The 72,089-nt window shown below is 43.9% G+C and overlaps 1 protein-coding gene and 1 pseudogene across 2 annotated transcripts; one reads left to right on the top strand and one right to left on the bottom strand.

The window, feature by feature from the left end:
- Positions 1-8,047: 8,047 nt before the first annotated feature.
- LOC306652180 (hsp90 co-chaperone Cdc37-like) lies at positions 8,048-19,420 on the bottom strand (annotated as a pseudogene). Its single transcript has 3 exons — positions 19,341-19,420; positions 9,776-10,632; positions 8,048-8,257 (listed from the first exon to the last, which is right to left on the bottom strand). The product of its transcript is annotated as a hsp90 co-chaperone Cdc37-like (transcript).
- A 14,461-nt stretch (positions 19,421-33,881) lies between these two features.
- On the top strand, positions 33,882-51,524 carry LOC306652181 (alpha-1,6-mannosylglycoprotein 6-beta-N-acetylglucosaminyltransferase B-like; the record flags this gene model as incomplete). The annotated part of the gene is made up of 5 exons (XM_079125202.1): positions 33,882-33,992; positions 44,388-44,543; positions 45,562-45,678; positions 49,714-49,787; positions 50,785-51,524. 5 exons carry the CDS (start codon positions 33,882-33,884, stop codon positions 50,981-50,983), a joined length of 657 nt encoding a protein of 218 aa, XP_078981328.1. The 3' UTR covers positions 50,984-51,524.
- Positions 51,525-72,089: the final 20,565 nt, after the last annotated feature.

Below are 72,089 nucleotides of genomic sequence, written 5' to 3' on the forward strand. Positions count from 1 at the left end.
GTGAGGAGAATATCTGTTTGAACTCATGTGTGTATACACCTGTGATATTTTCTGAGTTGATATATTTTATTAGGAGTTTTATTTTTCTTCTATTACAATATCACCTGTTTTATCATCTTATTCATTTTTATTTTAATTTTCTGTGGTGCTGGGGATTGAATACAGGTCCTTGCACATGTTAGGCCCACACTCTACCAACTGAGCTGTATCCCCAGTCCTCCTTTTATATTTATCAATAATTTTTGTTCTTCTGAAGGAAGGTCTGAGACCTTTTCATTTAAGCATTTTTGTGTTTTCCTTACTTTCTGTTAGTACTTATAATTAGGCAAGTTGGATTTTTTTGTGGGCTGTGTTTAAACAATGATTCCTAGTGAAACGAGTGTGTAGAAGGTCTGGACATATTTCTTTGTTCTAGGGCTCTGCCTTTAAGTTCTAAAGTTACACTTAGAAGTAAGAAGCTACGTGTGTTATATAGTAGAGGGACAAAGACAACAACTATGTACTATATAAATGAAGAAGAGGAAAATATTATGAATGTTTTTACCACAAAATTGACAAATGTTTGAGGAGATTGGTATGTTTAAACTTATTGAAATATCACAAAATGTGTACATACTGAGATGCACAATTTTTATATTTTTATATGTCAGTTAAAAAATACATCTAATTTAACCTTTTAAAAATGATGCCCATTTCTTTAAAATCTGTCGTTTCCCATAACACAATCAGCAGCATTTCTATATCCAGCTCTGAGCTTTGAAAGTTCCTCTGTTGAAGCTACAAGCACACGGTGGAGTTTAAAACTCAAATGGATAGAAACGAAATGATGTACCCCATTTGTGTACAATGAATCAAAATTCAGTCTGTAAAAAATTAAAAGGTAAATTTAAAATAAAAATTAAGTTAAAAGGTAAATTTAAAATAAAAACTCAAATGGAACCAAAAAATCCCTCTTTTGAGAAAACAAGCACACTTGTATTTTCATTTCAATTCACTTTCACTTTTCCTTGGGGGGAAAAAAAAACAGTGTTACATATTCCACCAAGTAAATTACCATTGTAGGATTAATTATTCAATGTCCTGGGCCATAATTAGGAAAGCACATTCAGGAAGCAGCAGCTCCTTCCCTCTTTGCTTTAATATCTCTCTTCTCTCCTTCCTTCCTTCCTTCCTTCCTTCCTTCCTTCCCTCCCTCCCTCCCTCACACCTTTCCTATCTTCCTTCTTTTGTTCCTTCCCTTTTACGTAAATGTAACTGCAGGAGTAATGTGTTCTTTAATGAATACATAATGAAGATAAATATAAAGTGTAGTGTAATAACTTCAATTTACAGCATTCCAAGCTAGGCACCACTTCTCAGTGATTGTCTTATTCCTAGTTACTCTTCACTACGATCCTGCCTCTCCTTTTGCCCAGAAGGTTTTCCTCACAGTACACAGGTGGAGTGTTTCAGCCTTTAGGTGTTAACTTCACTTAACTTCTCCAAGCTATTGTTTTCTGACTACCATTTCCAAATATAAATGTCCTGTTTCCTTTTCAGTGTATGCAATTTAATATCTTCAGATCCTAGAAGAATTTTCCATATAAAGTTGGTGCTTATTTATTTCTATTATATGTATTCATTAATCCCATTTGTTATTATGTTGGAATTTATTCATAAATTCATTGGAATTGTAAGACTAGGGCAAATTATGACTATAGTGTACAGTTATAGATATCTTTTTGGGGGGTATACCAGAAATTGGATTCAGGGGCACTCAACCACTGAGCCACATCCCAAGCCCAATTTTATATTTTATTTAGAGACAGGGTCTTTCTGAGTTGCTTAGCAAATAGTCATTGCTGAGTCTGGATTTGAACTTGAGATCCTCCTGCCTCATTCTCCAAGCTTCTGGGGTTACAGGCCACCACACATTGGTATAGTTATCTTTTGATCGTAATGTTTTAAAATGTTATAAGTTGCCACTTTTGAAGCAAATTTATTTTTACAAATTTAGTTAATATTGCTCAGTATTTTACTATAAGTATTTCTACTTTAATATTTTGTTTTCCTTTATTCAATATCTGCTTCACAATACACTTCCTGAGTTAAATTTCAGAAAATTAAGGTGTACATCATGTCCTAGATTTACATATTTCATAGTCTTTTATATATATATATATATATATATATATATATATAACATGCAATTTACTAAAGAAGTGTATGAATAATGCTGGTAATGATAAAAATATGCAATATTTAATCTGTGGAACACTTAAAAATAAAAGATAAATGCAAAGTCAATGTTACATCCACAATTTGTTTAGTAATACATTCAGATTATGCAAATTTTGTGGAAATAATGCTCACAAAAAGAAATTCATTCAATAAGAAATAATTCCTTCTTGCAATAATTGTTTTCATTATGATCTTAAAATAGATTAATCATGTCAGTTTTAAATAAGTTAAACAACTTGTAAAAATATATTGAAATCAATGACAACTGAAATGTTAATTTATGATAGCTAATAGATTAAATTTAATGTATTGGTATGACATAAGGTGAACATTTTACTAGGAAGGTAGTTTATTTTTAAAGTACATTCTTCAAAATATCACACAATTGAATGCATCTAGGAGGTCTAGAATGGTTATAGTAGTCAGTTTTTTTTTTTTTTTTTTAACCAAAAACCTGACAAGAACTACAGAAAGTAAGAAAAATTTATTTTGGCTCACTGTTTCACAGGACTCAATCCATGGTTGGCCAGTTCTAATTCTTTGAGCCCAAGATATGGAAAAACATCATGGTGGAAGGGCATTGTTCTTGAAAATTGCTTGACTCATGGAAAGCAGAGAGAGACAGAAAGGGGGCAGGGACAGATGTAGTACCCAAGGCTACCTCCCCAGTCATTTATTTCTTCCAGCCATGCCCTTATAATTAATCCATCAGTAGAATAATCCACCAATTATGTCAAACCCTCATAAACTCATCTTTTCACCTCTGAGCATTGCTGCATTGCCTAACACAGGAGGGGAGGACATTCCAGTTCCAAACCATAACACTGGTTTTCAAGGTAAATTTGTTCTGGGTCTTGGGGTTAATGGTGTTAGTCTTTCCATGGAACTTTACTATTAATAACGCCCATATGAAACTAATAAATGATTGGATTCAAAAATGAAAAACACATTAGTTTTCATTACAAGCAATTTAAATTTAAAATTCTGTAATGAAATATTTGATATGCTTTAGGAAAAGAACAATAAGAATTCCTATGATTATAAGCATCCAAACATTTGGCCTTTTATTGCCAGGCTTTTCTGTCAATTTCAGGTCTGCGACCAGCTCAAACACAATACTAAATTACTAAAAGGGACATTCTATTAGCTAGGTAGCCCAATGTAAAAGGTTCTGGATGGTAGTAAATTCTCTAATCAAAAGTATTTTTTATATATTTTTTAATTTTTAGATCTATCCATTATGTCTTCCATAATGTATTTTTGTGGATTCTATAAAAAGCTTTGTTTTTAAGTCATCTCTTTATATAAGCGTTTCAACAATTTTAAATAAATTTCTCTTTATTAATTTGTTCTTGACAACTCTATACTTACAAGTTCTGTTTCTGACCTATATTCCACTTGTCTATTTATATAAACCTATTCCAAAGGCATATTTCTTATTTGATACAGCTTTATAATAAGCCTTGATAGCAGAAAGGATAATTTTCCCACATGGTTAGCTTTTCAGAAATGTGTACCCTGTTATTAAATTTTGGTATTCAAATAAGTTTTTGAATAAGTTTATTGATACTTGAAAAAAATTATCTTGTAAACTTGTTAGTCTTTTTATTGAAATTAAATGTGCTTAAGGATGAATTAGAAACAAATTTAAAATATTATCTTCTTAAATGCAAACATATTTCTATAAATATTTATTTATTTTAGTGTATTTTGATAGCATTTAATAATGTTTCCCACATAAGCTGTTTCCAAGGTATAAATAATCATTTAACAATACCTCTTTCTGCTTATTGTTAGTATGTAAAGTGGAATAGATTTTCTTTCTAAAAATGCAATAGCAAATAAATAAACTTTCTAATTTTAACCCACTTAGCTTCCATTCATTCATTGTGTTTACTTCAATGTTAGCTGTGAAGAGCAATGGCTTTTCTTCTGTGTCATTTGTTTTCTTTATTGAATATCTGGGCTACGATTTTGAGGATGGGTCCAGGTCTCCATATTCTGGCTAAGAAGTTAGAGTAAGATTTCCACCATGCTACATTTTTGGGAGGTACCTGAGTCTTGGCTCTCAGGCTCTAAGACATGTTTTTATCATGGGGAAAACTCTAGAACAGACTCACCTTCAGAAGGCTAGAACTGACTTCTCTGAATATTTTCCAGAAAATAAATCATTCTAAAAGTTCACAGAATCTTTCCTGGTCTTTGTATCAATACAAAATTGTTTATCCAACCAATATCCTGTTCTAATGTATTGAAATGCATATTTATCAGTCCTATGACTCAGAAGATTGCATTCAGTTATAATTACCTTATCTTTTAATAATTATCAAATTTTTATGCTCTTCTAACAGATACTTTGTTTTTATAAGAACTATTAATATTCAATTACTTTCATTTTAGAACACTTTTGAAGAAGATATAATTTGTGTTTTTTTTCTCTCATAGTCAGTTCATAAACAGTTTCCTTAAGCATTCAAGCATTCTTCCAATAGAATGGATTAGGACCAGATAAATAATTTGTCAAAGACATGGAAACTGAAACTCTCCAAAGGTTGTGTCTATAAGTTATCAACTGAGAAATACTTTAATATAGAATTTGAGATGGATATTTTTGATAATTTTGGAGGTATCATTTAAAAGCTACCATAATACTATATTTGAGAACAGGATGCTTAGCAGTTTTCTAAATATATTAAATGTATTATCTCATTTACTTCCCACAAAGACACTGAAGTAGATAATATCATCATTCCTATTTTAAGGTAAAAAAAGCAAAGAGGTACTTCATAATTTGCCAAAGTGCTTCATGTAGTTGCATGTTCTAAATGGCATATCATAGAAGCTGCCATATTATTTATGGTCAGTGGCAGGAACCCTCCATGAGCTCCGGTAAGATAGAAACAGACATTTTGATCATGACTCAGTTTCAAAAAGGTGGTATCAAACAATATTGTTGTTCATAATTTCTTTGTAATTTGAGAGTTCTAATTAAGATTTTGTAAGACTTGGCTTTTTAAATTTGTTTTATATTTTTTATTGTTTGTTCTATTTAGTTATACATGATAGCAGAATACATTTTGATTCATTGTACACAATTGGAGTACAACTTTTCATTTCTGTGGTCACACAGGATGTAGAGACACAGCATCTGTAATCACAGATGTACAAAGGGTAATAATGTTTCTCATTCCATCATTTTTCCTTCCCTCTGTCCTCTCCCCACCCCATTTTTCTGTACACAATCCAAAGTTCTTCCATTCTTCACTTACGTTCACACTCCCCACCCTGTTACGTATCAGCATCCACTTATCAGAGAAAACATTTGGCCTTTGCTATTTTTGGGATTGGCTTATATCTCTTAGCATTATTTTCTCCAACTCCATCCATTTACCAACTAATGCCATGATTTTATTCTTCTTTATGACTAATATTCCATTGTGTATATATACCACAGTTTCTTTATCTATTCATCTATTTAAGGACATAAGATTTGGCTTTTATTTCACCTCTTACAGTAAGACTTGCAAGCACACACATGCCAAATTAGGGTGCTGTGCCTCTCTTTTAATTCCCAGCAATTACTTCTGATTATCAACACAATCATAGCAGCAAATGATATGCATCAATTAATGTGCCTATATTGTCCACTGTTATTATTTTGAAAAATAATATTGATATTTGATTCTCTGCTCCTGAGAATAGCATCTAATATTTGGCAAGAGTACAATACATATTTGCTCATAAAGTGAATGTTATAAAACATTTGGGTAGATTATTTACTCTCATACTTAAAATTTACTAAATAACTACTTATTTGGAAAGTGAATGAAGTACTTGGAGGAAAAGAGATGGTTGAACTGTAACCAGGTTTAAAAAAGATAAAGGGAGTAAAGAAATACTAAAAAGATTCAATATTTTAAGAGTATTCATAAACATATTTTCATTTGTGTAAAGAAAAGGAAACAATCAACAGAGTGAAGAGGGAACCTAGAGAATGGGAGAAAATATTTACAATCTACACATCTAGCAATGGGTTAATAAGCAGAATGTATCAGAAACTCCAAAATCTCAACAGTCAAAAACAATAACTTGATTAAAAATGGGTACCATAACTGAGCACTTCTCCGAGTCATAAAATAGAAAACAAGTACAAGATAAATTTCTCAATATCACTAATCATCAGGAAAATTCAATCAGAATGACAATGAGATATCTACTCACTTCAGGAAGAACAGCAATTATCAAATAAACCTCAACAAGAAAGGAAGGAAGGAAGGAAAGAAGGAAATAAACAAATTACTAGTGAAAATCTGAAGAAAAAGAAAAACCTGGAAATGTAAGTCAGTGCACTCATTTTGGAAAAAAAATTGGATATTTCTCAAAAAATTTAAAATACAACTACCATGTAATCAAGAAATCCCACTACTGGGTATGTATCCAAAGGAAATGAAATCAATATATTGATTAGACATCTCTACTCCCATATCCACTTCAGCACTATTCACAATTACCAAGAAGTGAAAACTTCCTAAGTGGCCAACAACAGATGAACAGATAAAGAAAATGTGGTATGTATGTGTGTATGTATATATATATATATACACACACACACACAATGACATACTGTTATTCAGATAAAAGAATAAAATCCTGTCACTTGTGACAATGTGTGTAACTAGAGATTATGATAGTGAAATAAACTCAGCACAGAAAAAGTGCTGCATGGTATCACTAATATGTGGAATCTAAAATAGCTGAGCCCATAGAAGTTGAGGGTACAATGGCGATTACCAGAGGCTGGAGAGATAGAGGAGGAGGAGGAAAGGAAGATAGTCAGAAGTAAGAAGTTATGAGGTTCTATGGCATGTTAGTGCAATAGAAAGTAGTGGATAAAAAGGTAAAGTACTACTGCTTTTATGAAGGTAGAAGAAAGAATTTTGAATGGCTGAACCATAAATAATTGATTTGTGTTTGAGAAGGTTAATATATTTAAACCAATTTACATATTACACAACGTATACATATAATAAAATTTCACACAATTACTCATTAATATGTACAATTTTATATTTTCACATATTAGTTAAAATATATTTAGGCAAGTATGAAATATTAATAACAAAATAAATGAGGCTCAAGGGAGCTTCTTTTGTTTTCCCTTCATAACACATGAGAAAACACTGAAAGGAAATATCTACCAGAAATAGACATTTCACCAATCATGGAAACTGCTGGTACCTCGATCTTGCTATCTCCTGAAATCTCAGAAATAAGTGCTGGATTTTTTAGTTTGTTATATGATACTATACTTACAAAAACTAGGAAGCATATGAGTATTTTGCTACATTTTGATTATATGTAAAAATAAAATCATATTCTGACATTTAATACTTATTCCTTTTGTTGAATAGACTATATATACAAATATATAGAGAGAGCATGCATCTGAAATCCTTTATTGGAGGATCATTGCTGTTTACCAAATAGAAGACTTGATAGACCCACAGCGACCAGCTTCTTGACTGGGAACCCTCTGCCCAATGGAGGGCAGGTCTGCAACCTCTGTCTCTCCCAGGACCCCTGTGCCTTTGGCATAATGCTGATGGGTTGGAGGGGCTGTAGGCAGTAAAGCCCCCTGACTTAAAGCACAGACTTGGATGAGCACTGGGGAATAAAGCAATGGAAGAGAAAGGCAGGGCTGAGACTGGGGGTAGCAGCAAATTGGAGGAAGCTAGGGGCTAGAGAGATGGTTTCTATTTTTATTTTCTGTAAAGGGGAGCACATAGGCCTACAGCCAAACGGGTGGGTGGTGGTGGTGCCTGGGGTGTCATGTGCTGACATCTTTCTCATCATCTGGCTTGGAGATGGCTTCCAGCAATAGGTCCCAGGGGCTGCCTCCTTCCCCTCTTTGGCCTTACTTGGAGTTGGGAACCCAGAGATCAGACTTGATGCAACACTGTATGTGGTACTTCACATCAGTGGATTCCATCTTACTGATGGCATCTTGGAGCATGTGCACATCCTTCACGTCAAAGCACTTTTTTTTTTTTTCTTTTCTTTTTCTTTTTTCTTTTTTTTTAGTTTTATTGTAAACAAATGGGATACATGTTGTTTCTCTGTTTGTACATAGCGTAAAGGCATACCATTTGTGTAATCATAATTTTACATAGAACAATGTTGTTTGATTCATTCTGTTATTTTTTCCCTTCCCCCCACCCCTCCCACCCCTCTTTTCCCTCTATACAGTCCTTCCTTCCTCCATACTTGCCCCCCCCAACCCTAACTCTAACGCTAACACTAACCCTTCCCTCCCCCCATTATGTGTCATCATCCACTTATTAGCGATATCATTCGTCCTTTGGCTTTTTGAGATTGGCTTATCTCACTTAGCATGATATTCTCCAATTTCATCCATTTGCCTGCAAATGCCATAATTTTATCATTCTTTATGGCTGAGTAATATTCCACTGTATATATATACCACAGTTTCTTTATCCACTCATCAACTGAAGGGCATCTAGGTTGGTTCCACAGTCTGGCTATTGTGAATTGAGCAGCTATGAACACTGATGTGGCTGTATCTCTGTAGTATGCTGATTTTAAGTCCTTTGGGTATAGGCCAAGGAGTGGGATAGCTGGGTCAAATGGAGGGTCCATTCCAAGTTTTCTAAGGAATCTCCACACTACTTTCCAGAGTGGCTGCACTAATTTGCAGCCCCACCAGCAATGTATGAGTGTACCTTTCTCCCCACATCCTCACCAACACCTGTTGTTGCTCGTATTCTTGATAATTGCCATTCTAATTGGGGTGAGATGGAATCTTAGGGTGGTTTTGATTTGCATTTCTCTTATTACTAGAGATGTTGAACATTTTTCCATATGTTTGTTGATTGCTTGTAGATCTTCTGTGAAGTGTCTATTCATTTCCTTAGCCCATTTGTCGACTGGATTATTTGAATTCTTGGAGTAGAGTTTTTTGAGTTCTTTATAGATTCTGGAGATTAGTGCTCTATCCGAAATATGATTGGCAAAGATATTCTCCCACTCTGTAGGCTCTTTCTTCACATTGCTGATAGTTTCCTTTGCTGAGAGAAAGCTTTTTAGTTTGAATCTATCCCAGTGGTTGATTCTAGCTTTTATTTCTTGTGCTATGGGAGTCCTGTTAAGGAAGTCTGGTCCTAAGCCGACATGTTGAAGATCTGGACCTACTTTTTCTTCTATAATCTGCAGGGTCTCTGGTCTGATTCTGAGGTCCTTAATCCATTTTGAGTTTAGTTTCGTGCATGGTGAGAGATATGGGTTTAGTTTCATTCTGTTGCATATGGATTTCCAATTCTCCCAGCACCATTTGTTGAAGAGGCTATTTTTTCTCCATTGCATATTTTTGGCCCCTTTGTCTAGTATGAGAAAATTGTATTTATTTGGGTTTGTGTCCGTGTCCTCTATTCTGTACCATTGATCTACCTTTCTATTTTGGTACCAATACCATGCCGTTTTTGTTACTATTGCTTACATCAAAGCACTTTTAAAGTTCCTCATGGAAGAACTCATAGACCCGGACAGAGTCCAGATAACCAGGGCTCAGCTGCTTCTTGCACTCCTCTGTCTCATACCCCTTTGTGGCCTTCTTGATGTGCAGCTTGGTTCAGCCCTGAACATGCTCTTTGCAGGCCTCCAGCTCATCATTAAATCCCTCCCTCCATGCACAGGTGGGTTAGCTATCCTAATCTGAGTCTGAGCAGTGTGAGGCAGGCAAGAGAATCCACCTGCAGACTCTTGGTTAGCTTCAGGATGAAATGCATAACAATTGTCTGGTGGGCCACATGCTCCATGAGTGCACATTTCTCCTCTAGGTCAACGCACCAGATAACCAAATAACTGGCTGTCTACTCACACACCAAGTGGATATTGACAAGGTACTTCTGGCTATCATCCCAGCTGCAGAGCAAGCCAAAGCGCTGGTCTTTTTCTACTTCTCCACAAAAGTTTTGGGTTTCTGATCCCTCACTTCCTCAGAATCATCCTCTGCCTTCTCAGGCTTGGTATTGACCATGATTTTGCTGAAGCCATCTTTACTGAGTGTGTCCAATTTCCAGAATGTGCTCTTTTCCTTCTAGCACATCTCCAGTTTCTTCTCCCAGCTCTGCTTCTCAACCTGCAGTAGTGCCAGGTCTGCCTGGCCACCTTTGGCCACCTCCAGCTCCTTCAGCCACCTTGTTCTTGCATTCATAGTAACCCCTGACCAGCTCTTCCTTCTTCTGGAACTGATCCATGTGCTCCATCTGGGCTTGGTGTTGCCAGAGGAAGAGGCTGATCATATCACTGTTGGGGTGTATTTCATCCTTATCATAAGACACTGGGATATGGTCCTGCATGCTGTAGTCTTGACTTGGTAGACCAGCAGCTCTGGCTCTGATAGAAGAGGAGGCAGCAGTGCTGAAGATTTGGGTTGTGGAGGCCCACCTCTTCACCATTTTTATTAATGTAAGCAAAGCAAAAAGTTTAGGGAATTGATTTTATACTTAAATTACACTCTAAATTGATGTACAAAGGTATGTAGTCTTCAATGGCTCATTAAGACTGATGAAAATTATCAGTGAATTGCTTAAATGAATGGAGATGTATGCTTTTCTTAATAATGAAAAATTACTTGAATTTTTATTACACACAACAAAAAGATTATGTATTAGCACATGTATACATAAACAGCTATAATTTTTATAATCCATTATATTTATTATTTCTCATTATGTAACTGCTAAATTCATTCTCAGTAACAAAAAATATCTGGAATGTACAAAATTAACGGAAACACATAAAACACAAATATTTAATAAAATAGGACTGATAAACTTATCATTAATTTAAAACATACGGTAGTTTATGCAACACATGTATTTCATGAGCATATCTGAAAAACATTTTCCCCATCAGGAGTAATGTTTGTTACTTTTTACTTTCCAAAAATTTGAATGATTTTCAAAATTCACTGAATAAAGTTGTTTTTAAATTACTAAAATAGGTATTGGTATTAATATTTATCTCTATAATAGTCCACAAGAAATAAGTTTAGAAACAAGAAAGGATAATATATATTCTAAAACCTGGATTGCTTGCAAGAAGTGGGAAGTAGGACTGGGAAGATTTGTATAACTGAGTCAATTTGGAACCTGAGTCATAGTCACAGGGACTGACAGAGTAACTGGGAAAATTACAAATATCTCTCAATAAACAGGCAGTAGAAGTAAGTGAAAAGCAGAAAGCATGCTTCCTCTAGGATAAAACTGATGTCTGGGATATCAGAAAGTTTGAAATATCAAGTATCTTACATAATAATATCTCTTTCCATGTGTATTAAAAATCAAATTTCCTAGTAATGATTCAGAGCAAAAATTTAATTGTATTTTTTAAAGCAGAGGAAGGGGGAGGCTTAATAGAGGTGCTTATAATAATCTGCCACAGAAAACAAACAGGGTGCTAAAGAATGCATTTTGAGCAAAGTAACCAAGGGAGAAGTCTGGAAATTGGGAAAAAACTGATGGAAACCCTAAACAACAATGAAACTCAGAAAGGAACAAAGCACACTGCAAATACAAGCTACCCAGGGCTGAGGAGAAGGGGTTTCCACATTTCCAGGAAAGGGTAAACCAGAAAAATGCATCAATCCCCATAGGAGCTGTAAGTCCTAACTACTGAAGAATTCCAAATTGCTCATAGGTTTGAATCCAATGGGGAACTGATTTGATTCTGAGTGAGAACTTTAGTCAAAAGAAGGTCATCTTGGTCACTTATCAACTCCTAGAATCAAAGATGCTAAAACAGCTAGTCGCCATTCTACCTTAGGGACCAGGACACAACACCCAGATACTTCCAGAAACCTTGGACCTCTGCATACATCACAGGATGGAAAACAGAAAGGATGGAAAAAGTTTCCTAAAGATCTAGGACTAGAGTTATGGATGCCACATGCCTGTTGTGACCCATGACTGCTCTATGAAGCCTAAAGAAGTTCTATCCTAGAATACAGCCTTGGGACTTCAGTTCTTATCTCCCAATGCCCTACCATCACTTGTATTTGTCTTTTGGGACTTGGGTAAGGTCTGTTCCACATCTGGCAGCAGTGGGACACTAGATGCCATTGTCACAAGCTACAGAATCATTGGTTTTCAGATCTGTAGGGCCTTTTAAGCTCATGTTTCCTGCAAAGATTTACATGTAACTTCATGAATTGCTGAAGTCTGCACCACTTAGATGGTACTCATAGATACTGGTGATACAGGTTACAGATGAAGAAATCACATGGAGGCTGCCCTTTTGAGTTTACCTACACCCAAAACCAAAGCACTATACCACTGATATTTTATATCCGATTTAACTGAAGAAGTATTTTCTACAAAAGTTGCTTTGTAAAACTAGAAGTGGTAACTTCTAAACAATATGTGCACACATCAACATGTAAGCATGAAAAAAGGAAGCATGACAACTCAATAAACATACAGAAATTCTCCTTAAATAGATCCCAAACTGCAGGAAATTTTTAAGATCCCTGAAAATGAATTCAAAATAAAGTTCCTAAAGAAACTCAGAAAGATGAAAGAAAATACAGGTAAATAATACAATGAAATAACAAATTGTATCAATGAGAAATTCAACAGTGATTAAACATAACAAAAAAGAATCAATCAGGAATTTTAGTATTGAAAATTTCTATGACTTAAAAAGAAATTGCTTCCATAACAGATTAATACAAGCAAGAAAAAAGGAATTTCTGAACTTTGTCATGGAACTTTTGAGATAATCAAGGGGAAAAAAAAAAGAAAAGGAGGAAGGAAGAGACAAATCAAGCAAGAAAGCAGCCAAGCTCACTAGTTGGAAGCTTCTCAATACGTGATTTCAAAACTTACTACAATACCATTGCCAAACCTCAATTCTCAATTCCCCTGAGATACAAATATTAGTTTACTTAAGAGCATGAGAGGCAATTCCGCACATGGTATGCAGCTGTGAGTTCAAGGACACTGCTACACTTATTCCTTCCTATTGGCTAGAAACAGAATATGCCCACCACTCCAACATCTGAGTGTTCCTTTCATCAAAATAGTAAGGCCACACAATGACCCTTAAGTTGAAGCTGGGTTCTAGATGCCTGAGAACGTAGGATACTTTCTGTGTTTGGTGAGTTAACTGCTGAGATGATCGATAAATCAATCACTATTAAGTATGCTGACTTCTTTGGAAGAAATTGTATGAATAAGGATTTAAAATTTTCATACAATGAACAATACAATCACAAGTACTAATAATGTAACCAAGGGTATTAGAGCAAGAAAATGTTATCAATCAATAAAACTGTGAAATAGTTATGTGGAAGACTGTATTAAATAATGAAATAAAAATTTTAAAAGACACTTTCTCAGATACACAAAGTAGCTAAAAAGACACAGAAAAGGCTTGTGTTAAAGCTAGACATCAAAAATACTGCACAATTCAGTATAAACACAATTGTCATCTGCTATTCATATTCACACCCAATTCAACCAAACACATGGCCACTCTTCTATCCCAATACCCTGCAATACACTCTTCTCTCCTCAAATGCTTCATTCTCTTTATAGAAACCTACAAAACATACCTGTCTTTCAAAGTTCATCCCAAATGCTTCCTGCATCTTTTGCTCTTTTGTAACCTACATATTTTAAGCATATAACTTATGGGACAATGTGTTTTTGCACAAATGTCCCACTTTTCTGTAGTGAAATTTCTTTCCTTTTAATTGTTTGGGATACTACCAATATAGCTGCAGCAGCTCTATGTTGGCTAATCTTCCCTTATATAATTCTTCAATAATGCTTATGTTTAGCTTCTTTGCATTTTTTTTCAAGCATATCAATCTAGCATATCATATCAATCTAGCATATCAATCCATGTGAATTTCCTCAAGAAGTATTTTTGTTACGAGGGAATTACTGATGTTGAATTTGTACCTATATTTCTTCCATTTCATTGTGAATTTATTTCTCCTTTCTTGCCTTTTTACTTTTTTCTTCATTAATTAAGTCCTTTTAGTGTACTATTCTATATTTCATAGGGATTTACTTTTGTGTTCTGCAGCTTAGTGATATGGTTAGAGTTACAACGTGAGACTTTGATTTATTGCCCATGTAAAGTAAACACTGCTGCTAAATTCCAAGCAATTCCAGAATCTTACAAAAGTTCGTAAAATGGCCTTTCTTTTGTGATGATTATGATTACTAGAAGTAGCATATTTACAAAGGCATGATTTATAAAAAAATAAAATAGCTGGTATTTAAACATCAATATCATTTTTAATTTCTAACATATTTTCCTTTCCCCAGTCTTTCCATAGTCTTGTGCTATGACTGTTTAAGACTTAAAAGTGTGCGACTGCCAGGACTCTATCAATTCAGCACTAAGAAACTGCTGAAATCTCCCTTTCCCTGACTTGCAGAAGTTTGAATTTATGTTTTTAGCCCCAGAAGCTCAATTAATGTCAGTATAAACACAATGAAAACCACACGCTGCACTCTTAAATACAATCTTCTCTTTTTGATGAAAACCTTTCTAGACCCCAGTCAGGCTGTTGTAACTCTCCAATGGATACTAAAATATCAGAAACTTGTTCTTTGAGGATTTTTTTTAACAAAGTTACATTTTCTATCTTAGCCTGAGTGTTCACAACAGAAACTTGGCCCCATGACACCTTCTCACTCTGCCTCTGTGGTCCTGGATTTTAGTCATGCCATCATAGTTGACCTACTTCTTCAAGGACCTTGAGGATTCCGGAAAGCTGCACTTGGGGTAACTGATTATTATGCTGGATGAGAGGGTGTGAATCTATGTGTGTTCCTTCCTGAAGTCCCACCAGAAATGTATCAAGAATGTTAAAAAGTGCTCACAACCAAGAACATCAGAAACAGAATGAAGAGTGACAGAGATTTAAAACAAGGACTCAGATGGCTCATTTTAATGAAACTGGATTTTAGAAAATCTGATGCCCGATGTGGACTAAGAATCATCCTGAAATACCAGAATGATTCTCAGATGCCTCTGGATTGGTGATGATGGGACTAAAGTAAGCTGATATCAGAATGAGGGGAACTAATATAGAAGCAAGTTGGTTTCCATCTTTTCTCTGCCCATGGTATAGCCTACCACCTATTCCCACTATTATTTATTATCTGCAGATGGTAAAACACAGCTGTGGAAGACAAATCCAGGCAGAGCAGACATTATAGTATTAGGAGGTGAGCCCTGTGTGCCTCATGAATGCTGTGTGCTGTGACTCTCTCTTTCATGACCACATCCATCAAACCCTTCTCAGAAGGGATGCTGACTTGCCAATGCACAGAAAATAGGAACATCTTATAATTCTGAGAATGTAATGCCTATGGGAGGCCCACATTATCTTCTGTACTGTCATATCTCTGCAACTCTTGTTCTGATAATGAGAAGAAAATTTTCTGTATTCCCTTCATACCCAAAGACATGATATTTCAAATTATCTTCAACCTTCTTTCTATCATCAGATGTGTTCTCAGACCAGTTGCAAGAGGCATTGCTTAGCTGAGAACCAAAGTATATGGGGACTATTATTCCCTGACAAAGATCCTGCTAGAACCTCTTTACATGCCAGACAGCTCAACAATGACAGACGACCAACAAACTGGGGAATGCTCTTGTCTTATTCCATTACACCTTCCCACTCAGAATGAGTAAGTACAGGAGTATAAAGATGGGTTTGCCATTTTTTTACTATTTGAGGAAGTTTAAACATTTATTTTCATGAAAATATCAACCTAAAATCTTTTTCTCAGCAAAGGAAACGATGTGAAGAGAGTACTTAGAGAATGGGAGAAAATTTTTATCACACACACATCAGATAGAGCACTCATCTACAGGATATATGAAGAACCGAACACCAAAACAGAGAATAACCTAATCAGTAAAGGAGCTAAGGATATGAAGAGACACTTCACAGAAGACATACAAATCAACACATATATGAAAAAGGGTTCAACATCTAGCAATTAGAGAAATGCTAATCAAAATTAAGATTTCATCTCATTCCAGGCAGAAGGGCAATTATCAAGAACACAAAAACCAACAAGAGTTGACAAGGATGTGGGATAAAAGGTACAGTCACACACATACACTGCTAGTGGAACTGCGAACTGGTGCAGACAATCTGGAAAGCAATATGGAGATTCCTTGGAAAATTTGGAATGGAACCACCATTTGACCCAGCTATCCCACCCCTTGGCCTATACCCAAATGACTTAAAAGCAAAATACTACAAAGATGCAGCCACATCAATATTCATACCTGCTCAATTCACAATAGCCAGATTGTGGAACCAACCTAGATGTCCTTCAATTGATGAATGGATAAAGAAACTGTGGTATATATAAACAATGGAATATTACTCAGCCATAAACAATAATAAAATTATGGCATTTGCAGGCAAATGGATGAAATTGGAGAATATCATGCTAAGTGAGATAAGTCAATCTCAAAAAACCAAAGGAAGAATGATCTCGCTGATAAGCAGATGATGACACATAATGGGGTGGAGGGGTCAAGAATGGAGGAAGGAGGGACTGTATAGAGAGAAAAGAGGGGTGGGAGAGGTGGGGGGAAGGGAAAAATAAAAGAATGAATCAAACATCATTACCCTATGTAAATGTATGATTACACAAATGATATGCCTTTACTCCAAGTACAGAGAATCAACATGTATCCCATTTGTTTACAATAAAATTAAATTTAAAAAGATAAAAATAAATTAAAAAAATACCCAACCAGCGTGATTCTACATCATGTACAGAAGAATGAGACATTATACTCCATTTATGTTATGACATATCGAAGTGCATTCTACTGTCATGTAAAACTAATTAAAACAAAGAAAAAAGAAACAAAAAAAATAAAAAAGAATGTTTATGCAGCCTTAAATAATCTTAAGAAATAAAGTGATATTTTATTATTCCTCCTCCCCAGGAAAAAAGAGGGTAATTAATATGCATACATTCCTATAAAATTTAAAGCACAGTTTTCTAAATAATTTTTAATGTGGACTTAATACAAATTATTATAACTGGTCTATTTTCTCTAAATCTTAAACAATTTCACACATTCCTGTTCCCAATTTACACTTTTGCCTCAAAGTAATTTTCCATGCCAGAGACTTTTCAAATCTACTTTTCATCCCAGAACCCACTATACCTATCCAATCCATTTGAATTATCATCCACAATTACTGAAAAAAAAAAAAAAAACAACAGAATTGCACCATGACAAGTTTCATGGTCTGTTCAATCTCATAGCATCCAGCCTACAGAAACCATATACATCAGATCTACAACATAATTATTTTTCAATTAGTAATGTAAGATAAAGTTATATCTCTATATGGAAACTCCCTCAAAAACAATATGCCCTGTAGCTCCACAATCACTAATAACAAAAAAGTACAATCACTAATTATATATTCAGCTAATTCAGGCAAACCATGTAAAGCAATGTAAGGACAAGCTATTTATGGTTGGAAGCATTAGATGGGAACCACATGTGTTGGAACACACACTGAAGGGGAAGTCATGATCCATTTCAATGTGCTTCTTGAAATAAAGGCTTCCATTGCAAGACAGTGCACACAACACAGCATCTATCCCATGGTATTTGAAACAGAGAGTACTCATATGGTATCTGTTCTAGGTTCCTCATTCTCCCTTCTAAAAAGTACATACTCCTGCGTGATCTCTCTCTAAAGTAAACCCATGGGCAATGTTTTAAACACAGAAAATAGTGATGAATGGTTTGTGGAATATAATGATCTCACAATATATAATTATTTGGACTACATAATTATGAACCATAACTTCCATTTTTTCAAATAGTAAAAACAAGCAAAACAGACTGAAAACAAGCAAAAACAAACTGGGGTGTAGGTTATTTGTCTTGTTGGAACTCAGAATTCAAGGTTGAAACAAAAGGATGGTGCAAAATGCATAGTGAAATAATCAGGGTCCTTAACAACACAACTGCTCTGATGAATACATTTTTCTCTCCAGGAGATCCATCCATTCACACTGTACACATGATCCATGGTGTGGGGTAGGAGGCACATATCCTCACAGATTTCCAACAGGTTAATACAACACTTGTACTCAAATGAAGGTTTGCACTCTTGGTATCTGTCCATATGAATGCAACACCAAACCCCTGCTTTCTCTTCACTTCCAAACTGCATGCAAGAAGTCACACACATGCACAAGCACAGGTCAAGATTACAATTCCAACATCACCCAGCCAAGTAGACAAGTGAAATCTACTGCTCCAGTGAATTTTCCCCTCCAAGCTTCTACCCTTTAATACAAGCAGAATTTAGCCCTGCTGTAAGGAGGCTGTGCCTGAAGAGGGTTCCACAGAGGAAATCTGGAGCAATTCAGCAACCACCACTGCTTGAGTATAGACTGGCGGGAAGAGCAATGAAGCACACCCCAACTAAGTAACTTCACCTGAGTTACTCTAAGAGCAACATTTACTCTTCGATTCCTTAAATGTAATTCAAGCAAGTGGCTCTTCTAGGAGGTTGATGCAGGTGATGTTTGAAACACCATATGAAATCAAATGAGGACCCCACCCAGAACTCTGCACACACATGTGCACATGACTACACACACACACAGCCTAGCAGCTCCACCAGTCCTGACACTTGGTACCCTGGACCCCACTCAGAGGGATAAAAAGTCAAAGCAAGTAAGCTGGATGGGGCGACCCCAGATTTCTTCTGGTCACCTCTGACCTTATTCATGCCATTAAAGGCACTTGGGTGGCACCTTGGCATTTCTCACCCTCAGCCCAGGAGCTGCAACTCCACAGCAGACAACCTTCTTGAGGTTCAAACCCCACCCCAGCACCAAACTGACAGAATCACCTCTTTTGTTCCCTCCACAGTTCCTTTAATTAAGTCCTCTAGCAAAAACATTTTCTACTGGAGCAGAAAATACTTTACTCCTTTGGAAAGGAGGTAAACCAATAAACCAGGTCACCCACTACTGTTACTCATGTGTGTGCCAGGTGGCAAGCGCAGTTCTTACCTGGCAGTTGAGCTCCAGGTGGCCATCTCACACAGGTCCTCTGTGTCTTCGCAAAATGCTGGGGTCTTGTGGTCCACCATCTCTTGGTCTTCTGCCTCTTGGCAGCATTCAGGTCATTCTCCCTCAGTCTCCAAACCATCCTCAATTCCTACTGGCTCTAATTTCAAAATATATCCCTCCTTCTTTCTATCTTAAGTGTCAGGTTTCAGAGTTCATGTTTCCTAATTTATCATCCCGATGTATGACCACCCCCACTACAGTCCACTCTTCTACCTTAAAGTCTTCATCTGAACTTTAATTTCTTCCACCTTTAGATATTAACTTCAAAACAGAAAACGAACAAGCCTTCTGTGAAATCTGAATGTACCAACTATGGGAATACTACCTATTTTTATAAACTCTCAACTGCATACCTAGTCCAGAGACCTAGGAAGTCATAAAATTAGACCTTCACAATTTTGTTGCATTGAATCTTAAAGAACTTATAAATTCCTGTCCAGGAAGCAACAGCACCAAGAATAGCCAAGTCCCAAACTGTCCTTCCAGATCTCAACAACAATCACCTTCATACGCAACATAGTTCCAAACTTTGGTCAGCTGCTTATCCTATCTTCTTAGGCTTCTTGCTCAAACTGACAGAAGTCCTGACAGTATCAGAAAAGGCTATGCTTCCAGTTCTTATCAACAAGGTAGGTAAGGAACAGGAAAATAATACAACAGATCTATTTACTAAAGTTCATTTTTTCCAGACATCTTCTGCACAGGGTCAAAAGCAGGAAAGAGCAAATTAGCCTTGCTCTGTTAGCTACATTATCCACTTCAGAAGAACTCAAGTGATAGTCTAATATGTTCTCCCTTCTGACGGTTCCACCAATCAACACTTCAATTCATACTCTGGTCTGCTCTGGATGCACTGCTGTGGCCTGAGTCTGTCCCCTCTAAAACTCATATTAAAACAAAATCACAAATTTCATCTGTTAATGGTATGTGGTGGTGATGTTCTCAGGAGGCAATTAGATGAAGTAATGAAGATAGGACCCACGTGACTGCATTAGTAGATCTACAAAAAGAGTAAGAGGGAATGACCCAAGTAAGTAAACTTGTTCTCTCACCAGGGGCCACCTTGGGACTCTACAAAGCTTTCCCCACCCAAGAAAGAAGTCTTCACTACAAGCAGACCCTCAACCACAAAGCTCCCTGCCTCTAGAACTGTAAAAAATAAATGTTTTTTCTTTATAAAATTATTCAGTCTGTGATATTCAGTTACAACAAAGGAAAATAGACTAATGCAGTCACCCTAACTACTAACTACTATCTTTCTAGTCTACCACTGTCATCCCCTAAGTCAATGTAAGTCACTATTTCTTTTGTTATTTATTTGGCACATCCTCATTATTATCCCTAAATTACCTCTAGGACTGCATCCTTTGGTTTAAACAGGACCTAAATTCCTCCTCTTTTGTTGTACCTGGACAACACTAGGTAAGGTGATGCTTTTCAGAAAACAAGTAGTGAGCAAATCCACCTGTGTTTCCAGGACCTGGAGCCAACCCTTAGCTGTACTTTCAAGGAATTAAGGAAGGGGACTACATTGGGCAGTGAGTGGGGGAGTCAGTGGGTGAGGAGGTGGACTAGGAAAATCCACTCCCATATAAAACCCTGCATGTAACTTCACACTAACTAAAATTATAATTAAATTTACATCAGTATCATTAGTATCTGTCTCTCTCTCCCTGCACTCTCCACTAAACTGCAAGATCCATGAGAGCAAGAACCATACCTAACCTGATTATTGGTAAAATCCCTATGAGTATCTGGCACATAGCTATAATTAATTACTTTAGCTCCATTGGTTAAAAAATTAATTTAATTTATGCTTCAGAAAAGCTGTTATAAGGTGCTCCTCTTGTGGTACACATTACATCTTTTCTGGACTAGCTTATAATAAGATCTAATATTTCTTGAGATCTGGCCATTCTAAGATTTTTTAAAAGGATTCCTCTGTTTTCTACATGTATCCTCAATTAATCCTCATGAAAAAGCTACAGAGTAGATATTTTGATTATTCCCATTTTATAGATGTGACATTTAAGACAGAGCTTGTATAATTCATAAGAGGTTATACAGAGGCATGACAGAGATAAGATTCAAGTCCAGGAAGCTCACCTAAAAACTCACACTTCTCATCACTACAGTATATCTCCCCTTCCTGAGAAGAATCCACATTCTTAAATGCCAATGAACTAAGCCAAAATTAAATAAATGATATGAAGATAAATTCAGACTATTACATACAAGTCACAAGTTCCACATGACAACTCAAAAAGAAAAAAAATCTGAATCATTCAAATGTCTGACTCTTACTGTTATTTAAAACAAATCAAAACTAAAACCACCCTTACTTTTCAAATGACTGACACTAATGGGATACTGAAACCCAAAACATTCTCATATTAAAAATGTTTTCTTCTGCTACTAAATCCCTGTCATAAAAATGCATAAAGTTGATCTTTCTCTGCCAAGGGATGCCAAATCACCAAACTGGACCTAACAGAACCGACATGTATTGCCCAGATTTTCCAGTACAGGAAGCATAAATGTGTGAAGAATGCAGATCTCTATGGTTTTGTCTTTCCATATCTTACAGCACAGGGTGTAGGGAAATAACATGCGTCAAGTTTGACTGGATCCTGCAAGATTTTCTTCTATGCAAAACAATACCAGAAACCAATGCAAGGCATTTGACAGGGAAGATGGACTGGAGAGGGAGCAAGAAGAAAATATAAATTATTACATTTCTTCACAGCAGCTGCCAGTAAGTCCTGACCACTATACAGCCTCTTTCATAGGCATGAGGCCTGAGAGGCTTGTGACTCCCTGGGTTTCTGATGCAGCATTGGTATTCCACAGAATACATAAGGCCCAAAGCAAAATATCATTAGAAAAGAAAATTTAACCCTTCTTCCACTGCTCCTTGGGAAACAGTTTCACGACTGCCAGATTCCCATTTAAGGCTCTATTACAAGCAATAACCCCATTGATCAAAATGTCTCCATCACTGCCCTAGGTCAAAGAGAGAAATAAAGGCACAGTCAGCACACCAGGGCCTGGCACCAAAAGCACTCCCTTAGTTGAAGAATGTTAGACTCCATAATCTTTCCACTGACTTAACAGAAACACTAGTCCACAGCCACACACACATGTTAGGGGAATTCAGTCTTTCATTTATCCAGAAAGTAGTTATGTCTTTTCAGAGGATAAGAAATCAAATGCTAATTTTTCTTCTACAATGTGACAGCAAAGGGTCTAGAAAGTCACCAATCAAACTTTTCTATGAGATGCTGGATACAGATAAGATTCAACACTAAAAGGAGAAAAGATGAGGAGCGGGTGGGGGGAAGGAATCACCCTATATGCATATATGATTACAAAAATGGTGTGAATCTACTTTGTGTACAACCACAGAAATGATAGTTCTGCTCCATTCATGTACAATGAATCAAAATAATAAATAAATAAATAAATAAATAAATAGACAAAATGTGATTACCATGAAATTCTGTAATTAGCTAAATTTGGCATTTCCAAATCACCATGCAAAAGGGTTGGATTTTAGTTGCTCTCAATTTTTATAGTTTCCAATTACAAAACTATCAGATATCTCTTCAAACAGATTTTCTGTTCAATTTCAAATCTAGCTAGGGGTTGGAAACTATGGCCTATGATCTGCCAAACCTGACCCCACCCTACTCCCTGAGCAACAACTAGAATGTTAGTGACAAGGAATCATTGCAGCTGACTTCATGATAGCTTCACCAGAAATTGAGACACTAGGAAATAGAGAGTGAACAACTCAAGTGTCACCCATCACCATCCTGCTGCCTTCTGTAATTTACAGAGTGACATGATCCCATGGTCCTCCCTGGAATGAAGAAAGCTATTTGGAGGTCACTCACATGTCAAAACATATACCTACTTCATAAGCAGCTTGTAAGAACCTGTTGGCAGCTCAGAGATCTAAATGCTAGGAAGATGGTAGTGTCATCTTCCCATTCCAAGAAACCAAGGAAAGAGGGGCTAAGTTGAACCCCAGGAAAAACAAACACACCTCCAGCTATTCCACACTATTTTATTCTTCCTTAATTTATTCAGAAGGTTGTGTCTATTTCCAAATCTCTTATTATTAGTAACTATTCAATACTAAACTTTGAATCATCACTCTTAACTAGCTTTTAAAACCAAAGAGTTCAGGTTTTTTTTTTTTTTTGATGCCAGAAGACTTGTCTTATCCATCAGGAAGAATTTTTTCTAAATGGATAATGAGGATCCACAGAAGAAATAGAAAGGAATCTAGGGCAAAATAAGTACTCAGCAAAGTGGTCAGCATTTTTGTGCTTCAGGCAAACTTATCAATTCAATATTTGACAAATTCACACCCTACTTCCCACTTTTGTCTTAGTATCTCACATTGGTACCAATACCTCCACTTGGAAAGTTCTCTTGCTTACTCAAATCCTCTCTGAATTTACACAAACTGCCCATGACCTGTCTGCCCATGGCCTGTCTTTATCCCTTCCAATAAAACTTCCCTAGCCAACAATACTGGAAGTAAGGGCTCCCTCCTCTCAAATCAGAGCACTTTGCCTACCACTGTCTTGTGGTACTTATCACTTCTAAATGCACTGAAATGTCTAAGAAGCAGTAAGCCTTGCACCAATTAGATGTTCATCTCAAACATGCAACACACACAGGAAAGAGTTGAAAGATCAAGAGATTGCTTCAGTTTACCACATTCAGGGAATAGCTTGCCAGTAATTTTAAGCACCTGGATATGCACTCCTCTCTTCAAGCATTCTGAAACAGCTTCCTTGGACATGTAGGTTTCAAATATGCTCCTTTCCTTCTCTTGCGTGAACTTGTTGTTTGACCTTCTGTCACCTGGTGAAGTGCCGAAACCAGGTGAACCAAACACAGGGGACACACCTAGAAACATAAGGTAGAAATCATTTCTGTCCTCAAACAGCTCTGTATTTTAAAACTGGAGAGAGTAAGCTTATTGTTATTACCATTATTATGTAGAAAGATCAATAAAAGAATGAAATTCTTTGATGATGAATTCAGTCACAAAGAGGAAAGAATGGGTAAGAAAACAAGAAAAAAAAAAATGTACAGTTGAGAACTGAGGTTTAAATAAGCACCAGAACATGCGTGGAACAAAATCTGAACAATTGGTTTGATATTCCTTGCTGTTTAAAGATACAAAATTTTAAAAGTAAGAATTATTAAGAGATGGTCAATTTTCTGGAGAAGATGAAACAGCTGTGCACAATACATTAATGAATTAAGACAAAAAGAAATCAAACCTAATTCTAGAATAAATAACATGGGAGAACAGTGAACAGTTCACCAGAAGAATTAGTCCCCTCATCTAAGAGCTGCCCTCCACCTCCACACTCCCTCCACTGGTACCTCAGTTCTCCTGCTGCAGGACAGACTCTATTTCCTTAGCTGCCTCTTGTGGGTTACTCAGGGGCCAGAGGTTCAGTCTGTAGACAGAATGGCTCATAACTGGTTCCAGGGGAGCCTCCAATGCTGAGCTCAGAGTTCATCCTGTCTGAGCTACTTCAGTTGTCACCAGCTGAAACCAGAGAGATCAATGAGTGGAAAACAGTCAACCTGCATCCTTCTCCCCCTCCCAGAAATTTATTACTTTGGTGCATTACAATTATACATATAGTGGGACTGTTACATACTTGTACATGCATGCAATATAACACTATAATTTGGTCAATTTTGTTCCACAATATTTCCACTTTACTATCCCTTTTTCCTTCCCCTGGCCACTTTCTTTAATTTACTGGTCTCCCATCCATGCTCATAAGACTCACATCATTTTTTTTTCTCTCCAGCTTCCACATAAAAGAGAAAACAGATGTCCCCTGACTTTCTGAATTTGGCTTTTTTTGCTTAAAAGAATGTTCTTACCTTCCATCCATTTTTCAGAAAATGACATAAAGGCATTTTTTAAATGACTGAATAAAACTCCATTGGGTATACATGTCACCTTTTAGAGGTCACCCTAACCCTAAGAGGTTATCAAATGCATTGCTGTTTTTCAGAAGATCTTCCAAAAATTGGTAGAGATCCACCAGAGAAAAACAGCTGCAAATACTGATCTTCTTTCCCTAAGTTTTTTTCCTTCTAGAAAGTCATCCTCTTGTTTCTTCTCAAATATCTTGTAATAATTTGGTAGGTGAGGGGGAGAGGGCTTTTCTATTTGTTGTTTGATGCAAGATTTATTTCCAACTATTTTCTATCCCATAAATGAGTGCAGAAGTAGCAATGTCACTCTACGCTCACTCTGAATGTCTTAATTCCCAATTTCCTTCAATATAGACTTACTCTTCTCCCTGAAACAAACTTCTCCATACTTACCCTCCTTCCTTCTTATATTACAGACAGAAAAACTCTTAATTACTTACAACTTCACATTCTCAATTTTATTTTTATCTATCTACTCTAAAACTTTACCACCAAACTCATTATTCTCTCCAGGGTTGCCTTTCTAATAACACCCAAACTAAGATCCTGACCCTGCTCCCCTCATGCCTTTAAGCCACCAGCTACCATTCCATTGCTCTCCTTCCCCTCCCTGAGGAAGTTTTAAAATGTGGTCTAGACTCAACACCTTTATTTCCTCCATTACATCCTCTTTACTCTGCCTTGGAATATGACTTTTGCATTAATAGCTATAACAAAATTAAATTTTTGGTACTGCTTCTTGGAAGGAAGAGCCTCATTACTAAAACAGGCATTGTCTTAGATGGAGGATTTCATCTCTTTGCTTGTTGGATATTTTTTATGGGTATGCAAGAAACCACTGATGAATTCTTCAGACTACAAACTTCTCACTTTTGGCCTCTGGTATACCTCAGTCTCCTGGCTCTTCTAAATTTCTCTGAAATTCTCAGATTTCCTGCTGATTCACCCTCTTTCATAGGTTTACCTCTGAGGTTTACACCATTTTCAAGGGTCTACTCATAAGACTCATATCACTTCTCTGCTAAAGAGTTAAATCTACATTTCTAGACCTGTTCTCCAAAGCTCCTCTTTAACTTTCAAACTTCATGCTGAGTAATATTGTCCAGAATTTTTAATGCAACATGTTTCTAATTCAATTTTTAATTTTCCTCAAACTGTACTGTCCATCTATGCACTGTATCCAGATTAATGACATCATTATCATTCCTAGGCAATAAGCAGTAGTCATCTTATCTCTTTCCTCCATTGATAAACCTATGGCCAAATTGGGACTATTCTATTTTCACAATGTTTCTAAATAGATTCCTCCATTTCCACCTTGATTAGCACTGTCTGAATTCAGGTTGTTGCAACAGTACAGCATAGAGATGACAAAAGTTTAATAAGTATCTCATTCCATCCATGTTTCACCCAAAACACAGAAGATATTTTAGGAAGTACCTTTTCAAAACCCTGCAGGATTCCTCACTGCAACTTTGTAATATAACCTACATTTTTATTCTCATTTTTTACTAAAAGAGTTTTCAGTACCACACTAGATGGATTTCTGATGAAAATGTTAGGTTGGGAGAGACCATGCATGGCTTCAAAGTCTGAAATATGACTTAAAAATAAACTGGGTTACAAGTATAAACTTTGGAAGAAACAGAAACAATTATGTGTAGGTCCTGAAGAGTAAACAAATGGAAGACAGAGGGTTGGGAGGAGAAAATCAAAGTAACTATTACTGGGATGGATTTCCACTGTTTGTGTTTTTCTTTGGGGAATGGGAGAGGAGTGAATGTTTTTCCCCAAGGACTGGCCTTCATCATAGGAGTGATGCAGGGAAGGCTGCTAAAACATCCATATAAATTCCACAGATTCCCTGGCCAGAAAAGGGGGAAAGAGTTTGATGAAACATAGATGACTGCTAGTGGCAATTAAGGACAGGAGAATGCTGAAAAAAGGTATCCCCTAATTCCTATGAACATTGTACAAGTCTCAGACTGAACCTTAACTCTTTTGCTGTGTAAGATAGACAGCAGCATCATAATGGCTTAAAATTCTGAAGTGAGAGTTTGGCTATCTTTTACAGAGAATAAAACTTCCATTCTGAGTTTCAGGGACAGTCTAAAGACAATTGCCAGTGCAATAAAAAAGTTCAGGATTCCTCAGAAGAATTTATGTCTACACAGAAGACTCACTTGAGTCCAGGAGTTTGAAGTCAGCTTGGGCAACACAGTAGGGTACTCTTAAAAAAAATGAAAAAAAAAAAACCAGACACAATCTAAAATAATGTGAAATACAAAAAGAATCCTAAAAATGTAACCCATTTTAAAGGGAAAAATTAACACATCCCAACCTCCAACCTCAAAATATCTCTGATATTTGAATTATCAGAGAAAAGACTTTAGATCAGCTAGATAACTACACTCACTGAGGTGAAAGACAAGAAACTTGAAACAACTGAAAAGATAAGAAATGTCAAAGAAAAATTTACTATAAAAATTATAATTTTAAAGCTAATAAATACATTATCTGAAATTTAAGAGTCAGTTGGTAATCTTCATAGCTAAATAGACATAAAAGATTAAAGTGTCAGTGAGTTGAACTTAATCAACTCAAACTATACAAACTGAAAAACAGAAAAACGACTGAACAAATGGACTGAGCACAATGGATCTATAGTCAATATCAAAAGGTCAAACATAGGACTAACTGGAGTTGCAAAACATAAGAAGTGAATAGGTCCCTCCAAATTAATGAAATATTAACTGAAAACAACCCATGTAAAACACATAAACATAGATTCAAGAAGCTGAGTGAACACAAAAAAAGACAAACTTCAAATAAAAACTAAACGCATCATTATCGAACTACTGAAAACCAAAAATCTAAAGCTTTGAAGGAAAATGACATCCTCCAATCAGAGGACACTGAATTCTATATCCAACAAAAATATCCTTCAGGACAAAAGGCAAACTGGAAATACCTTCATATAAAGGAGAAAATCCATCACCAGCAGAAATGACAAGAAACACCAAAAGGAGCTTTTCAGGCTAAATGGAAATGAAATTGGAGCAAAAACTGAAAATTTCATCTGTTTTTTGTCAATAGCTACTAATGTATGTGCTTTGATAGGACAATACAGTAAATTAAGAAAGAGGATGGCATGGATCTAATAAGGAGAACCAGCACAAGAGAAGTGTAGGAATTTCCCAAGATGGCAGAGAAAGGAAACCCCAGGATAGAAAATGTCCATCAAGCAGAGGGCAACCTCTGGATTGTAGGATGGCAATTTAGATTGGAAAAGTGTCAAAAGAAAGAATATTATAACCAAGATCACTGCACGGAACTGCTGTAGAAACAGACACATGGAACAGAATAAAGAGCTCCAAAATGAATACATTTATGATCCACTGATCTTCAACAAAGATGCCACAATAGGAAGAGCACAGTCTCTTCAAAAAATTGTGCTAGGAAAACTGAACATGCAAAAGTATGAAATTAAGGCCATATACAAAAATCATCTCAATATAAATTGAAGAGTTAAATATATGACTTGAAAGTGCAAAACTAGTACAAGAAAAAGAGAGGATAAAGGTGTATGACAGTGATCTCGGCAAAGATTTCTTTGGAATATGAACCTCAAAGCATAAACAACAAAAACAAAAAAATTCAAATGAGATTGCATCAAATTAACCAGCTCTTCAGAACAGCAAAAGAAGCAATCAATACAATGAACAGACAGACACATATAAGGAATTCAAGCAACTCATGAACAAGGAAACAACCCTATCTTAAAATATATAATATATATATATATGTGTGTGTGTGCATATACATATGTATATAAAAAAGTTATATATATGTGCATAAAAAAGTTGAACTCAGAAGTAGAAAATAGAATGATCATTTCTAGGAAATAGGAGGTTAGGAGGGGTTGGGGAGATGTTTTGCAATGCAGAGAAATAAGTTCAAGAGACTTACTGCATATCAGGGTAACTACAGTTAATGACAACATATTGTATACTTGAAAATTGCTAGGAGAAATTTTAAGGGTTCTTAGCACAAAAAAATAGGAAGTATGTGAGGTAATGGGTATGTCAATCAGTTTGATCTAGTCATTACACAACATATACATACAATTGAACAAATAAGCTAATACTCATAAATAATGGGAGCCAGGTTTGTCAATGTTGAAGAAATTACAAATATAGAAAGGCTAGAACTGCAATTGAATTGGAGAGTAATTTTTTAAAATATTTTATGTGTAGATGGATATAATACATGTATTTTATTAATTTTTATGTGGTGCTGAGGATGCAACCCAGTGCCTCATATACGTGAGGCAAGCACCCCACCACTGAGCTACAACCCCAGCCTAGGTACCTGCCATCTCTGTGTCTGAATGTCCTAATCCACAAGAGAAAGAGTTTTTATTCACCACACAGGGCATGGGCATATTTAAATGAGATCGTCTGCATAACAGGCTTGGTATCTGATGGTGTGTCTTTTTTAAAGCATTTATTCCCTTAAGATATTTTAGCTGAGCCCTGGTTTACCTGGATGGGAGTAAGACTCCCAAAGTCTTATCAGCTACTGAGATTTATAAAGTCTTAAACACAAACCTGGAAAATTCAAAGTAGAGGAAAAAGGAAGGGCCTGGTCACAGAAGATGGTGCCAGCCAATCAGATGAGCTGAGGCACTCAGACTCCTGCAGCTCTGCAACCTCCTCTACTTAGAAAGCAGAAACAGGAGGCTGAGCAGGGAGCTGCTCAGAGTCACATGGTACTTAGGGACAGACCTGGGAAAAAGGACTCAGGCTCATTCAAGTCCCATCACTCTTCTGCAGCCTTAGTCATTGTGGGCTACAGTGGCAACAAATATGCCCTTTCCTATCTGCTAAACTCTGACAAAATCCTCCCACCAGCTCCTACAGCACCCCATGAGCCTGCTGCAAGGAGACTCAGCTGGATGGAAGAGGAGACAAAAGCAAGCAAGAAAGTCAGGCCCCTCCTGCCACCCTCACCAATGAGAACCATGGCAATCAAGTCTGCCACAGATGCACACCACTATCTGAAGCTCCCAGGACCTGTGCTGCCAGAACCCAGAAAAAGCCTTAACATGCATTAAGCACATGGGTCTGCATTATTCCTGAGGAGAATTTCTGCCCTCATGAGCCCACAAACACAATGCACACACATGTCAATCCTACCGGCATCAGGGGTGTCAGAAATGTCCCACTCGGAAGTTCTTCACCCATTCAGTGGATAAGCATTCTGCAGTACCTCCTCTACATGGTGATGAGTGGGGGGCCCAGGGATTTTCAGCCCAGGATAAAATTTCTGCAAAGAAAAGGCACAAGTTTCTTCTCTTGCCTGATGACATGGCTTCCTTGTTTACTCCCCACTCATCCCCAACACTTGCATTTCCTCTCCTGCCCCAAACTCCCCCAGAGCCAAAGACTTCAGCAGTCACAAGGCTCTGCATGATGGACCCTGTCCTTTCTCTGACCTCATCATCACTCTCCATCACTCTGCTCTGGTTTCATGGGCCTTCTTGCTATTCTCTGATCCCAACTCAAGGCCTTTACATATGTTGATCCTTCTGCCAGGAACACCCTAAATGCAGATGACTACAACCTCCCTTCCTTCATGTCTCTGCTCAAATGACATCCCCTCCAATATCCAGCAGCCAATATCCACCCTGTTCTTGCTATCAGCTGACACATCCTGTGGTACAGCTGTAAGCAAATCCTACCATGCTCACACACCTTCTATAACCCCCTGCTAGGCAAGTACAAATGCTGCAGCCTGGTTTTCACAGTCCTGCAGACTTGGATAAATGGACCTTTCTGCCTCAACTGTTTCTCTGCATGTACCTGACCACAAGCCATGTTCCTGGTTGCAATTCCAAAGTACAAAGCTCCCTCCTGATGCCCTCTGTATGCCAGGGTCACAGGAGCCTGGAAAAATGGTGCTTGAATCCTAACTGCTCCATGTTTGACCTCAAAGCAGGTTGCTTAATATCTCTGTCCCTTTGGTTCCTCATATATCAAATAAAGGATATGATGATTCTCCTCATGAGGCTATGGTGGGGAATGAAGGAGATCTGGCTTGGAATCTCCTGTCACAGTGCCCAACACCATGTGACCCTTCCATGAGCTGGAAGGAATTAGGCAATGCTAACATTAGCACAGCGTCCATCCTCATGGATGGCCAAGTCACTTTATAGGTAAGACACTGAGATAAGATCATGAAGTTTGTCCCAGACAACACAGCTAAGCAATCACAGCCCCCACTTTTCCTCTGAACCCCAAACATGCATATGAAACAAATTAAAAGCAGTGAGACTGAGTTAGTCAAGAAGACAATGTTCACATCAGACTAGTATGGTGGGCGTGGGGTACATCAGCATCAGGTGATAGCAACCTTTCCAAATTTACCAGTACAGTTTGTGCATTTCTAATCAAAAATTCAAATTCTGAATCTTTCTGAAGTCACTGTGATGCCATGCATGTACTATTCCATATCTGACCTCATGTGATAGTTCACATCAAAATGTAGGTTCACTAAAATACCTTATAAAGTAACCTTCGGGCTATGGTACTAAAGTGCAAATGAATTATAAAATGAATTTTAAATGTAGATCTGGGCCCCATCCCTAAGATATCTCATTTTCTGCTAGCAAATATTCCAAATTCTACAAAGTATCCAAAATACTTTTGGTTTCCAGCATTTTGGAAAAGGGACAGTATTGCCATTCTCATCTGGATACTCCCTGTTGATAAAATGGTTCAGCTAGGAAGAGTCTTGGGCAGTACAGGATGTTGTGAGCCCCATGCCTGGTCTCTTCCTGCTGGATGCCAGAGGCAATCCCAACTGTGGCAACCAAAATGTTCCAGACATTGCCAAATGTGTCCTGGGATAGGGTTGCCATATTTAGCAACACATACTAAAAATGTATTCACTTGTTCTGAAATTCAAATTTAATTGGTGGCCTGCATATTATCTGGCAACACAACTTTGGGGGATGGGCAAAGCTATCACCCTGGTTCATGAAGAAAGACTGGGTTAGAGTCAAACCATGCAGTTCCCATGGAAACAGCATGTAACTCCAGCCTTCTTGGACTCCCGCACCTCTCCATCCTGGGCTGGAAGGCTCATTTCCCAAAACACACTCCACTGGGCAGCTGTGCAGATCACTCCCAACAGCCCCAATTCACAGAACTAAAATCAGCTTTCCCTGCAAGACCTGCCTCATCTCCTCATCTCCTGCCTCACAGAATAAAACTTGGACACACAACCTGTCTGTCATCCTCCTGTGTGGGGAGGGGAAGGGTGAGGAGACTGCCTGCCAAGGGAGCAGTCCACAAACTCTAACCAAGGACCCTCACTGAAGGAGCCTCCTGGCTCCTGGAGGTGACTCCAATGACTGAGAATGTGGGAGGGAAGGGTACAGGAGGGAGTCGTTATGTACCAAAACTGAACCTCTCCCCTTAAAAATTGCCCCCACCCAACAGACCTGCCTCAAACCACGACTTTGCCATTCCTTTAAGATCCCCTCACTTAGACCAACACACCTGTTCCTTCACAAAATGGGGTCCCACCCACTGGGGTCCCACCCACACAGACACCTCAAGGTAGGCTCCACACAGGGAGGATCCTCACACCAAATCCAGCCCTGCAAACAGGTTAAAAACACCAGAAATACCCCTTACCTCCGGCCCCACAAACCCCAAACTCAAGGGTCACACCTCTAGCCCTCAGGCAGTAGACCACCAACCTGGGTGAACCTACCTCTAAAGTGCTGGCTCTCGTCACCAAAGAGAAACTCTCTAGACGCTGCTGTCCCCCACCCAAGGTGCGTGTACCCTACCGGAGGATTTCCTAGCACCTACCTCCTTCTTCGAAGTGCTAGGAGGCAGTGGAGGCTCCTGGGTCCGGGAGGCAGCGTCAGCGGTGGAGTTGGCTCCTTCCCTTGGGACCTCACGACGGTGACTACTGAGGCTCTGGCGCCCTGGATGCAGCTGCACCACGGAGGCTCCAGTACCCTGGACGCGGTGGTAGCGGCTCCTGTGCTCCAGCAGCGGTGTCCTGGAGGCAGAGTGTGCGGCGGTGGCGTCCCAGAGGCAGCAGCATCCCTGGAGGAGGCGGTGGTGGCGGCTGCCACTGTGGCGAAGGCAGCAGCTTTGACTTCCTCGCTCTGGCTTCTCCACCTCTGCTAATGGCGGTATGTAAAACGGAAATGCGCTATTGGTTAGGTCACATGCTCATGCTCTTCCCTCACTTCTGCTTTCCTTTAAGGGGGCGTGGTGGCAGAGAAATTTGGACCAATGGCCTTGCTACTTTTCCAAACCCTTATTAGCATGAATGTGAACCAATAGCATTTACCCAAAAGGTATATATATCCTGCTAGCTGCTGCCCGTTCAAGCTGGAAGCTGCTGTTCAGTGTTCTATAGCAGGTTTTGTCTTTTGGATTCAGAGAGCAAGAACCCTGCAAAAGAAAATTGGTCATGAGCTTCTGCCTTCTGCTGGCACATCGGCAGGCAGAAACTGCCACTTACGAGGAACCCACCTACCAGTACAAGAGGAAACTACTTTCACTACAGGAACCTTTTAGCAAGGTATGTATACTTATTCATATTCATCAATGTAGATGAGATTATATTTCTTCATATATAATGTCATACATGATAGTTATTCAAAATAAAATGATTTGAAAAATAGACACAGGCAGGACTGTGGTTGTAGCTACATTTTTAGAGCACTTCCCTAGCATGTGTGAAGTACTGGGTTCAGTTTTCAGCACCACATGTAAATAAATAAAGAAAATCTGGAACATTCTTTTAAAAATATGTTTCATAAATCATATAAGTATCAAGTTAAAAAGTTAATTTATTGTTTTTGGCTTTTCTTAACTTTTTATTAAATTTGTCAAGTATTTCTATATTGAATGTATCACAGTAATGTATACAGGAAGCTTTGAGGAAAAAATATATGCAGGTGAAGATACTGAAGAAGAATGTTCTATATTTTCATTATATTCTTCATAATTTAAACATAGGGCTTTTTTTCTAATCTTATTTTAATAGAAGAAATCAGCTCAGAACATACCCTGTGAATTCATCCTGTAGTCTTCTTGGCTTCTTTTAACTAATGAATTTATCTAAATAGCAGTCATTACCCTATATGGTATGTTTAATTACTTGGCAAATCCATTATCACAATTTTTAAGATAGAGTTTATAAATGCAAAGACTGACTGAAAAATAATGTTCAATTAATTAAAGTAGAAGTAATGAAATGCTATGTACCTTGTTTGCCTTCTGTGATAGAATTTCAGCATTTATAATTCTATATGTCATTAGAAAAAGATCTGAAACACATTAGTATTTATATGTAGGGGTGTGTGTGTGTTTGTGAGCATACACGTACAAATTTTCAGGAGCCTATTTTGAAATTTTTAAATGAAAGGAGGCTCTGAGTTCATGAAAAAATAATAAGCACCTCTTATCACTCTTCATCTCTTCGTGTATTTTTCAGGACTGGGAATATTTGTCAAGGTTGAAGAAATATTGGTGGTTTATGGGTAACTACAGGATTAATGAAAAAGAAACTCCATATCTCGTGAATCTCTGAGTGCTGTGCAGTGTGCTATCCACATGAACCATGTAAGTTTGCAATAGGGGAAATGTTTGCTTTCCTTAGTGAATGTTTGAAATGTACTTCTCAAGATACTGTAAATTTTTTCATCTGTATTTTTTCTTATTGTGCACTTTCTGCTGCCCCCACCTCAGGTTTCAAAGCAGAGTTAAAAGTGGGACCCACCTTATAATATAGACTATCATAATTTCAAATGTTTTGGTTTATTTTGAATGTAATTTACATTATTAAGCAAAAGCCCTCCACCAATTAGTGGCTAATATTTTGAATAATCTTGTTTTGAACTGGTAAAATGAATTTTTTTGTCTTGTTTCTTATTGTAAACAAATAGGATACATGTTGTTTCTCTGTACATAGAGTAAATGCATACCATTTGTGTAATCATAAATTTACATAGGGTAATGTTGTTTGATTCATTCTGCCATATTTTCCCTTTCCCCCCACCCCTCCTACCCCTCGCACCCCTCTTTTCCCTTTATACAGTCCTTCCTTCCTCTATTCTTACCCCCCTCCCTAACCCTAACCCTAACCCTAACCCTAACACTAATCCCTCCCACCACCCATTAAGTGTAATCATCCCCTTATCAGCAAGATCATTTGTCCTTTGTTTTTTTTGTGATTGACTTATCTCACTTAGCATGATATTCTCCAATTTCATCCATTTGCCTGCAAATGCCATGATTTTATCATTTTTTATGGCGGAGTAAGATTCCATTGTATATATGTGCCACAGTTTCTTTATCCATTCGTCAATTAAAGGACATCTAGGTTGGATCCACAATCTGGCTATTGTGAATTGAGCAGCTATGAACATTGATGTGGCTGTATCTCTGTAGTATGCTGATTTTACGTCTATTGGCTATAGGCTGAGGAGTGGGATAGCTGGGTCAAATGGTGGTTCCATTCCAAGCTTTCTGAGGAATCTCCATACTGCTTTCCAGAGTGGCTGCACTAATTTGCAACCCCACCAGCAATGTATGAGTGTACCTTTTTCCCCACATCGTCGCAAACACCTATTGTTGCTTGTGTTCTTCATAATTGCCATTCTAATTAGGGTGAGATGGAATCTTAGGGTAGTTTCGATTTGCATTTCTCTTATTACTATCGATGTTGAACATTTTTTCACATATCTGTTGATTGCTTACAGATCTTCTTCTGTGCAGTGTCCATTTCCTTAGACCATTTGTTGATTGGATTATTTGTATTCTTGGTGTAGAGTGTTTTGAGTTCTTTATATATTCTGGAAATTAGCGCTCTATCTGAAGTATGAGTGGCAAAGATAATCTCCCACTCTGTAGGCTCTCTCTTCACATTACTGATAGTTTCCTTAGGTGAGAGAAATCTTTTTAGTTTGAATCTATCCCAGTTCTTGATTCTTGCTTTTATTTCTTATGCTATGGGAGTCCTGTTAAGGAAGTCTGATCCTAAGCTGACATGTTGAAGAATTGGACGTACTTTTTCTTCTATAAGATTCAGGGTCTCTGGTATGATACCGAGGTCCTTGATCCATTTTGAGTTGAGTTTTGTGCAGGGTGAGAGATAGGGGTTTAATTTCATTCTGTTGCATATGGATTTCCAGTTTTCCCAGCACCATTTGTTGAAGAGGCTATCTTTCCTCCATTGCATATTTTTGGTCCCTTTGTCTAGTATGAGAAAATTGTATTTATTTGGGTTTGTGTCCATGTCCTCTATTCTGTACCATTGATCTACCTGTCTATTTTGGTACTAATACCTTGCAATTTTTATTACTATCGCTTTGTAGTAGAGTTGAAGATCTGGTATTGTGGTATCCCTGCTTCGCTCTTTCTGCTAAGGATTTCTTTAGCTATTCTGGGTTTCTTATTCTTCCAGATGAACTTCATAATTTCTTGCTCTATTTCTGTAAGGTACATCATTGGTATTTTAATTGGAATTGCATTGAATCTGTATAGCACTTTAGGTAGTATGGCCATTTTTACAATATAAATTCTGCCTATCCAAGAACATGGGAGATCTTTCCATCTTCTAAGGCTTTCATTAATTTCTCTCTTAAGTGTTCTGTAGTTCTCATTGTAGAGGTCTTTCACCTCTTTTGTGAGATTGATTCCCAAGTATTTTATTTTTTTCGAGACTATTGTGAATGGAGTAGTTTTCCTAACTTCTCTTTCTGATATTCATCACTTATGTATAAAAATGCATTGGATTTATGAGCATTGATCTTGTAACCTGATACATTACTGAATTCACTTATGAGTTCTAAAAGTTTTCTGTTGGAATTTCTGGGTCCCTCTAAATATATAATCATGTCATCAGCGAACAGGGATAGTTTGAGTTCTTCTTTTCCTATTCCTATTTAATTTCTTTGGTTTGTCTAATTGCTCTGGCTAGAGTTTCAAGGATGATGTTGAATACAAGTGGTGAAAGAGGGCATCCCTGCCTTGTTCCAGTTTTTATAGGGGAATGCTTTCAGTTTTCTCTATTAGAATGATATTGGCCATGGGCTTAGCATAGATGGCCTTTACAATGTTAAGGAATGTTCCCACTATCCCTATTTTTTCTACACTTTTCAGCATGAAGGGATGCTTGTATTTTATTGAATGCTTTTTCTGCATCTATTGAAATAATCATGTGATTCTTAACTTTAAGTCTGTTGATATGGTGAATGACATTTTTTGATTTCCAGATGTTGAACCAACCTTGCATCCCTGGGATAAAACCCACTTGATCGTGGTGCACTATCTTTTTAATATATTTTTGTATGCAATTTGCTAAAATTTTGTTGAGAATTTTTGTGTCAATGTTCATTAATGATATTGGTCTGAAATTTTCTTTCCTCGATGTGTCTCTGTCTGGTTTAGGTATCAGGGTGATATTGGCTTCATAGAATGAGTTTGGGAGGGTTCTCTCATCTTCTATTTCATGGAATACTTTGAGGAGTATTGGAATGAGCTCTTCTTTAAAGGTTTTGTAGAACTGGGCTGAGAACCCATCTGGTCCTGGACTTTTCTTTGTTGGTAGGCTTTTGATGACCTCTTCTATTTCATTGTTTGAAATTGATTTATTTAAGTTGTATATGTCCTCCTTGTTCAGATTAGGTAATTCATATGTCTCTAGAATCTTGTTGATGTCTTTGAGGTTTTCTGTTTAATTGGAGTATAGATTTTCAAAATAGCTTCTAATTATGTTTTGTATTTCACTCGTATCTGTTGTGATATTTCCTTGTTCATTCCAAATTTTAGTAATTTGGGTTTTCTCCCTCTTTCTCTTTGTTATTGTGGCTAAGGGTTTACCAATTTTGTTTATTTTTCAAAGAACCAACTGTTTATTTTGTTAATTTTTCCGATTGTTTCTTTTGTTTCAATTTTGTTGACTTCGGCTCTGATTTGAACTATTTCCTGTCTTCTACTACTTTTGGTTTTGGTCTGCTCTTCTTTTTCTAGGGCTTTGAGCTGTAGTGTTAAGTCATTTATTTGTTGATTTCTACTTCTTTTGTTGAATGCGCCCCATGAAATAAATCTTCCTCTAAGTACTGCTTTCATAGTGTCCCAGAGATTTTGGTATGATGTGTCTTTGTTCTTGTTTACTTCTAAGAATTTTTTTTATTTCCCTCCTGATGTCTTCTGTTAAACATTCATCATATAATAGTATATTATTTAATCTCCAGGTATTGGAGAAGTTTCTATTTTTTATTCTCTCATTTATTTCTAATTTCAATCCATTATGATCTAATAGAGTACAAGGTAGTATCTCTATCTTCTTGTATTTACTTAACAGTAGCTTTGTGGCATAAAATATGGTCTATTTTAGAGAATGATCCATGAGCTGCTGAGAAGAAAGTGTATTCGTTCTTTGTTGGATGGTATATTCTCTATATGTTGGTTGAGTCTAAATTGTTGATTGTGTTGTTGAGATGTATGGCTTCTTTATTCAATTTTTGTTTGGAAGATCTATCCAGTGGTGAGAGAGGTGTGTTAAAATCGCCTAGTATTATTGTGTTGTGGTCTATTTGATTCCTGGAATTAAGAAGGATTTGTTTGACGTACATGGATGAGCCAATGTTTTGGGCATAGATATTTATGATTGTTATGTCTCGCTGATTTATGCTTCTCTTAAGCAGTATGTAATGTCCTTCTTATCCCTTCTGACTAATTTTGGCTTGAAGTCCACATTATTTGAAATGAGGATTGATATTCCAGCTTTTTTGCTGTGTCTATGTGCATGGTATGTTTTTTCTCATCCTTTCACCTTTAGTCTCTGGGTATCTCTTTATATGAGATGAGTCTCTTGCAGGATTTTTCTTTTTAATCCAGTCTGCCAGTCTATGTCTTTTGATTGATGAGTTCAGTCTGTTAACATTCAGGGTTATTTTTGTGATATGATTTGTATTCCTAGTCATTTGACTCATTTTTTTTTTTTTTGGCATGATTTGGTTTCTCCTTTATTTGGCTATTCCTTGAGGCTTGTTCCTCCCATTGCTGATTTGCATCTCTGTTTTTCATCTCTTCCTCATGGAATATTTTTCTGAGAATGTTTTGTAATGCTGGCTTCTTTTTGTAAATTCTTTTAGCTTTTGTTTATCATGGAAGGATTTTATTTTGTCGTGAAATCTGAAAGTAAGTTTTGCTGGGTATAAGATTCTTGGTTGGCATCCCTTTTCTTTCACGGCTTGGTAAATTTTGTTCCAGGCCCTTCTATCTTTTATCATCTGGATTGAAAAAATCTGCTGTCATTCTTATTGGTTTCCCCCTGAATGTAATTTGATTCTTTTCTCTCGCGACCTTTAAAATTCTGTCTTTATTTTGTATGTTTGGTATTTTCATAATAATGTGCCTTGGTGTGGGTCTGTTGTAATTTTGTATATTTGGAGTCCTACAAACCTCTTGTACCTGGTTTTCCATTTCATTCTTCAGATTTGGGAAATTTTCTGATATTATTTCATTGAATAGATTGTTCATTCCTTTGGTTTGTTTCTCTAAGCCTTCCTCAATCCCAATAATTCTTCAATTTGGCCTTTTCTTGATATCCCATAATTCTTGTAGTTTGTGTTCATGATTTCTTACCATGTTCTCTGTTTGGACAACTTTGTTTTTAAGATTAAATAGTTTGTCTTCAGTGTCTGAGGTTCTGTCTTCCAGGTGTTCTATCCTATTGGTTATGCTTTCTATGGAGTTTTTAACTTGGTTTATTGTTTCCTTCATTTCAAGGATTTCTGTTTTTTTGTTTTTTTCAGTATCTCTCTTTATTGAAATGATCTCTTGCTTCCCATATTTGTTCTTTTAACTGTTGATTGGTGCGATCATTTAATGCCTACATTTGCTCTTTCATCTCCTCTTTCAATGCCTGCATTTGCTCTTTCATATCCTCATTTGCTTCCCTGATTGTTTTAATTATGTACATTTTGAACTCCCTTTCTGACATTTCTTCTGCTGTGCTGTCTTTGGGTTTTGTTGATATAGTATCTAGGTTTATTTGGGACATTTTCTTCCCTTGTTTTCTCATATTGGTCAGATATCAGTGGGACTCTGAGATATTGCAGATTTCCTCTTTGGCTTATAGTGTCCCTGTAGATTTCCAGTATATCACCTCCCAGCCTTCTGTAGCCTGAGTTCTTAGAGGAACTTGATAATGCAGTGCTTCTGAAGAAAGCTGCCCCTATCCCGCTACTGGGTCCAAGGATGGGAGCTGGTTCTGTGTGGAAATCCTCTCACTGGGTGGTCCTGCTCCTAGAAGCTGGCTATAGACAGGGCCTGCCCCCACCTGAGGGAGCCAGGCTGCTAGACGACAGCCTTTCCCTGTCCTGCCTTTGTCCCAGAAGCTGTCTGTGGGCTGGGGCCTGCCACTGGGTTCAGGGCTTGAAGTTGGCTCTGTGCAGAAAAGCTCTCACTGGGCGGCCTGCTCCAAGAACCTGGCTGTGGATCGAGCCTGCCACCGGAGGGAGCAGGGCTGCTTGGGGAAGACTCTGGCTGCCCTGCCCTGCTCCGAGATGCTGCCTCTGTCTGGGCCTGCCACCCGGGCTGAGCTTCACCTGGTGGGAGATACTCACTCTGTGGCTCTATGTTGGTCCAAGTCTCTCAATGCCTCCTCTTCTTGAATCCTGGGTTCTGGTGCGATGGGAGATGCAGTCACCCTCTAGTCCACCATCTTGGATCTTCCATGACTTTTGCTGTTGCTTCTTATTGGCGAAATGCCCATTCACATTTTTCGCTGGGTTCTTTTCCTTATTGAGTTGTAGTGTTCTTTATATATCAGATACAAATCCTGTGTGAGTTGTGTGTGTTAAAAAATCTAATTTGCATATATCTTTGCAATTTCCTTGTGATTTTTTTCCCCTCCAAGGAGCAGAGGTTCTTAATTTTAAAATAGTCAACGTTAGGACTTCAATCCTATCCAAGGACAGCTTTGGATACCGCGTGCAGCCTGTGGCTGTAGAGGAGGAATCCAGCTGGGGCAGGTTACATTTGCTGCAACCCCCGGAGCTCCCAGAGCACAGGTGGTGAGAAGCAGAGGGCTTGCGACTAGCCCGAGGAAACTTCAGCACCCGGCGAATGTGGCAGCCTGGGTGCCAGCATATTTTATCTGACTTCATTGTGGAAAAGGCAAACATTTCCAAGTTAATTCCTGAAGATTTTGTGTTAAATCATCCATCAAAAGAAACGTATTGAAGGAGCCATGGCACCCTACCACACAAGACAGACTTACTCATGGGTTGGCAGGCCATTGCTGGATGGAAAACTGCACCACCAAACGTGCACAGAAATATGTGTGAAAATAGAAGGTCTGGAGGAAGGCCAGTGCCATCGCTCCCTGTCTTCCTGCAGCCATTGGGGTGCGGGTTTAATATAGCACAGAGAGCCCTGCTATTTATTATGTTTGCTCCAGTCCCACTGACTATCACACATGATTTTATTAGGGAAAAAAGTGACAGGCAGTGTTATAGCTTTTATTATTAATGCATATTCGTCGGCACTAGGTCCCTCATCCTGCCCGTCCTCCCGCCTGGGCCCTGCTCTGGATAACAGTGCCAACCTCAGCAGTGGGCACTTGATTCTGGGTTATGGGAAGGACGGGGTCAGGGGGAGCATCCTGTGAGGCAGCTGCTCTTCTTTACCTCAGGGCCCACTTGCAGGCAGGTGGACACAGGATGCCCTGGGGCCTCGGAACCCAGGGTCAGATCCACAGAGGTGAGGCCCCTGGACTTAGAGCCTCTGCCCCTGAGGATGGCAGAGGGAGGAGAACAGGCCTCCCACCATCATCCCCTGGCCAAGTAGTCCACCTGGCGGAGGAGGCATGGGAGCAATGACTCCACCAACACAGTCCCCCCAGGACCCTCACCCAGGTGGGCCCCTGAGGAGAGCAGGGAGGGACCCCACTCCAAGCAGCTGCTCCTAGGCAGCAGGGAGAACAGCTTCTGAATACTAACCAGGGCCCTGGGGGTTGGGCTGTTGTGATCCCACTTGACTGGGTGGTGACACAGAGAGGTCAAGGCACTTGCTGAGGTCACACAGGGAGAGTGTTGGAGGCCAAGCTCTGCCATACAGGGCACTACCCTGACCTAGTCACTGACCAGTAACAGGGCTCCTGGCTGGGGCATCCCCAGCCCAGGACACAGAAGCATGACCCCTGCTCCTGATCCCTGGGGGGTAGGTGCTGATTCCAAGTCATTGACACCTTTGGAACCGAGCCTGCATAAAACCATGAGGAGTATGCCACGCTGCTCGGCTGCCGCACCAACTGGGGCTACTGGAACCTCAACCCCAAGCAGTTCATGACCACCTTCCGTGAGTGCTAGTGTGGGGGGTGGAGCTTGAGGTGGGGGAGGCCGCCCTCTTCCTCCCTGTCTCTCCTCCTGGGCACAGTGGGATGCACAGAGGAGCCACCCTGAGGGCAGGGATCAGGGAGGGGGCGGCCTTTGGGAGACCCACCCAAGGCCAGGAGGACACTGAACACACAGTACAGAGTGAGGGGTTTGGTGGCCTTCCAGGGACACTTGCAGGGACAACTGTGATGGGTGGCGAAGCAGCAGGCCAGCTTTTCCAAGCCGAGGGTGTCACCAGAGTCCTGGGCGAGACTGAAAGGTCATGGTGCAGAGAGGAGAGGAGCTTTAACCACTGAGGCTGTGCTGGGAGGGCAGAGTGAGGCCCGCCTCTCAGCCCTGTCTTGGGTCACTGACTTGGGCTTTGGTTTAAATAGATGAAGGGAGGGGGCAGGGTGAGAGGGCTGCGTAAGTAAGCAGTCTTGGTTCACATGCAGCCTCTTGATCTCTCTGCTGCTCCTGTGTGGAGGTGGCTCTGAGGAGTTCCCAGTCCTCCAGGGGACAGTCTCATCATGGGTGACCTGCCTGCAAGTCCCTGCTGTTCCTGGCACGTGCGGGGCAGTGGCTGGAGACAGGTGTGGCTGTCAGTCAGTGTCCCTGCAAATCTCAATGACACCTTAGCTACTTTCTCTTGGTGGGAAAAGATAGGGTAGGTCTGTCCTGCAGAACTAGCTGTTAGATGAACCCTGTTTAAATGAACAGCAGGCCACATGCAGAGCTGACCAGGGCGGGGCCCGCCAGAGCTGAGCATTCTGCTTTGAACTGGATGCTAGAATACACACACACACTGCCCTGTGAGATGCCACGTACTGAAAATAACCTAACCTTTCCTGACAGCTCGAGTGGGTTCTGCCTCCCTGGTGCATGGCCTGCCCTTGGGGGACACTGAGGTGTGCAGAGCTCCTGCTGTTCAGTGTGGGCCCTGCTGAGAATCTAATGTCACCTTTAACTGTGACTGTCCTTGCTCTGCCCTCCAACAGCATCTAACTTGTGACTCTTTGAGAGCTCTGGGCTAGAAAGCCAGATAAGCACCCTTGTTAGGACTGGGTCTAAATTAAGAGCAAAGTCCTGAGGGGCTGGTGAGTGAAGGTATGGTCTCTCTTTAAGCCGTCAGATCTGGAGTCTCCTTGGGAGCTTAACTGCTCTTTCGCCAGGTTCTAGGCTGTCTCGGAGGATGGTGGATGGAGGGACGGGTGGGTGAATGGAGGGATGAAGGGATGGGTGTGTGGGGGTGATCTGAGCTCCTGAGAGCTCTGCAGCTCCTCAGAGGTACTTGGGGTCCTTTGAGGGTTAGAGGAGGCCAAGCAGATCTACCTGGATTCATTTAGTGTGTGGTCCTATTGGCTTCCTTTGGAAGAAAAGTTGCGTGACTAAAAATAAACCAGAAGCCTCTGGTTTAGTCCAGGCTCTGGGGCTCACTGATGAAAAATCAAGGACCAGAGAGGAGAGGGGCCTTGCCCAGGGCTGCACAGCTGGCTGGAGGCCACCCCAAGATGGGGCGTCTGCTGTGCTGGCACTGCTGGGGACCTGGGATGAGGCTCCACCTCCTCTCCTTCCTCCTCCAGGGGAAGGAGAATTTCCTGGGCATCCTGAACAAGCACATGGAGATCCACGGCACTGTGTACTACGAGAGCCAGAGGCCACTCGAGGTCCCTGCCTTTGTGAAGAACCACAGCCACTTGCTACAGCCTGAGTTCCAGCAGCTGCTGCACAAGGCCAAAGTGAGTCCCCCCGCATACTGTCCTCACCTTCCTGGCCACAGGTGCCAAGGGAGTCACCCAACACATCTGCCAGGGTTGCCACTACCACACGTGGCCCATTCCACATGTGGACATGGCCCAGCGTGCTCTACTGTCTGAACCCTGTGTCCATTCCTCCAGGAGACTGGCCAACATGGGATGTCCAGCAGGCAGGGGAGAGCCTATAGGGTCAGGGACCTGGGCAGGGCCACTGCCTGGTTTGGGGAACAGGAGCCAGGCAGACCTTTTGGAGCCTCTGAGTGGGTGGTAGGCTGGCTAAGAGGCCCTGGCTACTGTCTCATGGGGCCATTCATCCTGGATGGCTACTTCTGCGAGTCACACAAGGAAGGATATCTCTGTGCAGTGGACAACCTGAACAACCTCACACAGCAGCCCTGGATTCAGTACCATTTATGAAGCACCTTCCAGGAGCCAGCCCTGTGTGCACGGCTGACACGGTTAGGTGCTAAGTTAGTGTTTTTAGGATGAGTGAGTGGAGGTCCTTTGAGGTCAGCTGTGGATGCGGGTCTGCAGCCTGTTAGGCTTGGGATTCTTGCTCTGTCCTCACCCCTCCAGAATCAGACAGCAAATCCAGGCTGTCCACAGTGCCCCACACAGTCCTGCACCAAGGGACCCAAGCTGGCCACCCCCACCCAACCACTGCCTGGCTGCGGGGTTCCTGGCTTCCCTGGCCTTGTGTCCCCAAGCCCCCTCAGCTCTTCATAGGGTTTGGCTTCCCCCATGAGGGCCTGGCCCCCCTGGAGGCCATCACCCACGGCTGCGTCTTCCTGCAGTCCCACTTCAGCCTGCCCTGCAGCTCCCTCAACCAGGAGTTCTTCCCAGGCAAACCCACCTCCAGGGAGGTGAGTGGGGGACCCAGCCAGCCTGGGAGGGGCCAGGGCAGGGGCCCTGCAGTTCCTGGGGAGGGAGGTGGAGGAGTCAGGCAACAGGGGGCACAAAAGGGGGCACAGGGAGAGCCACCCCTGCCGGCCCCAGCCAGGTGTTCTCCCAGCACCTCTACGCAGAGAACTTCATCGGCAAGCCCCACGTGTGGACTGAGGATGACTACAACTTGGAGAAGTCTGAAGCCGCCATCAAGGCCATCATGGAGACCCAGGTGAGACGGTCACCGCTCGCACTGTGGGGCTTCAGTATAATTAGAAAAAGGTACCCAGATTTGGCCTGGGCTGGCAGAGTAGTTCACCTCCCTTCTGGTTAAACATACCCCTGTGTCCAGCCATGTGGACTGGAAAGTGGAGCAGGGGCCCTCACTCACCAACCCAGTGCATAGGTTTTAGGGAGCATACCTTGGTGCAGTGAACAACCTGCACAACCTTACAAGGTAGCCATGGTTTCAGAGTCACTTACTGAGCACAATGAAGGGCCAGGCCCTGTGAGCACTCCTGACACAAATTGGATGCTTAGTCAGTGTCTTCCAGATGAAAGCATGGAGGTTCTTCAGACCCTGCTTTAGGTGAGGATCTGTGACCTTTTAACAGCCTGTCTCAACTGATGACGTGAATACAGCTCTTCCTGGGATCTTGTTGACAAGGTCAGCTTTCCATTCCTGATGGAAACACCCAGGTCCTTCCTTCCTGGTCTGGAGATGTATGTTTCTAGAAGAAGTGCCTAGTGGCAAGTTGCAAGGTCCTGACGTGCACCTGTCTTCAGCTCTAACAGGTGAAGCTGGAGTCTGGAAAGGAGGTGCACTCTGCCCCTCCATCCAGTGGGAAGATCCGCTTTCCTCCTGGGAATTAGCTGAGGCTTAAGCTTAAGTTGCAGACTGAGTCTGGGCTCCTCTGGGGTGACCCTGAGGTAGGGTCTCAGCACAGGTGGCTCCTCTGGGAGGTGGTCCCAGGAAGGGGGCAGGTGTGCCTGGAGCTCCTCACCATGGGGCCTCTGAGCAGGGGCTTCTGTCACATCCCTGAATGGCAGAAACCTTGGATGGTTCTCCTCCAGCTCCCACCTGCCCATGGCTGTGGGCTGCCCACTTCCGTGGCTTCTGGCTTGTCCCTTGCACAGGCTGAGCAGGCTATAGACAGTCCTGAGGTGGAGCATCTAGGGCAGAGAGGCCGAGGGGGCACAGCCAACATCTGCTGCGGGGGCTACTCTCCATGTTTGATGATGGCCCTTGTGGAGATTAAGGCAGACAGGAAAGTGGACTCAGGACCATGCCCCAGTAGAGGGCTGATCAACTGATTATTACTGGTTGATAGGTTTAAATGGGCCCGAGTGCCAGACCAGGGTAGCGGCCTTGGGAAGGGGACTCAGTGCTAAGGACAGGCCCGGGCCAGGGGCTTGGTGTGGGTTTACTCTGATTCTCTTCATGCTGGAAATGACCCCGTTGCACCTTCTCCTGTGCCCTGCTGGCCTACTCTTGCACAGGGATAGAGGCAGGATGAGGGCTCTTCCACATCCCCCTGAGGTCTGGGTGACCTCCAAGGCCTATCAAGCAAAATGAGCCTGTGGGTGGTGCATCACTTCCCCAGATGGAAGGCTGGGCGCAGGGGAGGGGCTGCACCTGGGAATGAATGTGCCCAGACCGTCCTGCATGCTTCTGCTGGGACACACGGGAACTGGGAGGTGCCTGCTCTCGGGAGGGGCTGAGGGGGCTTCCTTTTCCTTGTTCTTTCCTTTGATTTTTTTTTTCTACTTGAACATCTGTTTAATTTTGTTATTGAGTTAATTTAAAAACAGCAATAACTGGGCTAAGGATGTAGCTCAGTGGTAAAGCACTTGCCTAGCGTTCAGGAGGCCCTGGGTCCAATCCCCAGAACCACAAAATAAAAGAGAGGGAGAGAGAGAAAGAGAGAGTGAGCAGTGACAAAGGACAAAGGATCCAGGAATCAAGGCATTGACATCTGCCGCCGGCCTCCAGGGAGCCAGGCCTGTCTGCTGGCAGCCTCCTTTGTCAGGCCTTGCCACCCTCTTTCCTGACAGTTCACCCCCTGTTAGCCCAGAGGGGCTCACACACTCCTGTGCCCATGGACCACCAGGGAATGCCTTGTGTTTAGACCTGGCCACCTGGGGCTCTTGCCTCACAGGACCAGGTTGTGTCCTGGGAGTCGGCATTTTCAAAAAGCACTTGGTGACACTGAGAGTCTGCTCTAGAAAATCTCGAAGCAGCTGGCTGGGAGTGGACCATGGCTCCCGTGGCCTCGAGGGGAGGCTGGAGGGGCCCAGGAGGCACAGAGTCCCAGGTGCCAGCCCCCACCCCACCCGTGGCAGGGAAGGTTCTGTGCCCCTGGGCTGCCACAGATGGGCCTATGCCACGTCTCCATCGAGTCCAGATAGAGGCCATGGGGTGAGAGGATGGCGGTGCTGCCATCGCCCCCCACACCTTTGGAGGTCACCCTCCAGGTGGCACTGCAGGCCCAGGACCTGTCACGCGCAGAGACTGATGCCACATTCCGCACTTAGACATAATAGGGGTGTTTGAAGCTGCTGCCTGTGGGAGATTCGTTGCAGGCAGGTGCTGGAGGGCTCCCTGCATGCAGGGCCTTTGACTCACCCCGTGATGAACGCTTCAGATGCAGAGGGGAATAACTCAGGCACTACTGTCGCTGCTGGAGCGGGAGTGACATTTGGAGAACAAAGGCTCTTCTCTGGGGCTTTTTCATTATATCCTAGGTTTGTCACTGCAAGGGGCCTGGTGGCCTTCTGGGCAGTGCTCAGAGGCTGTCTGGACTCTTCCTGAGTGTCAGGACAGCAGCTGGCCACAGGGCCCTGTAGGGGGCAGGGGAGGAGCACAGGGTGGGACAGGCCTGCAGAGCGTCTGGGACATAGGGATGCTGGGTTTTCCTGGGGACTGAGAATACACACAGCACCTGGGGTCACGCAGCCTGGGAACTGAGAATACATACAGCACCTGGTGTCCAGTATTGGGACAATGTCAGGCTGGTGGCCTTTGTCCCTAGAGTCAGAGGCGGCAGGGAACAGCATCAAGGGGAGCAGTGGGGGCTGTCTCCCTGGGACCCTTGAGTGTTGGGAGTGTCTCCTGGCCAGAGGGCCCAGGACAGGCCTCCAGCCCTAAGAGGCGGGCTCTGCAGGGGCCCCACACAGCTCCGCTGGACATCCTGAGGTCACCTTGTGAGGAAGAAGGTGTGTGGGCTCAGGCAGGACTGTTTGGTTTCACCACCAGGGCTAAGGATCTCACCTCTGGGGCGGCAGCAGGAAGATGGCGTCACTGGGACTGAGCTGGACTGGGCCAGGTCGGATGCCCACATTGTGTGGGACTTGGGGAAGCCAATGGCCACAGCCACCCTCCTCTGAGTCATACTAGGTCAGCCCCACCTCCAGCCACTGCCGCCTGCCACCCGTGGGCTCCTCCAAGGTGGCTCTGTGCTGGGCCTGCCGGTGAAGCCCAGGAAGGGGTTGGGGAGGGGACATCTTGTCCCTTGGTTATCTTCGCCTCTTGTACCCCAGCCACTCTGCCCATGTGGCCCAGTGCAGGCTGCTGTGTGACCCTGAGACCATTAGGCCACATGTGGCCTCCTGTGTGGTGCACTTGTAACCATGTATGGCCTGGGCAGGTGCTTTCCAGATGCCACCCAGTCACATCCCACTGGGAGCATGCTGTGTCCCTCCATGTGAATGTCCATGTCTTGGGGAGTGTACAGTTGAGCTTTTCCATCCCACAACCATTTCCTGAGCACCCACTGCATGCCAGGCACTGTACCAGACTCTGGGGGACAAGTTGCAATCCCTGCTCTCGAAAGGCTGTGGGCTCCTGAGAGAGATGGAGCATGGACAGGAAGCCATGACAGGGGCGCTTGTCCTCAGGAGAAGGAAGTCTGGGATGCTGAGGACTCCAAGGAACCTGGTACTGTATCAGGAGGGTGTGGGCCCAGGATGCTCTGGAGTGGGTGACGTCCCAGAGAAGCCGGGCTGGGGGAGGGGGCCTCAGAGCCCAGGAGGGGTGGAGCACTGGGCTCTGGGCAGGAGGAAGCTTGTGTGGCTAGGGTGGGGGACAGGGCAGGGGCACTGAGGCTGGGACACAGGGAGGGTCCAGGGCTGAGTCTGAGTCCCCAGGGCCCCTGGAGAGTGTAGGAACCTCGGCTGAGAGGTCCAGGTGTATGGGGCATTGGCACACCCCACCCCAAGCCCAGCAGGCGGCCCCATAACCAGGCCTCCCCGCCGCACCCTCCCTCAGGTGGAGCCCTACCTGCCCTATGAGCACACCTGTGGGTGCAGCTGGAGTGGACCCATGCCTACATCCAGCACCAGGTAGGCAGACCTCCATCCTCAGCCCCGGTCCTGGGATGCCACCCCAAGCCCATCAGGCCAGAGCCCATGCTGTGCAGGCAGCAGACACCCCCGGTTGTGAGCCCCCTCAGGTCCCCTGACTGTCAAGCCTCCTTTCCTTTCCTGCCAAGTACCTGGAGGCACCTGAGTGTCTGTGGGGTGGGGCTACTTTGAGGAATAAATGAAATGTGCGTGCAAGGCTGCCTGGTATTCAGCAAGTGCCCAACAGTGGCTCACACTGAGCTGTAAGTCTGGGTCCTTGGGTGCCAACCAGTGCCACCCGTGGCCCACTCCACCTCCCTGATGCCCCTCTCCTCCTGCAGGACTTCTATGCAGCTCCCAGCCCAGGCCCCTCCAGGGACTGGGGCTTCACAGAGCCCTTCATCCTTGTGCCCAATGCCACCCACCTGGAGTGGGCCCAGAACACTAGCAAGGTCCCCGGGACCTGGCCCCCACCACAGTCACTGCGGACCTGGCTGGCCACCACCAGGAGGGAATGTAAGGATGCCTGCCTGGACCATGGGCTGGTTTGCGAGCCCCTCCTTCTTCCCCTTCCTCAAGAGCCAGGAGACCTTTCTCCAGTAAGTGCACCCCCTCCCTCCTGAGAGTTTCCAACCAGTCAGGAAGGATCCAGAAGGGACCTTCCAGGTGGGCGTCTGCATCATGCAGCTATACTCTTGGCAGGACCCAGCCGCTACCAGGTACGCTGCTCCCAGTCCCACCCGGCTCCCTCTGCCCCTCGTGGTCTCTGCCCCAGCCTGGGTGGGGACCTTCTCCATAAAGCTGCTGCACATCCCTCCAGATGGGACCCCGGCCCCTCTTCTCCAAGCTCCCAGAAAGAGGCTGATAAGAAGCTGTAACTGCCTCTTCCCAAGTCTGGGTCAGGGGTTGCTGGGGAGAGGGGTGGGCAGTGTCAAGCTGGGGACAGCCCTGCCCCACCCACCCCAGGGGGTGACCGATGCTTGTGGTACCCATGCAGGCTCCAGGTGCCCTGTGACAGCACCGAGTGGGAGATGCACCACCTGTACCCAGCGCTGGCCCAGCCCAGCCAGGAGTGCTACCTGCAGAAGGAGCCCCTGCTCTGCAGCTGCGCCAGCTCCAGCACCAAGTACCAGCGGCTCTGCCCCTGTCGTGACTTCCTCAAGGGCCAGGTGGTCCTGTGCCAGGGCTGCCTGTGAGGCAGTGGGGGCCCCTGCCCCGTGCCTCCCCCTGCAGGAGAAAGCACCAGCAGACCCCAGCTCGAGATGCACACGTGGCCGGAGCTTCCTTCCCAGGCCCAGGAGTGGGCAGAGGAGCACCAAGCACCGCCCAGGGGAGGGTAGCACCAGCAAGCCATGGGCACTCAGGGGAGGCAGATGCTGATTCTCTGAGGATGGACATGAAGGTGAGACCACCCTCCACTGTGCCCCTTCCCTCAACCATATCAGATTCCCTAGTGTGCAGAAGGCCTGGGCTGTTTCACAGGAACCCCACCCTGATGGGCCTGCCCCTTCTCCCCTTGCTTCCTCCCCACGACTGCTCCGTCCTCACATGTTCAGGGACACATGGATGCTGCCAGCCAGTATCCATCTGCAACACGAGACTCCCTTGAACTCTCACCTCTTCTGACACCTGCCTGGTCCTCATCTTCACGTTGACATCTAAATGACACCCAAACCTGACGTGATCAAAATGGAAACCCTGGTTACTGCCTGCTCCCCCACCTGTCCCCTGGCACCACTGTCCCCGTGCCAAGGATGGACAGTGCCGACCTCCCTCTGGCTCTGGATGAACCTGGCAGTTGCCCTGGACTCCCATCTTCTGATCCGATTCCAGGCCACATGCAGCCTGAACCATACCACCGATGTCTGGGTTACCAGGGCAACTTCAGCAGCCTCTAGACTCCACAATCTTTTGAGTGATTCACCAGGTTTTTTCTAAAAGCTAAATGTACGTGACATTCCACCACTCCTCTGCTCCCTCCAAGCCCACCCTCCATAGTGTGGCAGTCTTGGGGCCTTTGCAGCAGCCGATGACCTCTTCCAGGCCTCCCTCAGCAGTCACCTCAAGGAGGGCTTTCCTGACACCCCACTCAACAGCCCGATGCTCCCTGGCCCCAATTCTGCCCTGTTTTTATGTCACTTCACAGCTCCTGGTTCCTCTGCCTCCCTCTCACTCACTCCCTCTCCCTCTCTCTCTCTTTCTCCCTCTCTCTCCCTCTCTCCCTCTCTCTCTCCCTCTCTCCCTTTCTCCCTTTCTCTCTCTCCCTCTCTCTCCTAGAAGGCTAGGTCCTCAATTCAAGCATCTTTGGTTTGTTGGTGATGGGGAGACACTCAGTATGTATTTGTTGAATAAATGACTCTATGACCCAAATAAAGATTATTTCACAGGCTCTTTGACCTTGGAAGATGCCAAGAGGCACCTTCTAGTGGGACCCAGAGGGCGCCACCTGCCAGGGGCCTGACCCCTTAAGCTGGGAGCCCTGCCCCTGGCCCTGATGCCTAGAAGCCGATCAGAGAGAGGCAGTGAGGACCCAGGTTCCAGGCAGAGCCCACCTCAGTCCCCACTCCTGCTCTTGGGCCGCTCCGGGTGCCCAGTGCTCAACTGGAACGTGTCAGGGGTCGAATCCCTCCTCCCCCAAAAGACAGTTTGAGCCCCGAACCTGGGAGGGTGGCCTTATTGGGAAGTGGGGTCTTTGCCAATGGAATCTGTTAAGTCTGCATCACCCTAGGACAGGGCAGGGCCCATGCAGTGGCCCTGGTCCTCCCAGTGCAGGGAAATTCAGACACAGAGATGCACACGCAGAGGGAAGAATCTCAGGGGGAGATGGGGCAGCAGTCACAGTGGGGTCGCCATAAGCCAAGGAATACCTGGGGCCTCCAGCAGCTGGAAGGGGCACAGGAGCATCCTCCTCAGAGTCTGCAGGTGGTTTGTGCCAGCCACCCTCTGAGGTTAGATTCTGGGGCCTTCAGGGCCTCCAGAATGGGGGAAGAACATCTCTGTTGCTTTAGGTCACCAAGTCTGTGGCAGTTGCCGCAGCCTAGGACCCAGACACAGCAGGTTAAGTGCGAAATGCCCTGGGCTTCATGGTGTGCTGATCACAGAGGATCAGAGGTCCCCTGAGTGTCAGGGACCCCACCCACACTGCAAGTCACCTCTGCCCGAAGTAACTGTACTTATGTCTAAGGTAGACACTTAGTTGGCTGAGAGATTGGTGTGAGAGGAACCCTTACTTTTCACTGAATATCCTTATGAATTTTTTCATATTAAGACCATAAGTTTGATTTTCTCTCTCTGACAAGTGACTGTTTAATGTAACTGGGAATAAAATACTTTAATGGGTTCCTTCTGTAATCTGTGTACCCTAAAGAATTTTGCATGGGCTGGGGATATAGCTCAGTTGGTAGAGTGCTTGCCTTGCATGCACAAGGCTCTGGGTTCAATCCCCAGCATCACACACACACACACACACAAAAAAAAAAAAAAAAAAAAAAAAAGAATTTTGCCTAGGAGAACAGTACCAAGAAATGATTTGGAGGAAAGCAGAGACATTGCCTTTTATGGAAATTCCTGGGCTAGGAATGAATAAAATAAAATGCCTAAGAGTGTTCTAAGGATTAAATTGGTTCTTAATCTTTATCTGCAATTGTGAAATCTTGATAGCACTGAAAATTCAAATTTTTTGTAACTTTCTGATAGCAATATCAGACCAAACCCACACTTTTATAGTTATAAAATCTGACCTGATTTGATGTGGGATTATATAGTTTATTCCATTTAATGTTAATAATCATGCATTATGCAGATTCACATATGACATATGTACAATGCTATTTTTTTTACCATTTTTTCATTTGTTCTTTTTAGATATACCTGACAGTAGAATGTATTCTGAGATACCCATGCTATTTTTTTAAATAAAATTTAAAGTATATCTAAGAGTTCTGGATGAGGAAGTGTAGACCTATACCATTTTCTCTTTAAAAAAAAAAAAAAAGTCACCTCTGCCCATCTGTTGAAGGGAACCAAGTACATACGGGACTCCCCCAACTTATCATTCAACCACAGTGATATAGGCACACCCTGGCAGGGCTCCCTATATGAGCCCCTGTCACCTGTGCAGGGCCCGAAGCCTTGAGCAAGAGGCCACTGGGAGGCTGAACTAGCAGCCCCAGCCCAGAGCCCCAAAGTCACAACCACCATCGCCCACTCAGAGATGTCGCTGCAGAAGTGCAGCCCAAGGCCCCACCCGATCCTCCCCAGTAAAGCCACTGGGCACCCACCAGTTGCCCCTGTCAGGCCATGTTTGGCCCCAGGAGCTAATTGCAGAAGCTTCATGTTAGAAGAAACCACAAATACACTCTCGACCATGTTTTATGACTTTATAACTCACCAAATAAGCCTGAATCCTATAACCATAAAACAAAGCTGAAACAAGTTGGACAGGAACCAGCGTGGAGTGGGAGGGGGTGGGGAGTGTCCTTGCTGGAGATTAAGGTGCAGAGCAGGGCAGGGACCCGTCCACATGACGTGGGCACAAACCATCATCTGTGGCAGGGTCTCAAAGAACAGCCTGTGATCCCTAGAGATCCAGGGATCCCTGGAAGTCACGCCCTTCTTCCTCAGCAGACCTTCCTCCTGGTATCCCCAGTCAGGGATGGTTCCGGAAGCCTAGGCTGGCTTCTGAGGCTGGAGGAGGCCCTGACCAGGAGTGGGCCTTAATGCCTCCCTGGCTAAATTAAAGCCATACTTTATTTTACATTAAGGGGATTTTTTAAAAAGTAAAGTATCTACAACATTTAAATGTCATTAGTGATTACATTTTATTTCAAGCTGGTTGGAAATATTTTATTTCTAATGAGGTACATTTGATTTTAATATCCAGTTTACCAAACAGAGAGATTTCCGTGAAATGAGTGGAGACTGAGAGGGGCCCTTGCGGAGACCCGGGGCTCCAGAGGCATCTCTGCATGGATGGAAGCCCCAAGCCCCCCAGGGAGACCCCTCTCTGGAGAGACAGCTCTGGGGCTGGCCTGGCCTTGACCTGGTTGTTGTTAGCACAGAAGCCATGGAGTAAAAGCAAAACCCAACTGGAAGAAACTTCCCCCAGTAACTTCAGCAAAAATCTCAAGGTGTCTTGTTTTCCATTGTCCTGTTTTTTGGTTTTGTTTGGCGTTTTGGTTTTGCTTTGCTTTGCATTGACTACCTCTGAGGCTGAGCATCCAACTCCTCCACCAGCTGATGCCAATGCTAAAGACGGGCTCACATCCTTTAAGTGGTTATTGAGCACACGCCAGGCACTCGATGCCCCAGATCTGCTTTGATTATCCAGAGAAGTTGTTTCAGTTCATGTCCATCCCCGTTCTCATTCCTATCATCCAAAAAGTGTTGAAAACTTCAAGTATTTCCTTGATGTGGTGGGTGGCAGATCCCGACCCCCCAAATGGAGGCCCTTGGAGACTTCACGGATCTTGTAGAAAGGGGACCAGCAAGTTCTGCGGCAGAAACAGCCCTTGGAAAATCCTGGGCTCCACCTCAGCACCCTGTTGGCAAGACCTCTCTGAAATCCCACAGAAAGCTGGCCCTGGGAGATTCGGAGTAGGGGTGGGGCCTCCCGTCCTGTTCACCTGTTTGGAAGGGAAGTCGTAGGTGGACATTTACGTAGCTCCTCCAGAGTCACGGGACCTGGGCTGTGGGGTTCCAGCTCTGGTCTTCCTGTCACCCTGTGGTCCCACTTATGCTCATTTCCTCCCCAGGATCCAGAAGCAAGGCTAAGGGTCTCCCTGCGCTGCCCAGAGGGTCTGTTGATTGATTCAGTGACCAACTTCCCAACCCTCACCGTGAAGGTGTGAGTTCAGAATGGGCTAAACTGAGCCAGAAGGAACCCCGGATGTCATGGGAAATGTACCATTCAACCCTGGTAAAGACATCCTATAAAACAGAGGCCATCATCATGGCCTCTGGTCCCAGGTGCAAGTGCACATCCGATACCCAGGTGGGGCCTCTTCACTGTGAGTGTTTCACTCACACATGCACACACACACACACACTCACACACACTCACACACACACTCTCTCTCTCACACACACACACACACACACACACACGAGTCTTTCCTCTGCAGCCCCTAGTTCAGCATCTGCAGATTCAAACAACTGCACGTCAACAGCAACTGCATGTGAGCTGAACAGGGGCAAGCCACTCTTGCCATTCCCAACCGGAGACAGCAGTGATCCAGTGTTTGCCTGGTGTCATGTGTTACACATCCTCGAGAGATGATCCACTGTGTGTGGAACCACATGCGGGGTCAAAGCCCACCACTTCAGTTATGCGTGAGTTCCTGAGTTGGCCCTCCAGGTGAGGCCTGCCTGCTATCCACCCGCAATGGCCCTGGCGACCACGTGGTGCTCACAGGGATGGGACCCCTCAGAGATGGCAGGACCCACCAAGTGACCCATGCTGGGCTCTGCCAGGGAGCCAGGCTGGGCTGCTGGGGCTGTCTGTGGGATTCTAGCTGGTGGAGCCATGAGCTGTTGGGATGAGAGGCTGACATTTAACACACACAGTTCCCGTGATGGATAAATATTAAACACAGAACAGTGACAGGACTAAGTAAATAACTATTAGTCTCCGAGAGGAGTCTGCAGCAGGAGGAGGTGGGCTAATTGTTCGCTCTCTCCTAAGAGTAAAGAAGACTCACCAGACGTGGCCAGTAGAGGCCTGCTTGGTCTCCCCCCACCCCTCTTTCTCTCTCTCTCTCTCTGTTTTAATTATATTAAGTTGAACAATCTTATATTTGTCGAGAACAAAAAAAAAATAGGAGAGCCTATGGAAAGCCTGGCAATTGCATGACCTTCCTTCAAAGGGTGGAAGCTGCAGCCACAAGAGCCCTTGGTGACAGGGCACTTCAACCCACCCCACTGAGTGTTCAGAACAAAGTGAGAGCTGAAGACCCGGGAGGAAGGAGGAAGGAAATGTCGTTCCTGGGAGCCCAGGCTGGCTCTGGCCATCTGTGTCTACCTTGGAAATTCTCATCCTCTACCTTAGAAGCTAGTCCCTCAGCCTCCCCGGGGCTGGGCTCCAGGGACCCCTCAGATACCTGGATACACAGATGCACAGGCCCTGGATGTAAAGTAGTAGGATATTTGCATGTGACCCATGGCCTCCTCCCAGCTGCAGGAAACCATGTCTAGATTACCTACCATACTAATGCAAGGTACGCACCATGGAAACGTTCCTAGACTCTACCATTTAGGGAATATGGATGAGGAAGAGAGGTGGGTACATGTTTGGTGCAGTTTCACCTTCTTTTCCTGAGTATTTTTTATTGAATCTGCAGATGCAGAAGCCCAGAATCTGGAGGAGAGGCTGAATACAGATGGATGGATGGAGAGAGAGAGAGATGATGGATGGATGGATTGATCGATCGATAGATGATAGATAAACAAAAACGTGTGTGCATTCTATGAAACACCTCATCAGTCAATCTATCTATCATCTATCTATCTACCTACAAGCTACAGATCTATCTATCTACAAGCTACAAAGCCTGGCTGATCATGGTGCATTAAATCGGCCAACTTATGTTCTCTGAGCATCTCATGTAAGAGAAATATGCTACTGGACTCTGCCGGGAACAGCATGCATGACAAGTCAGGGCCGCTCCTGCACTGGTCAGCTACTGCTGCATCACAAATCACCCACAGACTGAGAGTCTTAAAACCATGATGCTTCTCACATCCCAAGGTCCAGAGACCAGGACCTGGGGGTGCTCTGCTCAGGACCTCCCCTGAGCCACCATCAGGATTCATTGGGGAAGGACTTGTTCCCAACTCTTTGGTTGGCAGGCTTCTATTTCTTGAAGGCTGAGGCCATGAGAGCGTCTGTTTCTTGCTGGCTGGTGGCTGGAGGCTGGCATCCGTGTCTTGCCCTGTGGGTCTCTCCATGGGACAGCATGCAACACGACCACCTGCTTCATCAAAGTCAGGAAGGGAGGGGATGTCTCAGCCAGATGGGGGCTTCATGCAACTTCATCACGAAAGTGACATCCCATCCCTTGTGTCATATTCTATCAGAGGCAAGTCACAGGACCTGCCCACACTCAGGGGAGGGTGCGAACACCAGAAGTAGGGAATCATGGGACCCCATAGTTTGCATGCCAGTAGGAAAGACAGACAACACAGACATAGCCAAAGAAAATCATGACTAATGGTGAAAAGTGTCGGGAAGGAAATCACAAGTGTGCTTTGATGGAAGAGGTGAGAAGCCAGATCAGGTATGATGGAGAGCTGGAGGGAGCAGTGGGGACATGAAGGATGAGAAGGAGCCCATCTCACTCTGAGTCCTGAGGCAGAAGGAAGAGCAAGTGAAACCCAGAGGTGGGAAGCAGGCCAGAGTGGATGAGTGCCACCAGCATGCTGGAGAGACCGAGGCTCAGGCCGCGAGGGGCAGTGGCCAGCAGAGCCTGGCGCTTCTTGGCTTGTGGATGCACCTCTCTGGCTGCCTCTGTCGCAGGTGGCCTCCTCGTCTTCTGTGACTCCGGGTCTGGACCCCAGTCCCATTGGATCAGAAGCCCACTCTGCTCCAGCAAGTCGTCCTCCTGATGGACACCTTCTTGCCTCTGCAAAGGACTGATTCCACAGGTGACTGGGGTGGGGACCTTGCTGGCCTTTTTTGGGGGAGACACTGTTCTGTCCCCACCAAGCACTCACTGGAAGGTTTGAAGGGGGATGTACTTATAAAGACTCCTTTAGTGACCATCCAGAGAGGAGCATGTGGGGACAGGGTCCAGGCATGCACAGGAGTCAGGCACAGTGACCATGCAGCCTGGGATGAGCTGGCTTTTGGGCAGTGCCAGGGAAGGGCGGCTGCAGAGGAAGCCCTGGACCAGCTGCCCTGGCTGGGATCTGCATCTCCATATTCTGGGGTGGGCGGCTTCTGGCTGGAGAAGTGGGGGAGCAGGAGGCCCTGAGTTTAATCCCTGGTACTCCCTGAAAAAAATGCTCAGTGATTTTTAAACAAGGGTTTCCAGTTTGCACTGAGCCCTGCAAATCCCACAGCTGTCCTGCATCTGAGTATGAACCACACATTGCTGAACTATAGTGCCCACAGGAACTTGTAGCCTAAGCAAGAAGAAAACATCTGTCTCCATTGGTGAGAGCTGAGTGGGCTGCTTTCTTACTGCAGCAAGCCCGGCCTATCCTCACTGCTCCTGGAGGTGATGGAAGGCCAAGGGCTTTGAGAGAAGACACAAAGGGGCCTGGAGGGAGGGAAACAGACCGATCAGAGTGTCTCAGCCTGAGTTGCAAGATCGAGGGCGTGAGACTGGCCCAGCTGGTATTTTTCCTCTTAGTCCAACTGCAGGGCCCTCCCTGACTTGGCCTATGCTGTGTTGGTGTAAGTGGTGACAAAACCTGTCTTAGGAGTGGTCAGATCTGGGTGCCCCTGCAGCCTTCTGAAGTCTATTACTTGGAGTTTTCTGGGTGGTGCCAAGAGGCATGTGGCCTGGCACAGGCTGCCTTCACCCACCTCCTTAGAGCCAGGTTAGGGTAGTCAGCCAGTTAGCACCAGTGTAAAATAAGAACTGAATTAGTCCATCCATCCATCCATCCATCTTTCCATCCATCCACCCATCTATCCACCCACCCACCCATCCGTCCTTCCATCCATCCCACCCAACTACCCATTCATCTATCCATGTATCCACCCATTTATCTCATCCATCCATTATCCATTCATCCTTCCATTCATCCATCATTCCTTCTACTCATCCACCCACCCGTCCACCCATCCATCTATCCATCCACCCACCCATCCATCAATCCACCAATCCATGCATCCACCCATTTATCTCATCCATCCATTATCCATTCATACCTCCATTCATCCAACATCTCATCTACTCATCCATCCCACCCATTTACCCATTCATCTATTCATCCACCATTTATCTCATCCACTTATCAACTAATCCATCCATCATCCATCTTCTATTCATCCATCATCTATCCCTCCCTCCATCCCTCCATCTCTTCATCATCCCTTCTACTCATTCCTCCCTCCATCCCTCCATCCATCCCTCCATCCATTCATCCATCATCCCTTCTACTCATCCCTCCTTCCCTCCCTCCCTCCCTCCATCATCCATCCATTCACACTGGTAAGCTCAACACTTGCACCTGCAGGCAGTGTGCTGGGAACACAGGAGCAGTGCCAACCCACCCTGGTGCTCACCCTCAGGAACTCCCTGTCCACACACGTGACCATAATGATGAGATTCCCTGAGAAGCACTTGCCATCAGCACCGTCCATTTGGTCCTAACTTCATTGTCATCACAGCCAACCCCCTGCCACCTGCCACACTTCCCCGGGTCTCTGATCAGACGTAGGACCTACTGGAGTCCCTGGGAAAGAAGGTGTCTCTTCCCAAAGAGCAGAGGTGGCAGTCGCAGCCATGCCGGTCTCCTTCCTGTGTTGGGACTCATGCTCAGAGGGGCTTAAGGGGAAAGAAGAGTCAAAGACAACTTGCCGTGACCCTTCACCAGGGAAGGGACACTCTGCAGCTCTGTAGGCCTGCCATGGTCCACAGTGGAGAGGGGCAGAGTCTCTGGGATTCAGGCAGAGTGGCTTCCGGTCACTTATGAGTGGAACATGATGTCACTTTCAAAGTGGAGACAAGGTGAGCCTTGGGAGATGTCAGGTCCTCATGGGGCTCAAGAACCAGAGGCAGGTTGGGGAGCATTCAACCCCAGCATGGTGGAGGGACACCAGGTGACCTCAGCATGGGAGAGAGTGATAGCAGCATGTACCTGGGTGTCTGCTCCTGTACCTGCCTTGCAGGAGGGGACAGGGACTCCATGGAGGGAAGCCACTTGTGCCCATCCTAGAGTAAGCAGGTGGCAGGATGGCAAGTTGAGCTCAGATCCACCTGATTCAAGGGGCCAAGGCCTTGCCCACGCCTGCTGTGTGCTGGGCCGGGGTGGGTCTTGGACGACTGACAGGGAGTTGGTGAGGCTCCCCTGCTCAGTGGCTGAAGTGGATTCAAGAGCCAAAAGCTGGAGCCCATGCTCATGTTTACCTTTGAAAATCTTATTTCTTGCCTTTGGCAGAACTACAAAACCAGCACTGCATTCAGGATCACAAACATCAATTCTGTTAGACGTCTCCTTGCTCCCCTCTGAAATCTCTCCCTCCCTCTGACTAGACAATTATGGATCTGCTCTCTTCCTTTTATAAAATTCCATGTTAATGGAAGCATAGAGCATGTAACCTTTCTCATCTGCCTTCTTACATCAGCACAACACCTCTGAGATATTCAAGTTTTTGTATGTATCAACAGCTCATTCATTTTCTTTGCTATGTAGTATTCCATTGTGAGAATGTGCAGGTCTGTTGATTCATTCAGCCATCGACAGGCATTATTCAGATTACTTCTAATTTGACTATTAGAGATAAAGCTGCCAGGAATGTTGGCATACAGTCTTGTAAGGATACAAGCTTTCGATTATGTTGGGTGAGTACCTGGGGGTAAAATGGTGTTATCATATGATAGCAGTATTTTAGAAAATAAAAATCATTTCCCCCCAAATGGTGTACAATTTATGTTCCCTATAACAGTAAATAAGTGGCCCAGTTTCTGGACTTTCAAAAAAGTATACAATAATTTCTCATTGTGATTTAAATTTATCTTCTCTTAATGACTACAGATGTTGAGAATCTTTTCATTGCTTATTTGCCAAATATGTACCTTCTTTGCTCAATTATCTATTCAACACTTTTTGGTCTTTTGTAAACTAAGCTTCTTATTTTGAGATAATTGTAGCATTGATTTTAAGCATGTACCCATAGCAGGTTGTTGATTTTCTTATTATTGAGTTTTGAGAGTTCTTTATATATTCTGAATGAACTATACTCTTGGAAATGTGATGTGGAAATAACTTCTCTTCATCTGTGAATCTTCACATTCCTTTAACATTCTCTTTCAAAAAGCAAAAGCTCTTAATTTTTATGAAGTCCCCTTTATCAACACTTTCTTTTATGGATGATGGTTTTATTGTCATATCAAAGAACATAATACCTAACCCCCTAAGATCACAAAATCGTTTTCCCTTATTCTTCCTCTAGAAGGTTTGTATTTGTTGGTTTTATGCTTTGAACTTTGATCAATTTTGACTTTATATATATATATATCTCCTTATTTTTCCAAGACCATTTGTTGAAAATACTCTCATTTCAGCGATAAATTGTGGATGTACATTTGTTGGAAAACAATTGATCATATAAGTATGAGTCTATTATGAACTCTATTCTGTTCTATTGTTTTATTTCTCTAAACTTTGATAGAAGAATATCCTGCTATCCTAACTTTTGAAATACATTGTATAAGTATTCTTGCAAATTTTTTAGTGTTTTTTCAAAGCATTTGGGTATTCTACATTCTTTAATTTTCCATATTAGAATCAATTTTTTTAGAATCATTTTATCAATTTCTACCCAAAAAATATGCTGCTGGCATTTTGATTAGAATTATGTAAAACTTTTAGATTAATTTGAGGAAAATTAGCATTTTTGACAATATAGTCTGTTAATCCATGAATATGGTGTGCCCCTCCATTTATTTGAACATTCTTTAATTTCTTCCAACATTATTCTATGGTTTTTCAAAAATACAGTCTTGCCCATCATTTCTCAGATGTATCCTAATTTTGTATTTTCACAGGCTATTTGCAAACTGTAGAAGTTTTATTACAGTTCACAATCATTCAATTGTAGCATATAGAAATGCAATTAATTTATACATGAATCTTGTTTCTTCAACCTTGCTAAAATTACTTATTAGTTCAGTAATTCTGGTGTATATACTACTGGAATTTCTACAATGATGATCATATTGTTTGCTAATAAATCTGAATGGCTTCTGTATTTCTTTCTCTTTCTTGCTTTATTGCACTGGCCAGAACTTCCGGAACAATACTGAACAGAAATGCTGATATCAGACCTCTTTACCTTGTTCCTAATATTAAAGGGAAAGCATTCAGTGTGATATTAATTAGAGGTTTTTCATGGATGACCTTTATCACATGGAGAAAGTTTTCTCCTATTCCTACTTGCTGGAGGTTTTTTTTAATAAGAGGAATTGATGTTGAACTTTATTGATAATATTTTTATTCTGTGACTACTGAGAAGATTACATGGTGTTTCATTTTTAGTTTGTTAATGAGATTGCACTGATTTTTAAAATGTTAAACTGGTCTTATGTTCCTGGAATAAATTCCATGTGGTGATGATGTATTATCCTTTCTATGAATTACTGGATTTGGTTTGCTAGAATTTTGTTAAGAGTTCATGAAGATGTCGGTTTATATCATTTTTATCTACATTAGTGTTCTTATGATTTGAATATCAAGGTAATTCTGACTTCATAGAAGGGTTTGTGTAGACATGGTGCTGTCTTCCTTCACTCTTTGGTAGAATTCACCAGCAAAGCCATTTAGGCATGAAATTCTCTGGGTAGGAATGTTTCTATCTACATATTCAACATCCTTAATAAATTTATAAAGCTAGCTGGGTTACTGCTTTCTTCTTAAATATGGTTTGATAGTTTTTATCTTCAAAGAACTGTGTTCATTTTATATAAATTGTTTAAATTTTTACCATAAAGTTGTTCACAATCTTCCTTATTAAGCTTCTAATATCTGTAGTATGGGTAGGGATATGCCTCTCTTGTTCCTGATGTTAGGTCTCTCTCTCTCTCTCTCTCTCTCTCTCTCTCTTTCTCTCTCTCTCTCTCTCTCTCTCTCTCTCTCTCTCTCTCTCTCTCTCTCTCTCTCTCTCTCTCTCTCTCTCTCTCTCTCTCTCTCTCTCTCTCTCTACACACACACACACACACACACCCCAGATTAGTCTGCCAGAGCTTTTTAAATTTCTATTCATTTGTCCAACAATTAACCTTTGTGTCCAGTGATTTCATCTGTTGAAGAGAGACAGAGACAGAGAAAGGAACATCCGGGCCTCCTCTGCCTCCCCTGAGCTGGCACACAGGTGACTTGCCATGCGTGTTTCTGTGCCCACCAGGCTGATCAGAAAAGCAAGGCTGTGAACTGTGCCATGCTGTGTGGCTCAGGGGACCGAGCAGGGGACTACCCCACCTTGCTCCACGGACCTGCAGCCTCCCTGCCGATGGGTGCTCAGAAATGGTGCAGGATGGTCCCCCAACTTGGACCACAGCATCAGTTGTCCCTGGTGAAGCAGCTTCCTGCTGCCGAACTGCTGCTCTGTGTGGTTCACAAGGATGTTAGCTGGGAACAAGTGGCACGGCCATCTCTCTGTCCTGGCTGTAGACCCCATGGCATGCCCAGCCCAGAATGCTCACTGGAGTCCCACTGATCCAGGTCACCAGGCCCCAGGGGGCTGGTGTGCCCACACTTTCCTGCCTGACCCACACATCTGTCCCTAGCAGGTGTGTGCTCCAGGCGGCAGGCACTTGGAGCCGCTGACTGGAAAGCAGGCTGCTCACCTGTGACGAAGGAGGCTGTTCTTCTCTGAGGCCTTGGACACAGAGGTTTCCAGGGTGGCTAATTACCTGACAGGCAGCACAATATCACCCACTGGCCTTTTAGCTCTGCGAATAAAGCCATTTTCTCATCCCTTTGTCCTTCTCTTGTGATTTCTTGGCCAACGCAGGTTTTGCACAAGGAGAAAGTTCCACAAAGGTTGCTTAAGGCAGGGTTCAGCCTTCAGAGTGCCCCAGCTCCTCACCTGGCAGGGGACAAGTCCTTCAGGGAGCCAGGAACCTAGTAGAAGGTGAGGGCCCCTGCTGTTGGTCCTGAAAGTCCACCAGGACACGTAAAGAATGGCACACAGCTTGTAGGTCCCCCTAAGAATTAACTGAAGTGCTCTCATGTATGCCAGAGGAATTAGTCTAATATAAGTTTTATTTAAATAATAGAGATTAATTTCTTAGGCCAGATCATTGGAATTTAATGGGGGTATTTTTATTTTAAAATAGGTGCCTTCTAACCACTCCGTTAGCTGATCAATGGTGCCAAATCACTGGGAGCAACGTCTTTCCCAGGGTATAGAACTTTCGATGCTAAATCCAGTACAGTTCTTGGAAAGCCAGGACAATGAGTCACTCTGTGAATGAGTCAGTCCTGTTCCAGACCCTGAGAACAAAGCCATGACCATCACCCACAGCCCTGTCCTCATAGAACTGACTCTCTAATGGGGAGAAAAGAAGAAACAATAAGCCAAGAAAATAGTTACAAGTGGTAAGTGTTATGGGGACAAGAAAGATAAACAGCAGTAAGATCATTCAGGAGGCTTTCTTTGGCAGATGACAAGTGTTCGGTCCCTGGCAGAGATGTGTGTGTGGTGTTTGAGAGAAAAGGCTGTGCAAGAAAATGTGATGGCAAGTGCAAAGGCCCTGGGGCAGTGTGGCCTTTTGTGCAAGAAGTCAGAGGGCACCCCTTGTGGTTGAAGCTTCCATATGCACTTGTACGGATGGGAATATGTCTGCTGGGGAGCAATGAGAGGAGATGAGGTTGAGGCAGGAGAAGCAAGCAAAGATCAGACCATGTAGAACCTCCAGACCAACTAAAGGTTTGGTGTTCACTCTCAGTGCAATAGAAATGGTGGACCCTGAAGCTCTGCTTCCTGACTCCTCCAATCAAATCCTTGACTCATTGCCTCCCAGCCTCCCTTCTTTGGAGAAAGTGCCTTCCTGGGCTATCTATGTGCCACTAAATACAGCAATAGCTGCCCTCTCCAGAGCTTCTGTGGTGAAGTGTCTGTGAGGCTCTCTGGCCCACTGCAGTTGTCCTGGGTGGACTAATAGGTCACTTCTCACTGGTGGTCCTCCTGCTACAGAGGATGGGGACACTTTCATCCCACATCCACACAGAGGGCAAGATGAGTTTTTGAGTTCTTTCCCTTAATGTCCCTCGGCTGCCCCTGCCTAAATCCCATGTTGCCAGGTTCCCAATTGCTGCCCTGGGCTGGGAGGAGGAGTTGTTTGGGTTTGTGCTGAGTTTTAGCAGCACCACCTCAAAGTACCCCAGGGCCAAGACCTGGGCGAGCTGCTTCCCAGCCACCCTCTCCTCCAGCCAGCTGCAAGCCCTGCCTTTCCTCTGAGGGTTGGAGATCTCTCTTCTCTTCTCCTCCTGGGAAAAGCTGTACAGTTGTTCTTACTGCTTCGCTGCCACACTGTGCCGAGAATTCTATGTGGGTACCTGGAGGCAGGCAGGTCCACAGCAGCTCAGCCCATGATGCCTCTGAAGTTCTCCATGATCTGGCAGTTCTTTATTGTTTTTTCTGTTTTTCTCTGACTATCAGGTTGCTAAGGACACCGTGCCTTCAATGCAGAGCAAAGTCCCCAAGTGTCTGATCCCTCATTTGCTGCTGCTGCATCCTCAAGGAAGCATGTGTGTATGTGTGTGTGTGTGTGTGTGTGTGTGAGAGAGAGAGAGAGAGAGAGAGAGAGAGAGAGAGAGAGAGTGCTGAGGAGGTAGGAAAAGCAGGCAAAGCCAAAAGAAAGACTCATTGAAAGAGGGAAGAGAACAGAGAATAAAGGAGAAAAAATGAGACAGAGGAGCAAAGGAGTCCATGTGGGGGAGGGGGAGCCTGAGAGATAAGAAAGAAGGAAAGAAACTGAACAGGACAGAAGAGAGGGGAAACATAAGTTTTGGGGAAGAGGAAACCAGAGAGGTAAGAGAAGACCAAGGAAAAGAAAGGAGACAGGCATGATGGCCAGACTCGGAGACCTGGCAGCTGGGGAGGCTGAGGCAGGAGGACTGCAGGTTGGAGGCCAGCCTCACTGACTTTGTAAGGCCCTCAGTGACTCAGCAAGACCCTGTCTCAAAATAGAATATAAAAAGTGCTAGGATGTGGTTCAGTGGTTGGGGCCCCTTAGTTCAATCCTTGGTACCCACCCCCCAAAAATCATATGGCATAAATGTGAGCGCATGTATGCACGTATACATGCATGTGTGTGTGTAAACACGTGTCCACACGGGCACATGCTGTGTTCCTGAGCATTACAACCCTTTCTGCATTTTGAAGAACTCAATTTTGAAACAAGAAGAAAAACTTAATGAAGAAACTTGCTTCTATTAACCCTGGTGCTGGTGAAGGCCTTGGGCTGGGTGGCCACACCAGGGCCCACTCTCCCGGTGCCAGCCAGGCTGATGTGGGCCCAGAAGCCCACCAAGAGCCCAGGCAGGTGTCTCACCTTGGATAACTGCACCCGGCTTCTGCAGGAATCTGTCCGATCCTTTTTCAAACTAGGTATACATTCAGCATCTACCTAACGGGGGAAGAGAGGGAGGGGTGGGAAGGAGATTTCAATGGCCTGAGGCTGACCATTGTCCTAAAATGGTTTGAAAGGAAACAGAGCAGTTTGGAGGCACATGGTCTGTGTTGAAAGCAAGCTGTGGCCCAGGGACACTCAGGAGGCTTCCTAACTGGCTGCTTACTTAATCCTCTCAAGCCCCCACCAGGCAGGGATCTGCAGGACAGGGATCAGCAGAACATGTCTGGCTGAGGGAACCAGGCTCAGAGATGTCAGGACAGTTGCCCAAGGTCACACAGCCTGTGCAAAGAGGGTGTGAAACCTGGTCTGTCTTAGCCAAGCCCAGGGCCCTTCACAAGTGGCCAGCTCTTCCCTGATCGCCAAGGGCCACTTCAAGCCACCATGTCCTGATAACCACCTGGTGGGAGCCCATGTGCCAGGTGCAGAGCGCCAGCTCAGGTAGCTCTCCCCTCCCTGGGGTGGCCTCGGCCTCCCTGCTCACTGCCCTTCTCTCACCCACACTCCCACAGGTGGCTGTCCTGGAGTTCCAAAGTCGCTAAAGGAAGGTGGACATGTAAGGGGTCTCCCGGGCTGAGAGTCTGTGAAATAGCCCAGAAGCCACGGGACTTTCATAAAAAACAATTTCCGAGTGCACAGAGGGTATGAGAGGCCCGATGTTTTCCATTCCTTTTCTTCGCTTTTGATGAAAACACGCCACCATCCACAGGTGGGAAGCCCACAATGATCACTTGGCAGTTGGGGTCACGTGCCTGCACACAGTGTGCACTGGGTGGGAGGGGCATGGACTGGGGCCTCTGCGGGGGTGGCCTTCCTCTCCTGGCCTCCCTGTCCCCATCACAGACCATCTCAGATGACCCAAGCTCCACTGGGCATGAGGAGGAGTCTGGGCCGCGGTGCCCCCCTCAGGCTCATCACCTGCGCTTCACCTTGTCCCAGGCTCCGGCTTCTGCAAAAGATGGTTCCTCAAAAGAAGCTAGTGTGACAGATGCGGGGAGAAGGGAACAGGACTGAAATGCCCCGCTGTGTGACCTTCAGCTAATGACTTAGCGTCTCTGTGTCTTCAACCCAATGGGAATAGGGACTGTTCTACTGCATTTCCTGTTACAGTGACAGGGAATGAGGGCAGAGCAGCCCAGGATGATGTGACTGGCCCAGAATGCCACCAGATAGATTAGGCCGACTGCCACTTGTGAAGGTGACGGGAAGCTCAGCTGAGCTGCTTGTGCTGAGATTTAAAGGGAGCTGGAGGAGCAACGGAGACTGGGGAGGGGCGGGGCAATTCAGGAGGAGAGGGGCACCCAGGCTGGTCCTGCCCTTGAGCTCCTGTGGGCCCAGAGTGCAGGGCCAGCTCCCCGGGCATGTGACCTCTGCCCTTTCCCACAACAAAAGCAGGGCGCTGTGCGGTCTGTGGTCGTGAAATTCTCACCACTGGGGACGAGGGCCACGCTGCCATTTGGCACTGACTCATGAATGTAGCCTCCTGGTGGCCCTTCAGGCTCCACCCTGCAGAGCTGGGTCCTGGGGTGGTGACCCAGGGTGGCTGGTGGTGCTGCCCAGGCCCTTCCACTGAGGTGCCCAGCACTTTGCTGAATCTCACAGGGGGCTTGGTGCTAAATAAATGCATGGCTGACATGTGGAGGGGTTGGGGACTCGTTGCTCAAGGTGGCAGAGGGAGGGGTGGGTCCCAGGGATCTGCAGCCTGGCGACTGGGTTCAGATCCTAATCTGCCACTCTCCAGTCCTGGGTCCTCGCACTTCTCCCTGCATCCTCCGTGACACGCTGACCCTGTCCCCAGAGTGGGCACAGTGGATGACAGCACCGCCTCTCTTCCAGGCTCTGGATGATCAGGTGGGATTGTGTGGGAAGCATCATGCCAGACGCTTCAACCATGAGTGTTGAAATTCACAGACAACCGACCATGTGGATCCCAGGGTTCCCTGTCTGCAGAGTCAGCCAACCTCAGACCAAAAATACTCAAAAAAAAAAAAAAAAAAAAAAAAAGTTCCAGAAAGTTCCAAAGAGCAAACCTTGAAGGCACACCAATGCAGTGCTGCATGGGTGCCCCCTGCCCGCCTGGGCTCACAGGCCTCAGCCTCCCATGCTGGCCTGGCCTCTGGATGCTGGGTCGTCTGGCTGGGACAGCTGTGTCCATCCTGGACACGAATAGATGTCCTTTCTTGCCCTTGTTCCCTGAACGACAAAGCACAGCAACCACTTACCCAGCTGTAGACCATGTGAGGGGTTTTCAGTCCTCTAGAGAAGCCGTCAAGTCCAAGGAGGCTCCTGGGGTTACAGGCTCCATGTTACATGAACAGCTTGCTCGCTCTGTCTTGCTATGGTGAGGGGTGGTGGCTGGGACTGTGCCCCTGGGAGACACCGCAGGAACTGTCTCCATTGAGTGTCTACGGTGTCTTCATTGAGTGTCTACGGTGTACCAGGCGCTGGGCTAGACCCTGAGCACCCCACGATGATCCAGACAGACAGGCGACCACCAGGGTTTGCAGCCCAGACTCTCAGGCAGAGAATGAGCAAGCAGGTGGGCAGAGGCTAGGTTCCTTCACGGGTGACCTTCACTCTGAGCAGCCTGGGGGGCTGAGGACCAGGAGTGGGGACTGGGCTGTCCATCGCATGAAGGTTCCTTCCCTCCCCGAACCCCAAACTCTTTGTGAACCAAAGGCTACAGATTTCAGTCCTGCCCCCCTGCCAACCCATTACTATTGGAGAAGGGAGTTGTTTTCCAGAAATTTCCAGATGATTCCCCCAACTTCATATCTGGACCCGACCCTGGGCCTCTCCCACCGCCAGGAGGGGGATGTCTCCCTGAGAACACCAGTCAGGGGCCCTGACTAGGAGCTCATGAGCCTGAAGAACAAGTTTGAAAGGGAAGCGAACAAATTATCCTGATAATTTGTTTAAGAATGTGGGTGGAGTCACCCAAGAAAAATGAGAGCCAAGAAGACGGTGGGCTCCTAATGAATGTGAGGGTAATGAATAAACCCATTTAGGCCTCGCTTGGCCCTGATCCTCCCAGGCTTAGATTGAAAAATGGAACATCTGTGATGATTTAATTGACATCTTAATAACAAACAGGCCTGGAGAAACGTGCGGATAATGCCTTTTATTGCTGGTGTAGCTTTTGCACTGCAGCTTGAATGAAAACACTGGTCATTAATTGTTTTAAGCGATTCTATTAAAAAGTGTCTGCAAGTGTTGTGTGCCAAATGTTTATGCTGCAGCTGGGCTGGCGACAGGAATACAGATGAGCCCGGAGAGCAGGCCGGAGCCAGCACCTCCGGATTCACTCACCCCACCCACTGCTGGAGAGACGCCCCGTCCTTTTATCTATTTATTTTTTCAGAAGCGATTGGTGGGAGGACTGCTCACCTCTCTTCCATCTTCCCCCCAAATCTCCGCTGTCAGCCTCGGATGGGTGGAAGGATGGGTGGTGACCTCCTGACCATGGGGTTTACTGGCTATGCTCCTCCAGGCCCAGCTGGGGAGGGTGCCCAAGCTGCTTCCCATCCGTAACCCTCTTGCTTCCTTGTTTGGAAAATGGGAGTAATACACCAACCCATCCATCATGGGTTCCAGTCACTGGGAACCTCTGGATCATCCTCAGATACAGATTGTTGGGGGCTGAGTTGGACCAACTGGTTTCCTGGATTTGGCATCTCTGATGTGCCAGGCCGTGAGGGGGACCGTGGCTTCTGCCCTCTGTGGACCCTCCTGGGTGACTGTGAAGTCGGTACTGTGTGGCTCTGGGCTACCTCCATGTCTCAGCCAGGATGCACGTTAGCTCCCCTGGGGACTCTCCCAGCCTGCTGGGCCCTCCAGCCCTCCAGGTGCGGATTTCATCAGCAGGGGGCAGGACCCAACCCACAGTGTGTTTCCAAGCTTCCCAGGGCGGGGGTGCTCCCCACAGCAACTGGAGCCAGGGTGTAGAATCAACGGCAGCCAAGCTACTCGGTGGCATGTAGGAAAGAAATAGAGTCTATGGAGGAAGAACCTGAGAAGCAACCAGGGACGGCTTCCTGGAGGCAGTGATGTTCCTCTGTTCCCATGCGGGAAAAGCATTCCAAGCAGAGGGAACAGCACGCGCAGAGTGTGCCAGGTGAGGGAGGCAGTGGGGAGGTGGACCAGCTGGAGAAGTGAATGTGCCTGCCCAGGAGAGGGGCAGGGCCAGGACACAGTGCATGTGGCCATGACGTGGTATGGACTCAGGTTAGATGGCAGAGGTACCCCTGGGGAAACTCCTGTGGCATCCCAGAGAGCCATGGTGTGACTGGGCTGCCTCCCCAGAGGGGACCCAACACAGCCTGGCTCCCAGAGCAAGGCCAGCCCAGCCCAGAGCATGGGGGCGCCAGACCTGGGAAGGGGAGGGGGCTGGGTCCCAGATGGTGGTCACATCCCTTGATGGTCCTGGCCTCTCACCCCAACTCCAGGCGTCTGTTTGAGGACCCCCACTCATGTCTGAGTCTTAGGCCCAGCACCCACCTGAGTGCTTCCAGACCTGCTGTGTCTGAAGAACGGGGAGGATCAGCCGATGTGCTCAGGGTCCATCGCCTGGCCTCTGGTTCCATCTGAATTTCTCGCTTCTGAATATCTCCCAATTTTATTTTCACTTCAAGACAAGTCATGCTGGGCACGGTGGCACATGCCTCTCATCCCAGGGGCTCTGGAGGCTGAGGCAGGAGGATCATGAGTTCAAGGCCAGCCTCAGCAAAAGCCAGGCCCTAAGCAACTCAGTGATGCTCCTGCAGCACTGAACAGGAACCCCGGGGGTGGCGACCTAAATGTCCACCCAAGGGAGAAAGAGAAAGGCATGGTGACTGACCCGAGAGAGACCGTTAGGTGGTGATGGTGGTGGTGATGGTGGTGGTGATGGTGGTGGTGATGGCAAATAACTCTGTAAGTGGGACGCAGGAGACCCTGGCTGGTCTCCAGAGAGAACCCCGTTTCTCACGGTGGTTTATTTGCTCAGGTGGTTCTCTCTGCC

Source organism: Sciurus vulgaris, assembly GCF_902686455.1.
Source record: "Sciurus vulgaris genome assembly, contig: HiC_scaffold_138_arrow_ctg1, whole genome shotgun sequence".
In the NCBI taxonomy this organism is placed as follows: Eukaryota; Metazoa; Chordata; class Mammalia; order Rodentia; family Sciuridae; genus Sciurus; species Sciurus vulgaris.